Genomic DNA, 72,089 nt, shown 5'->3' on the forward strand with positions numbered 1-72,089 from the left:
TTAAGTAACTGGTCTCTTTACTGGACCTAGTGGCTGATTGGAAGCCGGAGACTGGAATGCAGTGAAAGGGGCTGTGTGTATTTGTATACTGGCTTCATAATAACCAGTGTGGGGAATCAAAAGCACAGTTTGTGGTTGGTTGGGAAGTCTGGCTTCAGTGCCACCCACCAGTGCTGGAAAAATCTGCTCTCCATTTGTAGCCTGCCCTGACCTTGGCATTTTCAGGTGGCTATCCTAGGCATGGACAGGTCACACTGTCATACAAATAATAAATATCCACCATGATCATCATCAACAATAATACTGTGCATTTCAATAGATCACATCCTCCAAGGATCTCAAAGCTCTTTAAACACTCTAAATAAATTAACCCTCACAGCAACCTGCAATGAAGATCAGAGATATACTTATATCTATTCAAATACTTGTGTTTCACTTCCCCTGCCCCTCTGGGGAGCACATAGTAACTATCATCATATACAGGAATGAGAACACTACAGCCCCTTGCTCAGTATGAACTGCATTCCATATCTGGATGGGGCAGTGTTATATAGACAAAATATTACACTGCTTAATACATTCCCTCACTCTTTCAAGTATTGATCTGTCCCTCAGAGCAGAGGTGAGACAGGTTCCTAGATTCCGAGAGCCAGATCAAAGCCCGGTCGACTCTCACTGACTCGAATGGGCTTGGATCCGGTCCTAAGATTAAGTGTGGGACAGGCCTCATCAAGGGGAGGACACAAAGAGCCCCTCCCCTTATGCCCCAGCATATACAAAGGCTAATCACAGTCTCAGCCTGTACACATCCCGAGTGTGGGCGCTGCTCAAATCTCCCTGTAATACTAGCCATGGTAAAGGAAGTTGGGAGAAACCAAGGCCATGGTCCAAGCCCCTGCACTAGACAGTGGAAGTGGTCAGTCACAGAGATGGGAACATACTGCATTCCCCCCAGAGCTCCAGGGAGTGGTGCCTAAGGAATAGGGAACAATCCCATGTGGCTCAGACGACCTGTTTCACTCTCCATTATTTAGGGTGTGTAAGATCTCAGCAGAACGAGTAATTTGCAAACCCAAAAGCTGAAAGTGCTCCACAGAAAGGGTTCATCAAACAGGTGTGGAAAACAAATTAATTTCTAAAATCCAAAAGGCCTTTTGCAGATGGTTTGTAAACAGAAAAGAACTAAATTTGTGAAATAATAAATTATTTGCTTTGAATAGTTTGCTCAGCTCTGTGAATGTTGATTTACTTTATTGTTTACTTTCAGAGCTCCGTTGGTTCCTGTAGTAAGGAAATGTTTGAATTTCCTAGTCATTTGATGATGTGATTGTAACTTTTTGTTGTTCCTGTTGTTGGCTTTTTTTAGGTTAACTTGCCTATTCAGAACACACAATGAAAATCAAACTTCTTAGTCAATTTTGAGAGCTTTTAGGAGATTATTAACTTTGGTGATCTGTTCACTGCATTTCTTAGGCAAAGTTACAATAGAATGTACAAGCCCAAATACATGGCAATTTTTTTCCCCCTGGTTCATCTGCAATAGCTTTCACAAAAAGTAACTATAATCAAGTGTCACTTTTGTCAGTTCATTTTAAGTAATTGATTATTCCAACAATTGAATACAAAGAATCCATTTTCTTAAACCTAGTGCATTTTAAGAATGCCATTTACTATTGTAAACATGTATCCCCTGCTGTCTGTGAGCACATGTAATTACAGACATATTTCTTAACTGCCGCAGAATGCAGCATATAAAACTCCATATTAATTTATAGAAAACCTTATCGTAATCATTCTTTGTATAGTTTTGTTTTAATTAGAAATGGTCATGTGGACAGATTAAAAATAGAAGCCATTTCACGTACGTTTTCTTATGATCTATTTATCATAAATTGAGAGTTTTATTAAGCATATGATTTTTTTTAATCATGTAACTATGGTTGGACAAGACCTATTGTGGAGCAAAGCTATGGTAAACTAATAACACACCCATAACAATTTTTGGTGTGAAAAACTACATCAATGCAATGTTATGGCTGCCTGTCTTGGACCATTTCCATTCCATTGGTTCCAGCCTTGGTCAGAACGTGGAAACATAACGAACGGTGAGCATACGGAAAATAAAATAGAAAAACATCCCAACATTTCAATGCCTTTGAAGAGGCTTGGTAGGAGATCAGTTCTAGAACTAAGCAAAGATTATTTTTCCCAAACCAGTTCACTCATCCATAAATATTCATATTTTTGCAACCAGTCACTAAAACCCAGATGCCATTCTAGTGTTGCTTTCCCATTTCACAGAGATTAGCTCTTTACAGGAACTCAAATCTCAGATGAATTTTGTTCTGTCAAAAAAGCTTAATATTTTCTTGAATATATTTTCCTATACATATAAACTATGGCAATGGATAGCTCATATTTGTGCAGCCATTGGAAGTTTAGACTGCCTTGCGGTCCCAAAATGGAGATATAATTTATGGTTATAAAAATTTCCTTTTTGTTTCTAGAATGGAGATATCCTGAATGACTACATCATCATTCTGTGAAAAGACCCAGAGTAGCACGTTACCCTTTCTCTATTTCTGTAGAGAACCTAAGTGTCTAGAATGTTCCAGTAAAATGCCCTTCCAGTTACTGAATATGATTGCAATTCAATTTGTATTTATTCTCAGATGCATCAAGTGTAATGAGATCCACACAGCAAGCCCTCTTACTTTATTGGATGTGTCTGCTATGGTCAAGGACATATTAGAACATTCTTGGAATTCTTCTGTCTTGTAATTCACATGTCAAGGATCTCTCACAGAACAAGTGAGTTCTCATTCATTCAGACAGCCAGGTGGTTGAAGAGACACAATAAATATGCAATCAGCAAAATCAAAAGCAATAATGAAGCTGCTTCAAGGTTTTGTAAAGTATTGCCTGATACACAAAATATCTATTTTGTGGGTAAATATACAGTGTGCCTGGAAGCTGAATGACTTTGCTGATATTGCATTTCACTTTTTGTTGCAGACATTCTCTTTCTTGGCGCTCTCTGCAGGAAGAGCTCCAATATCTGTTTGAAGGCTCTGTGGACCTTTGGTACTTGGAAGTACTGACAGTGTTGCACTGTTCTGTTTACCCAGATACTTCAGAACATGTAAAACTAGCATTCTATATATATATATATTCAAACAGCAGTTTAGCCAGTGCAGAAGGGTTGAGTTGGCACTCACTGGAAAAGAGTTTTTTTCAACTCACTATGTATCAGACACATTTTCAAATGTATTATAGAGTTTTCTATCTAAATAATAACTTTCTAATTAAGAAATTGCAGAAGCTTCTGCTTGATACTTAAGACTTGAACACAATTTACATTTGTTGGTTGATTGTAATTGATCTATTCGTGGGTTACATAACTTGAGTCTCCAGATATGAAAAGCCCTCCTTCTGAGCTGCCTTTATTAACTATTTTGGTGGCATTGTGGAAACTAGAACTGTGCAAAAAATATTCTAAATCCTGATCTAAAAAGCACTGTCATCTTGAACTATTGAGGCAAATAATAAATTTGTGTTGGTCTCCACTGCTCTGAGGCAATTGAACAGCTGTGGTTTGAGGAACAAGTAGGAGATTAACCCAGTCTGAATGGTTCAGATGTAGTTGAGGTTTCACACAATGGCAAGTCATTTATTTCTAGCCACATCAATGTGAGATCACTGGCAATGCTACTTCATGATAATGCTGTCAGCGATTGCCACTCATATTTACAGTTTCCTCTTAGAACTTGTACCCAGCATATCAGCTCTACTGCCAGTACTGGAACAATGGCATGACCTGCAAAGTGAGACTGGATGAGTCTAATATGATAACAAGAGGGGAGGATAGCTGGCCTCGGTTTAGAAGGCCATCCCAGACAACGGTAAGCTGTTTCTTTAAAGATTTAGACATATGCAAACTCAGAGGGGGGGAAAAGCATATGATCTCAGAATAACTGCTAGAGAGTATCAAAAGGGATTTGTTTGCACAGTGCTTTATGATATTCAGGATGAAGGAAATAAAAAGGCCAGTAATTGGCCACTTGGGATATATGGTAATGGTAAAAACTCTAATAAAAACACACTGTACTAGGAGCAAATCACTTGTCTTACTGTTTCTTCAGTAAGAGGACATACATCTTCACACATTTCTCCACTTTCATGCTTAATTTATTATTAGTTTATATAATTACAACTTCTGAACAAATCCGATCTCCAAGAGGAGACCTTTAGTTGGACAGAGTTAAAAAGTTAACCTACCTGAAAGGATAATTGTGCATTATCGCACTCAGTCTCAGTGTCATTCTTTTGATACAGCTAATGGGGAGGCTAAGAGCTAACCAGGGAGCCTAAGATCCGAGAAGTTTGAGACAGTTTAACATCAGGATAGTAAAAGGGGAACCATTGTCATTTACTATGAGGCTGTATTCTGCACATTGCTGAGCACTTCACAGGAGACACCTAACACCTTGACATTTTGGGGCCTCCAGTAGTTCCAGGAAAGTTACATTCAGTGTCCAAATTTCTCAGTTATCTACCAGAAACATAAGAGAAACTTGAGGGAAACTCAAGTGAGTCCTTTACCTTGGCCAATATTCACTTTTATGTTTGCATAATAAAGAAACAAAGACAACTAAGGAGTGCAAAAGTTTTTTCCTCTTCCATTAGAATCTCACTCTTATAACTGTCTCTCCCTACATGCAAAGAAGTCATGTATAGAAAGTGGAATATCAAAGTCAAAATCAGCCATGCTGAACTAAATGGAGAACTGTACAACTTAGACACACAAAATCATGGCATAGCATTGCACACAGAAAGAAAAACTAATAAACTTCCAATAGAAGAGTGGACCAGCATGTGTGTACAGTGGCATTGTACACACTGCTAAGTGCTGAGAAATAGTATTTAGATTATGAGTTCTCTCTAACAGTTTGGAAGGACCAGAAAGAGTGCACTAAAGGACTGATCCTGCTCCCGTTCCCATTGAAGTTAGTGGGAATCTTGGCATAGGCTTTAATGGGAACAAGATTAAGCTCTCAGCATGTGGGAAAAAGGATCAATTGATATTCTTGGGTGATCTTTTCTATCTGAAGCTCTGAGAGGTGCTAGTCTCTGGATGAAGCTGCTGTGAGCTATCATCTGGAAGAAGGGATGTTGTGATTCAGGGCTTCTGAAGATGGTGGAAGTTGGGGGAAGTAAAGGATGAAATATGGTGGAAAACAGAAGGAACATTTCAAGAAGGATCCGTGACTCTATTTGATATTTTAAACCTACTATAATGTCAATTTGAAATGCCTTCCTTTGAATTCTAGAAGAGAGAATGAACCGTTGCTGAAATGCAGAAGGAAAACAGCTTAGCTGCCTCTAGCAGCCACAGCTAAACAGGAAGAGTGTGATGAAAAATAAACAGCCATAGCCCAAATCACAACTGGCCACACTTGAAATGTGAACCATCTAGCAGAGCACCCAAGTTAACTATGTTAATATGTTTGGTTGTTTCAAGAAATGCTGAGAAAAATTGCTAGGTAAAATCTATGCACCTGCTTTCCATGTTTGACGTTTTGTTTAGAATAACTCACAGATTTCACAACAAATGTGGGAGAGATACATGCAGAAATAAAAGCCAGCAGAAGAGCATTGAATTAATGAAATACAGGCAAGCACTAAAAAACAGTTGATCATACAGTTGCCAGTATCACACTGGGAGAAATTTGCAGTCCTCAACAACAACAGATACTCCACAACAGATAATATGGAGAGCTCTCTCTATTTATATATATCACAGATAAGGCCCTACTTAATTGCAGGATGATTGTCAAAAAAATTGTGGCTGAGTTGCAGAAAAGCCATGGAAAATTGTGGAAAAGTAATAATGGACCTTAGTATTTGCGGTAATAAAATCCATTATTACTTTTCCGTGATTTTCCACTGTTGGCCGCCTGGGGCTGAGAGCAGGGCTCCTGCTGTCGGTCGCCCAGGACTGAGAGCAGCAGCTCCTGCTATCAAAATTGTGGTGGAAGCCTAATGTTGCAGAATCCACAATTTCCACAATATTACAAGTTAAGTAGGGCCTTAATCATAACTGTGTGCAAAAAACTATCACAGTAAGAAATTTACATTAAAAAAATCTTGGGTTTTCTATGGACTCAAAAACGATTTCTTATCTTTCTTATCATGTTGTGCTCACCCCACATAAATATCAGACCTGCACAGAATTCCCGACAGGCTTGCACAAAATTACAGGAGCTCTTCAGAGAAATAACAGAAAATAAGATACAGATGTTTATAATAGTGAGGTAATTAACTTAGGGAACAGATCACCAATGCATGTGGTCAATTTTCCAACACAGGAGGTCTTTAAATCAAGATTACAAGATATGTGACATAACTGAGACAAAGATGGCATGGTTTCATGAAGGAATCACTGGGTAAAATACTACAGGCTCTGTTATGCTGGAGGTCAGACTAGATGGTCATAACGGTCCCTTCTGCCTTAAAATTTATGAAATCTATTGATTTTCTCTTCATTTTATTTATAATAAAGGTAGCTTAGCATATGAGATGTGTGAATAATTCATAGTGAATCATACATAGATGCCTTTCACCTATTTTGTTGTTGTTGTTCTCATGTTGTCCAGGGAAATTTTCTTGAATTTACTCATTCTTTGCTAAATATATTTTTTTGCAAATATTTTTGGTCTGTAGCTCATTAATGAGCTGTTTATTAAGTATGTTCAATATTCAAAAACAACAAGCTGGGATGTTTACCTTTGGATACATAGGTCACATGGTATGCTTCTCTTCCCTGATTGGATGAGACTGGCTCTTAAAACCAGGTTTCTGGAGCAAATACTTGTGATAATCTTGAAATTTGCTGTTTGAGCAAACACCATTGCTAGCATTTTTGTTGACTATTTAGCAGTTTTCATCTCAAAGGATTCCACTTCTCATACTTTGTAATACACTAACTCTGGACCTTATATTTTTCTCACCCATTGTCACACTGGCTAGATTGAGGGGGAGGGGCGGGGAGCATTTATTATATTATTTAACATCAGTATGTCAAAATCATAATAATTTATATGAGATATGCCAGGTCAGGTACTGTTAGAAAGGCTATAATGTGCTAAGTAAGATGACAATGTTTATGTTCATGTGTTATATATGTAATGAAAGTTATGGATATGGTTGATATATCTGTATTTCAAATTGTGGTGTGTCTGGGCGACACCCCAGAAAGGAGGCTGCAGCACTAGCCTGCTTAATGGCCCATTAAGGAAATTCACAGGTACAATGGGTCCAGGGGAAGAAGCCAGGGACATACCAAATGAATCACCAGAACTTACTCATGTGACTCTGGACTCCATCTTATTCCTGTAAAATTCCACAAGCAGCACGGCAAAGGCCAAGGGACATAAAAGGCAGCTGCAGCACATCCATTTTGTTTTTCAGTCGTCTCCAGCCTTCAGCCACCTACCTACCTCTGAATCATCTCATCTACAACTGAACTGAAGCTGTGAAACAAAGGACTGAGACCCATCCAGGTACTGGATGTACACCAGAGGGACTACACAAGCCTGCAAACTCCACAATTCTACTAGAAACCTGATATATATGGACTTTCAAATAATTTGTATGTATTTGATTGATTTAATCCTTTAACACTCCTCTTATAGTTTCTTTCTTTCTTTCTTTTTATAATAAACCTTTACTTTTAGTTACTAAAGGATTGGCTGGCAGCGTCATATTTTGGGTAAGATCCAAACTTATATTGATCTGGTACTGTGGCTGACCCTTTGGGGTCAGGAGAAACCTTTTTGGTAAAAAGCATAGAGTTTTAAATAATTGATCTCTTTACTGGACTTGGTGGCTGATTGGGAGCCAGAGACTGAAATGCAGTGAAGGGGGCTGTGTATATTTTTATTTTGGCTTCTTGATAACCAGTGTGGGGAATCAGAAGCACTGTTTGTGGCTGGTTGGGAAGTCTGACTTCAGTGTCACCCACCAGTGCTGGGAAAATCTGGTCTCCTTTTACAGCCTGCCCTGACCTTGGCATTTTCAGGTGGCTACCCTAGGCACGGATGGGTCACACCCATGTAAGTCAGGAATAAGTCTAATAAAGGCAGTAGAGTTTCACAGATGTAACACCAATGTAAATGAGAGCCGGAGATATGGGGAAATATGACTGGAGAGATGGAATATGATGTCAGTTTATAAGCCTGCTTTCAATGCAAGTTTCAACATAAACTGACCCAAAACCTCCATAATAGTATTCTTCTCACTCTGAGGCTATGTCTACACTGACAATTTTGCCGCCGTCAGATCGACTTATCTGGATCGACTGAGTGGTCAGTGAAGACCCGCTCAGTCGATCCAGAAATCAACGTATTAAGACCACCTTCTCAAGTGGCACAGTGCTTTGAAGACAGAGCGCAGAACAAAAGCACACAAGTCGACAGGAGTTACACGAGTTTTTTGCATAGTTTGCGTAACTCCAGTTGACTGCCGCCAAATCTCCGAGGTAAGTGTAGACAAACCCTGAGTCTCATGGTTGGTGTAGCAGAAGTGTCAAGTTACTCAGTTGCCTGCTCCTATTTGTTGGATAGGTTGGGGAAGCTTTTTTCTTCTACCAGTGTTTACATATGTGTTCACACTATTTCTAATGTATCATCCTTTACGTGCCATAGAAGATAAAACTACAGTAGATTATCTTGATTTTTAGTGATTAACTGTCTACAGTTTAAGACAGTAAATAGTTTTCCTACTTAACCAGCCAAGCTCTTTTGTAACAGAAGCTGCCCGTCCATCATTTTTGTTACATAGAAGATCAATCAGTGAAAATACCCCTGATGCTGCTGCATTTCGCTGAAAAAGCTGTCTCACAATACATTTGTCTCTGTACATTGTTGTTGGTAGTGGATCAGCAGCTACGAAATTTCCAAAGGTATTCTCTGTATGCTGCAGATGCTGTGTCACAATGCATCCTAAAAATACACTGTGCATTCACTCAATCTTCAAATCATATTTCCACAAACTTCTTGAACTATATGCTTTAAGTCTGATTTCTTCCTGTCAGGACTCTTTGCTTATAGTTATTGACATTTATTTTCTTATTTTTGTCAGCATAAATGAAATTGATTGGGAACAGCTACACTATCAAATCAATAAGACATATAGTACTAGTCTCAATATCAGTGAAGTTGTGGATCTAATAGTTCCTTTGGGATTTGAAGGATTCTGATGGAGGTGTTTTGAAGGCATAACAAATACACTGTATCTGACAAATATTGGTTACAGTAAAGTTTTAGAACAGAAAACTCTTGCACTAGGGGTTGAAAAAGTAATCAACAACTGGAATATAACACCCAAAACTGAAACGGACACATTATTGCCCACTAGTGTTAGTTTTTTTATACTCAACCCAAAGGGTGATACTTTGTTATTAAAAATCTCAGATTTAATATAAACAGTACAGGCATGAATATTCACTCTGATGCTCAGGGTAAAGCCAGCAGAACTTCAAAGAAGTCAATGGGGTAGATCCTTAGCTGGCACAAATCAGCATAACTCCATTGACTTCAGTGGAGTTATACTGGTTTACGCTAGCTGAGGAACTAGTCCAAATATATTACACTAACAGAATCAGTGTAGTGGAATCAAGAAACAAACCTTGTTAATTGAAGGACCATCACCATGTAGCTTAGATCCACATTTTCTCTCTGATATATAAAAAAGATTTAACGATGTAATGTCAACAGAAATATTTTCATAAACATTTTAATTGAATTTAAAATTCAATGAAAACATTTTTTGGTTTGGATTTAAGTTTTCCCTTGCAATATTGCAGCCCCATAGTGGAGCTTTTTATTGGGAAATGAAAACCAGAAAGCAAAGAAAAATCTATATTCGTTATCCAAAAAAAGTAAGAAAGACAGACCATGAATGGAGAAAAGTGAATTAGATATTTAAAATCCTTTCAATTTTAATAGAACTAGATGATAACTAGAAAAGTGTGATTTGTGGGAATTAGGGCAAATCTCAAAACATTTTTCATTTTGTTTTCCCCACGAAGTTGATGTTTTCATTTTCCACAATTTTTAAATGAAAAATTTCATTTTCATAATGGGAATTCTCAAGACAGCAATCTCACCTACTCTAAAACATGCTCCATGAAGCCTGGGTCGAGTCAAAACTCAACCCTTCACTGCTCTTTAGGTCTACGAACAAACAAAGAAACAAATCAGAAATTCAGTTCTAGCCTTTCCCAGACTTTGTTGTTCCTATGATGCCTAGTTCAGGGCTGGTCAGACCACTTCCTAAATTCCTAAGGCCCTAAGATACCTCTGTCAGGACAGCCCTGAACTCAGGTTTTTGCATACCTGTGACACGGAAAATGGCATAGTATAAGAGGTCAAATAATACAGTACAAATATTCATGTATTGCACCCCGAATACAGTATCATATATTTTCTGTCATCACAGTGACATTTGTGTATGAATTCCATTGTTAAAAAGTAGGGCTTAATTTGACAAATTGTTGAATAATTGGAGGCAAGAGACAGGATCTTGTGGTCTGACACATAACATGCAGTACACTTCATTAAAGTACAAACTGTCAACTCACAGGGAAAAAAGCCTATTCTTGCCAAGTCAAAATAAAACACACAAATACCACTGAGCAGGAACAAAAAATGGATGAAGCAGCAACAATGTATAATTTAATAGGATGTCTTCCACTATGACTTACCCAGGATAAAAACCTGTACAATGTTAGCTATGACCTGGTCAACTTGCCGCGCAAAAAAGACAGAACACTCAAAGTTGGTGGATGTCAACCGGCAGTGACTATTGTATACGTTCTTAAATGTTTCTTTGAATTCACAGACTACAAAATAAGGCTGATCAGAAGAATCTGTAGCTCACAGCTTATAAATTCTTAACTACAGTAGACACAAGGCAAGTATTTGGAGACATTACCAATAATGACTATTGCTAGAAGAACAAAACCAAAAGGAAATAGCTGTCATCGGTCTCTTAGAAAGAAATGTCAACATTTTCTTTGTATTTTTAATGTTCTGATAAAAAAGAGAATAATGCTTTTCTAAGACTACTGTGATCCAGAGCTGTGGCCATTTACGCTCTCAGAGATATTGCTAAGTCCAGGAGAAATTCTCTGCAGCCTAGATGATCACAATATCAGACCTCAATCATGCAGATACTATGTAAGTGCCTCTAAATATTTAAAGGATTTATTAGCAAGAGGCAAAGGGCTAATATTATGTCCTATACATAGTTTTGTTAGGGTAATATTGTGCTATATATGTCATTCATGGAGGACACAGTGTTAATATAAAGACACAAGTCAGCTTACAATTTAAGAGTGGTTCAACTCCAAATGTACTTATCTATAGTAAAACTGTTTGAAGGAAAATATACATTATTTTAAAATCTATGTAGTGTTCACTTTTCAATAGGAAAAGGATTTGCGACTAGCATATTTCTTAACCTCAAATGGGGAAAAGCCTTTAATGCTGTACTCACCTTGAGACAGTTAAATCATTGAGTGAAATAAAAAGGAAGAGTTTGACCTTTATCTGTGTGCAAAAGCAAACAAACAAAAAAGAACCAAAAACAGGCATTTGTTGGAAAAATCTTGAATTGCTCAGTTAAAGTCAACTGTGAAGGTTAAAAAGTGTCAATGAAATCCAGCATTTCTCTAAGGTGCTTAAAGGAAATAACCACCTAAAGCAAAGGTATAGTGCCAGCCATGGAAAAGCTTGTCCATCATACAGCAGGTGAGCAAATTTTATGCTTTTATAAGACTCATATTGAAAGAGAATAAACATGCTGAAGCAGGGGTGCTGGAACTGTTTTTATAGTGGGGGTGGTGAGAGCCATTGAACCAAACTGTAAACCGTGGATATTAGTCAGGGGATGCAGCCACACCCCCAGTTCCAGCACTTATGTGCTGAAGGCATCCATGTGACAAATTGCACTTTTCACTGATCTTTAGCCACCTCACCTGCATTCTGCCCCAATGAACCTCAACTAGGCCCATAACATTCCAAACCTCTGAAAAGACACCTGCTAAAGAGCTGTTTCTTCCTTTATCTCCATCACTTACGCTCCTCATTTATCCTGCAATGTGGAATATCATCCCCAAATTACATTGGTCAGAGGCCCAAAACTGGGAACACTGAATTCTGGAACAAGCTTAAGATCTGATATCTCATGATGATCCAACAGGATTAGAAACAAATTCTTTGTATCACCAGTGAGACAGGAATCCCTCCTTTCCAAAAGTACAAATACTCTCGCCTTTATTTCCTACCCTGAAGGATAGTGAGATATCAACGTTGTGGCTTTGAAACGGTCTACTTATGGAAAAGCTATTTCAGGGAATTTGTAGATATTTCCAAAATGAGTTTAAATTCTTTTCTCCTTCCAAGACCAGCACATCACACGCTGTCTGTATGAAAGTGGGGTGTGCTACCTGTACGGCAGTAGCCTTTGCTCCATCCCCTTCCATAACTGACGCCCGACAGATGCTGCATTATTTCCATGTGGGACCCTCAAGTGGCTGTTCTTGAACAAGTGAATGCCGACAATGGTAGAATGACTCCTGCTGGAGGAGGAGAATCAGGAGACAACTCTTGATGCTCTGCAGAAGAACAATACATTCCACATGGATCACAAAAATCCACAAAACCGAAAGTTAGGCACAACTTCCAAAAATCCATGTTCTTCTCCCATCCCTTCCCCGCAAACCCACTTCACCACACTACAGGAAATGCCTCCAATATCCGATCCTTTCCTTAGGTTTTTCCACAGAAAGGAGTAGTCTGCTAATCAAGACAACCTGCTGTTTACAAATAGAAGGGAAAAAATAATCATTTTTTAAAATCTCAAACACTTCAAAATAGTTCTATTAAATACATGGCACATGTATATTCCATGACAGTACAGTGTGTTATAAAACCATTATGGGTAAATCATATGAGATGACCCATATGTAATGAATGCATTTGTAGTTTTTCTTAGCTAGCACCACCACATATGTGATACAGATATATATTTCAACGCTGCTTAGTACCTTGACTCCCAAGTTTCTGTATTTCAGATCTGAAACACACTTGCTAAAATTCTTGGGTTTTCTGGTTAGTACAGAAAAATGTATTTTATCCCTTTCTTTCAGTTTAGACTTTCTGGGATTTGCGGTCACTGCCACAGCCCCAACACCAAACATTTTCTCTTGTCCAAAAGGAATTCCATAACAAGTACAGATCTGAAGTAATGTTGTCTTCTATTATCATCACCTAGCAGGCTATAGCAAAGCTTCTGAGGTCTCCAATAGACTACAAGGAAAGGAAATTATGAGGATATTTAGAACAATAAGTGAAGTCAATTGGATTATTCATGTGGCTAAAAGTAGACACATGCATAAGTGTTTGCAGGCTCACGTTTTAAATTAGTGGAAACCATAATCTACACAAAAGCCTAAATTTATTAGGAAAAAAAGTTATTGCAAATTCTTTAGTGAGATCAACCCCCTGACACAGCTCTTTTCATTTAGCTGTCTGAGGGTATGTCTATACTGACGGCAGCAAAGTCGCCACCACCAGATCGATCTTTCTGGATTGATTGAGCGGTCAGTGTAGACCCGCCCAATCGATCAGGAAGTCGACTGAGTAAAACCACCCCCCTCAAGTAGCGTAGCGCTGCATCGATGGGAACACAGTTCCCGTCGGCGCAGTGCAGTGAAGACAGCGTACAGAAGGGAAGCAGAGCAGTCGACGTGAGTTACGCAAGCTACTCTGCATAGTTTGCGTAATTCCCGTCAACTGCCGCCAAATCTCCAGGTAAGCATAGATCAGGGCTGAGTTAATTTTATACACTAACACTTGGTCTATATGGGAAAAATAGTTCTTTGGCTTGTTAAATAATCCTTGCATAAATGCAAAATTATGAAAACACGTATCTTTGTTAAAGTCAAATAAAAAACAAGACATTTACAACAGCACTTGTTTGTTTATAATATAATGTGGGAAAAGCACAAGTTTAGAAAAGTATCCTGTAAAACATGTTAGACTTGAGTCATAGATTACACCTGGCTAGAACAGCTGAAAGATCTAAGGTTAATAGAATTTGTCTGTTTAAAAAAAATTACATGTTTTTACAGTTAATGAATAAATTGTTGAAATAAGATAGAAAAGATACTTCTGAAAACCAGGAAATTAAAAATATAATTAAGTTTTAATGATATGGCATTGATGACATTCTTATCTCATCAAAAATCTCTTTTGAGCTCGCTTTCATAATACAAAAGAATAAACGTCAGAAATGGTGACAGTATGCATATAAATTTGTGTAAACTTGATCATTTGTATTCTAGTGAAAATTATGCTGTAGGGAAAATCCCTGCATTGGCAGGGGGATTGAACAAATGATCTAAGTGGTGTCTTCTGCTTCTAATTTCTATGATTCTATATTCAGTATAATAATAATTTAAAAAAGAGATATGTGGTTCCAAAGAAAGAATAATACAGAATCATACAAAAGGTCACCTCTGCAGTTACCCCACCCAATATATTTATTAGAGCCGATTGAAATAATTAATGCAATGAACCTATTCAATGGGTTTGGGACTTTCCCTTCACAAGGTCTTCATTAACAGATACTTTTTACGATCATCTATATTATTCATAATTAGATAAGCAGATTTCACAAAAAAAGAATTGGGCTGATCATAAACTTTCTGTAGCAAATTCTCCTTTGAATATTGGAATTTGCTAGCTGAACTGAGTGATTGGTCACTTAAGTCATATGGTGGTACCTAATCTGCTTCAGCCCTGAAAGATCATCTCTACCTTTTGAGTTTAGTTTAGTTCTGCAGCTTGCTTTAGTTTTAGTAGCACACTTTAGTCCTGAGAGCTTTTAGATGTTTTCAGTTATTGACTAACAATTAATGTTCAAATCTCATTTGCGAAAGGGTGCAGTCACTTGTCTCTGTTTGTCTTGTGTGACTAATTGCCCTGGTTGCAAGGTCTCTGGCCAGGGGATTTTTGAGAGCTGCTGCATGCTGCATCCCATACACAGCAAACAATCTATCTGCCAAGTGCATGGAGGGAATCCATTGGTCTCATTTTATGTCATGCTACCATTAACCATCCCCCGTGGCCATTAATCATGTATTTCACCCCAGCTGCAATGGGCACAGTTATTTATCCTTTTCCACTTCAGTGTATTACCTTTGTTAGTGCCACTGGTAAGGACGTGTGACTAGCTGAGGCCCTTTGACAGTGCTTTGAGGCTCAACAGCTTGGATGATTCTTGGCTTGTGGACTGAGATTGAGAAAGTTCCCTTTTTTCCCTTCCAATATGAATTCAGCTACTGCTAACAGATGGGTCAGTCCATAGATGTGCCCATGGGATTTCAAAATAAAACAAAACAAAACAGTATCATCAAGAAGTACAACAGGCTGTGCATGTAGCTTCATAATTGCCACCTCAGAGACATAGATGAACAAGAGCATTATATTGTGGCTATTTATAAGGAGCAGAGAAGCAGAGATTTTAAAATAGTATGGTTCCTTCCTCTTGTTTGAATCAACAGAGAGAGAAAGGTTTAGTTCATATGATAGAGACCTGTCAGGCAGCAAAAGCAGGATGATAGCAGCAGTTCAGAAGGAGAAGCATCCTCATGGGGCAGCCTGGAGGACTTTGGTCTAGTCAGTATGGCCCCTTCACTTCATGAGAATTCATCTAAAGCTAGGGCTTCATCCATAACCAGATAACCAGTGGATATCTGAGGACACCGTTGTTGTGTCTGCCAGTACCAACCCTTCACCATAACAGATGTGGGATCTGTGTCTAGCCCCTTGTTCATGTAGTCAGACAATCCCTCTCAATCATTTAACTAAAGCAGCTTTTTTGCATGTCTAGATGTTAAGCTGAAACTTGTCCAAATCTATTAAAAACACCTTCTCCAAATATCTTAACCTATCAAAGACTCCTCCTCCAAGTATATGATCCACCAGCAGCATCCCCAAATAATATCCCTTCCCCCCAAGAAGCTTCCCCTAACTCAAGTAGTCTTATGGGGGAAGGCTCAATAACCTGTTCCCCTTTCCCCTTGAAAGACTGACTAGCAGGCTAAGCCTCTCTTGGAAAAAAGAAAGCATTTAATTGTTTGTTTCCCCTTTGGCAGGTCCATGGTTTGTGAATGACAATTCCTAAATTGCTTGTCAAATGGTTCCCAATAACTCTTATCCACCAGTTGTGCTTCACCTGCTGGATTACTTTTTAAACATATTCTAGTATCTTCTAGATTTTGACTGATCTGTTCTGAAATTTCCAGAGAAAATGCAATGCCCTGCTCAGTCTTAAAAATTTATTGACCTTTAACTTTTTTCCCATTTATTTCAAACTTCTCCTCTTCCTCTTCAAGACAAACATCGTATTCCTCACACTTTCCCCCTTCTTTTCTCATTTTCAAATTCTGCATTAAGTATGATTTGTTGTGTCTCATAAACCACCTAAACCATGCAGTATGTATTATACCTCAGGGTAGATCATTCATTTCATAGATCCTTGATTTAGTATCCTCAGTGAAATCCTTTTATCATTATACCTTGACTTTGGTTCTAGTTCCTTAAACACTGGAATGCTATTTCATTCTTTAATGATGAGCTCATTTTTTCCAACTGACAATATTTATCCTCTTTATCAACCCCCTCTTCTGTTTTGACATTTGCTACTAAGGGGAACAGTTCATCATTCTAAGGCCTCCTGTCAGTTCTATACTCAGTCCCATCCTCAACACATCACAAAATTCTTCCCATTGTCACTGCTGTCAGTCTTTGGGGGTTATTCTTAGGGCTGAAAATGAATTATTGAAGCATAACATTTTACTGTAGCTATAACCAAAACTAGTAAGAAGATTTACTTCAATTTTTCTTATAGTGACATCTTACTAAACTTCTGTGCATCAGTAGCTTACTTAAGCTACCCACCACCCTACATATATTAATAAGGTAGTCATCTCAACCATACGTCAATTTCCAAAAATCAAACTTTTACTTCCCAAAACCGATCTTAAGTTCACGCTTTCCTTTTTTTCCCATGATGGTGCATTTTTTCCAGCAGATTCTTCTCCTTCGGATTATTCAGTCACAGCTCAAGATTTACCACTGTAATACAAAATTTCACAACCTGTACATTAAACAGCACACTTGATGATTTGTAAGTAGGTCACAATGAAGCATACTCATTATCAATTCACACCTTTCTCATAGCTGCATTCCTACACAACTCAGGCTTACCATGATTTCAGTATATGCTATTGGAATCAGGTTTTTTTCTTTTAGATACTTAATTCTTAACTTGTATTTTTTATTCCAGCTTGTCCCAATATATCACTTTTTAAAGGCTTCAATCAATTAGAAATTCCTGAGCCAGAAAGAACTTTAATATCATCACACGAGCCTTCTACTCTTCGGTCTTGTTTTTATTCTTCCACTCTGATAGAATCCTGAAACTCTGGTGCCAATATTTTGCTGGACTTGTTTTATCTGCTTTTTTTCCCCCACACACATTAACTCTATTATAATGTAAAAGTAATCCCTTCTTAAATAAAATCACCTTTGCCCCTCTCCTCAGATACACCACGCACCGCACCAATGCTGGTGAGGACTGAGCCATTAGAGTGCATTTAAAACAAGAAACAGAAGTTTAGATGCTTCTGTGAGCTAGCCAAACATCTGCACTAAACCCTGCAGCCCTCTGTTCTCTTACAGCCTGACTTCCTGCAAACATAACTTTTACAGACTTTTCTCCACAGACAACATCCCATCAACTCTACCCGGTGTTATTTTCTATCGGGTCTGGTGTCCTTGCTGCCACACCCTCTTGTGTCATGTGTGTGTGGATGGCAGGATTTCATTTCCATCCTAGAATCCTCTGTCCCATACAGACTGACACCTCAGCCCCATAAACCCAGGTATAGATGACTAAGAGGGCTTCTAAGGAGAAACCACCAGTTTTGTTTTGCTTAGTTGAATTCTACGCACCTTCTCCTTTGGAGTCTTGCTACTACTGCTCCTCTGGACAGTCCAACACATTCTGGTCCTAATCATATGAAGGGAAAGGTGGAACATGGGAGAAGAGACGAGAGGAAGAAAAAGAGCAGTACCATATTATTTTAATATATCCAATTCAATCTTTAGAGCAAATAAAAGCACCCACATCAAACTCTTTTCTTTGGGGATGCATATTTAATATATTATATCTCAGTGTTTACACACTGGTTTTTTCAGTTATTTTTAATTGACATAAGAGTATCCCGGGCATGCATTAATTTTTTCACAGCGTATAAGTCTATTGTCTGATGAATACACGCTCCGCCATGTACTACTACTTCTTACTTACTATGGCCTCAACACAGCAGGGAGCTTAAGCACATATCTAATTTTAAGCAGGTGCATAGTTTCATTGCAGTGCTTTGCTGAATCGGGACCTTTGTTGTTTTCACTTGCTTATTTGTGGTTAATTTGTAATTAAATTTGTGGTTACATTTGAGGTTAATAATTATTCAGTCATTTCTTTTTCCCAGAATGTGCTGCCCTGGAAACCTAAACTATTAAATTATGCTGTGTTCTTAACTGGGATTTCCTGGAAATAAAATTGAGAAACTAAGAACTGTATTTTCATACTTAATTAAAGTAGGTCTAGTTTCAACATGCTGATGTAAATGTACTTGAAAGATACATATACATATAATCTTAAATGGTTGGAATTCTATTTAAATATTAGTCCTACAAATGTACCATAATTGCAGAAGATAAATGAGCTCATCTATGTTCAAATCTTCATTAAAATTAGCATTGTTATTTTAGCCATAGTGCCCAATAGTACTGCTATTAAAACAAATTTCCATTTACCAGCTCCATTTTTTTAAGGTTTATTATCTTTTCAGTTCTGAATTTCATTAGGCTGCAAATTAGCTGTCAGCATGAATACCAGTTCTGGCCCACATCACCGCCTCCTTGAAAAACCTGCAGGAGGGAGGTCTGAGGGAGGAGAAACTCTGAGGAATTTCAGCATCTGAGGTTCCCCCCCAACCTTTTCAGTTGATGGCAGAATTTGGCCCCTTGCACAGGGCATGGCCTCCAAGCCCTTTGGATCCCCATTAATCTGTTGGAGAAACAGGACCATCTGTTCAGCATTCCTATGCAACTATGTCAGTGCCAGGGTCCCCTGCTGTGGTTCCCAGTTCCAATGAGGCCACATTGCCAGGAATTCCACTGCCTGTCCCTGTTATCCCCCGTTTTGAAGGAAGAGCTCTGCAAAAGAATAAATACAGTGTTAGTGTGTATGGACTTTGGTGTGGCTCCCCTGCAGGTTTAGTGGAAGATGTACATCCCCCTTACCCTGCCCCCTCTCACAGATTCCTGAATACCACAGAGGACCACCCACAGAGTTGAGGGAATAGGGAGTGGGCTTTGGGGATACTCTACAGAAGCATGTGACTTCCTTTCCAATGTGACTGAATTCTATGAATGGAAAGTCCCTCATGCAGAAATCTAGGGGCTTCATCCAGTCCTGTATTATCCAAACTGATACACATTAGAGGTCAGATTGTGGCCTATCTATACAGACCACACAGGGGATTGAGAATAAAATACCTTCATTTCCCTGTGTAGTCGGGACTGCTATGTCAGATATGGAGGGCAGAGCAAATGGATGAGGAGCAGGTGAGGAAATACAGAGTATGTGCGGAGCCTTTACCAAGCACAGCTGAGTCAGTGTGCAAGGAGTGGGGAATTAATCTGTTACTGGTAAACAGCAGCACCAGATTACTACTCAGTACCATGGAGTAAAGGGGAGATGGCAAGAAATTGTGACTTTGAAGTCTTGTGAGATATTCCTCCAAGGGGGCTGAGCCTACAAGCACATTCCATTAGCAAGACATAGACTAATCAATTGATAGTTAACTTATAGACTCAGACTTCAAGGTCAGAAGGGATCATTATGGTCATCTAGTCTGACCACCTGCACAACGCAGGACACAGAACCTCACCCACCCACTCCTGCAATAGACCCCTAACCTATGACTCAGTTATTGAAATCCTCAAATAATGGTTTAAAGACTCCAAGGTACAGAGAATCCACGAACAAGTGACCTGTGCCCCAGGCTGCAGAGAAAGGCAGAAACCAACCAACCCCAGGGCCTCTGCCAATCTGCCCTGGGGGAAAATTCCTTCCCGATCCCAAATATGGTGATCAGCTAAACTCTGAGCATGTGGGCAAGACTCACCAGCCAGACAGGGGCTGGAAAGAATTCTCTGTAATAACTCAGAACCCATCCCATCTAACATCCCATCACAGGCCATTGGGCATATTTACCGCTAGTAGTCAAAGATCAGTCAATTGCCAAATTAGGCTGTCCCATCATACCATCCCCTCCATAAACTTATCAAGCTCAGTCTTAAAGCCAGCTAGGCTTTTTGCCCCCACTGTTCCCCTTGGAAGGCTGTTCCAGAACTTCACCCCTCTGATGGTTAGAAACCTTCCACAGAAAAGAATCAGATAGCGCAGGAGAACATGGACAGTAGCCACCTTCATAAAATTATTCCTCAAAGCATCACTGCCATGGTTAACTTCCCCCCCCCCCCCACTCCATTAAACTAGTGCTGAAAGCTTCATTGGAAAAGCAAAAAAACAAGGAGTGCTTCTTCTTTGGTAGCTACATGAAAAGGCAACGGTAAACAACTTTGTGCTGCTATGGTTTTGTTCAAATCATTAGGCCAAAGTGAAAGGTATTTTTCTTCACTTTTAAGTGACACAGAAGTAGAATGTTTAGAGGGTAGAGAGAACGAGAGAAAAGCAGCTGCAGTAGGTGCCATATTCTTCTCTATTATACTATTATTACCAATAACTCTATTTATATTGTGCCATAAATGTGCATGGCATTCTCACCCCAACAGCTAACTCCCTCAGGTTCAATTTGAGATTCACAATCTCCTATCTCCCATAAATCATCAGTGGGACTAGAGTTTCAGTATTCTCAAAAATCCCCACTACAGCACAATGTCAGCTGGCAGAAGCTGATCTCTGGTCTCTTTCTCAGCACAGTGTAACACAGGACCAGCATCCAATTTGATTTCTCTCCCTTTCTCAACTCAATTACTTCTTTTTTTATCCTAGCTAATCCACTCCTAACTTGAGTGGAAATGTAGACAGGGCTTGTCTGTATAGGGAAATTGACTCAAATAGCTATTGTGGAATAAGCTATTATGCAACAGCTCCCCCTGTGGACATTTGATCTAGATAAAAAGTCACTTTATTCCAGAATAATTATGCCATTTTGGAATCACACTAATTATTCCGGAATAAATAAAGTGATTTTTATTCCGGATAGAGTGTGCATACTGGGAGCTATTCTGGAATAGTAATTATGGCAGAGCTAATTCTGTAATAGCTACTCTAGATAATTTCCTGGTACAGACAGGTCCTTATTCAGCTGCACAATTCAGAGCAGAGCAAGGTTGCCTCACTTTGGGCAAACTCCTACAGGCACTTCTGAGAGGGGGAAACCTTGCTCTGCAGTGCCCATGTTTTTCTTGGCAACGCCATGGTCTCGGAACTATGATGGGATCAATAGAATGAGACCGAAAGCAATGGGAAGTTACCATTTTAATAGCTCTATGTAAGAGAGAAATTTCGATCATAGCGAAGTGGGGGGGGGAGGGGAGGAAAAATGAGCACAAGGATGAGAAGAAATGGTGAGCGGAAAGTGATTAAAATTGGTTGGAGAAAAGATATAGCACATTTATTTATTAAATGCACATGCATTCAGCTCTTACTCCGTTTGCTCAGGCTTGTGGAAACATCTTGTTTATTGGACCAAATGCCTGGTAATAACATGGGGACTCCAAGTTTCTAAAACTAAATTGGCTCTTCATTAAGAGAACCGTTTACAGAGATGCTGCATTTACAAGCCATGTGCATACAGACTGACATCCTGGTGCTTCTGCCAAACTCCCTCTCCTGCAACCTGTGCTGCTCCCTCCAACTTCCCTGAAGGTAGCTACATATCTAGTACATGATGGGAAGGCTCTGGTTTAATACATACATTAGCATAATCACTCCCATAATACCATTACATCATCTCATTAACATAATCATCTTCTTCCAAACATGGCATTATCTCAATAGAATAATCATTCTCATATTAGAAACACAATCCTTAAAAAACTAGTTGCATATAACATCACAGATATTTTGCCTTGGGAGGTGACATTGTGGACCAACTTTTCAAAAGACATCCTCCATTTGTGGATGCAATTTGTACTAAAATATATTTACACCTGCAATTGAATTGAAAACATCAATCTGATATGGTAGCATTTAACACCGGCTTTGAACTCACTTTGCACTGAGAGCAAGTGACTACACGAGATACAGGGCTAAGATGAACTTTTGTCTTCCTCGTCATTAAATAGAGTCAAGAACACTCTTTACTCTTGCATTCCACAGACTTTGTTTTGATCTGTCACCTATGTAAAAAATAATGTGAAGTGGGGTAAATATGGAGCCTCTCAAGAGAAAATACCATGAAAGAACAGTAGCTGTATTACCTATCTATACATTTTTCCATTTATTTTTAAATTTCATGATTCCTGGTTTGTTATGGTATTTTCCAAATCCCCAATTTTCACCAGCTTTTAAAATAATGATACCTGATGCATTTGCAGCAATTTTTCATGGATTCAAAATATCCCCTTCTAAAATTCACTCTACAAATCTGCCTGACTCTACTTTACATATTTCTCTTTCTTTTTTCAAAGACTGTTTAAAACTGCTACTGAAAATCAAGTTTGCATTATCAGCACTCTATTAAAGCCTTCTGATTGTGGAATAAATTATGCTCCATGGATGGGTGTTTTTATGCAAAATATTTTTAATAAGAAATGATCTCAATGGAAATGAATGGAATGTTTGCAACACTGATGTCAAAGTGACTTTGCATAATACAAATGTTGTATAGAGACACATTTTAGAAGAATATGATAGGTGTATTCAGCTTATAGGATCATCTATATGTACGCAACTGGGGCTACACATTATTTAAACTACAAAAAGTTCCATTGGATGGATGGGACTTGGTATAGTAAAAATTCTTTATGAGTAAAATATATTACATAGCATCATACAGCCTGGCGTCTCTGCTAGTATGTTTTATACAATTAAAACATCTGTTGCTGCACTGCACTACATATTGTGTATTATCACTGCTTCTTTGCAGCGTCCTATGAAATTGAAGAATATACTAGCATTGCTGATTTCAGCGAGTTTTTTCACGGAACGAACATGAAGTCACATGTATAGGGAAAGAAATGGCATACAGTAACATTGTTGCAGCATTATATAGGATGACAGTAATGTTCTGTGAGCAGTTGCATGGGGGGTGGGGTGAAGGCAAAAACATTTACATTCATGGAAATAAAGGTACTCACAGCTACGGCTCCCACTTTATTCTTATCAAACCCTGCTGTGCCTATGGATTACAACCAGCTGTTCATATAGTTTGAAAGATTAGAGGTCTATGATACAGGACTGTAAGAATATGCATAACAGAATAAGTTAAAGAGTGGTTTGGTAGCCTTGAATTACCTTGATTTTATGGGTTTACATCAGTGTATTTACATTATTTTAAGGCACTTTTATATTTAATTATCCAAAAGTACAGTCACATATTACCACTCTGAAAGCTTTTTATTATAAATATTCATATAAGTACTGTCTGTTTTCAAATTACATTGCTCTCCTCTAATCTTGTTTTCATAATTAAATTTATTTAAGTCTAATATAGGCATAATGTAGAGTAATGTATCTTCTGCACCTCAAAATGAATGTTAAGAGTGTAACTTCATTATTTCTTTTTCAGCAGATCTCCTTTTTATCTCTCTTCTATAGACATTAGAGTAATTTTTCCCTGAATACACTGATGAGGATCCAAAACTAATTTTCACTAAAATGAGAAGTCCTTAAAAATATATTCTTATCATATTTTGCAGTGCTCTTCACTTTAATCTCAGCCTTAATTTATATATAGCATTGCCATGGTTATCCTTCATTATCAATAACCAAGGCCAATAACCATGTTCCTCCCCCCCGCCTTTTTTTTTTTAGTTCCTTTCATTAGAAAAGTTTATAACTCATGAGTTTTGGTCCTATTTTTACTTTAAAGCACAGCCCAAAGCAAGAGGAGTGTAAACTGCACTAACCCAGGAGTAGCCCTGGGAATCAATGTGACTCAGAGACTCTGGGTGAAATTCTGGCCCCAACAAAGTAAGATTTAATGGGGCTAGGATTTACCTTGAGTCAAAATTACTCCCCTGCTTCTAACCTTGCACCAGAGTGATGTGAAAGTAGTCACCTCCAGCTGACCTGTACTAACAGGAAGTGACAAGAAACCCCACACTGATTCAGTTGTGCTGGCTAGTAAGTGGGAGAGGAGTGGCGTTCAGCAAGACTTTGTCCCTGCCCCGCTGCTCCTTCCAGTATGCCTTGACATAAGATATGGGTAGCCTGCATAGAGATGTAAGGAGAGGTATAACTCCCTTGTGCAGGCATGTTGTGCGTGTCATGATCTAGCCCTATCTCCTAGTTGTTTTATTTTGACATTAATAGTCACACTGGGTGAAATTCACTCCTATGCAGAGGGCCACCATGCAGATTATACTTCACTTAAATTGAATTTAAGATGTATGGATTTAAATGGTGCATGGGCCTTGTGCTGGTCCTCTGTATAGGGGTGAAATCTCACTCACTCAGAGAATTTGCTAACAACCACTGATTCCTAAACTATGGAGTTAGTGATTGAATTTAATATTTCTTTTAAGGGAAGGGTACTGGAAGAAACCCACTGCAATTTTACATTAGATCAATGTAATTTTATTCTTGCATTTTATTCTTATCATACCCAGTTCTTTTTGTATTGCTCTATAGACAAATAAAAAAAGGAAGACAAAGTCAGATAGAGCAGCCGCCATGAAAGCTATTAGCACAAGATTGATTAACTTATACCATTTTATTTTAACAATAGACTTTGGTGAGAGGAAAAAAAAAAAAAAAAAACATTTACCCTCACTCTTAATCCATGAACAAAATTATTAGAGACACGTATTACTCAATCAGAATGGTAAAACCAATACATGTTTCTCAAGGATGTGTGCAATTTACTTTCAAATATTTTACTTATGTGAACTTCAGAGTTGCTCTGATAATTATTAACAAAGGACATGATTGCTAAAGCTAATAGAATGTGTACACTGAAAACTTTTTAATGTTTCATAGATTCGTAAATCTGACTTCACTGATTTTATACCATGGTAGCTTTTCCTGACTTCACAGAAGTTATTCCTGATTTACAAGCAGGAAAACAGTGAAAAGAGAATATACTTGTGTCCTGACTCCCAGTCCCAACACATGGCACAAACACATATCTCTGCTGGACCATCTGTAAAATGGGCCTGGATATTAGCAATAGGCAGAGCTGGATTTATGAGGGCCACAGTCATGGGGAGGTGAGTTAGCAATAGCCCACCTTACAGATGGAAAGCAAGTATACATGTACTTGATCTATTCTGTATGTCAACTGGGTTTGAGAATTAATAGGAAGACAAACTCTTATCACTGCATACATGTCAGATTGGTATTTGGCTGTTCAGTTGGCTAGTTTAGACATATATCATATCTTTCCTCCTGGAAAATTATTCGTATAGGTAGTCTACATATCTATATATTCCTATTATTTGTAACCCTAGTTTTCCCCTCCTTTTACGTTTCCATTGTGTGCACCCACATTAGGCATTGGTCCTGCTATGTGCTAGATGGAATGTTTAGCCCAGGCTGAGCCTCTGACTCCACCCACATGCTCCCCACATGGCAGGATCGGGGCCTCAGATTGTGAGCTCTTTGGGGCAAGGACTCTTGTTCCACTCATCCAGCTGGTCAAAGGCAAACTGAAAAAACTGAAGGAGAATTCAGAACTGAGACAGACACTGCCTCTTATCCAAAAATCTGTGTAGTCATTTGTGACCTGAAGAAGAGCTCTGCGTAGCTTGAAAGCTTGTCTCTTTCACCAGCAGGAGTTGGTCTTTTAAAAGATATTACCTCTCCCATACACACTTGACTCTCAGACAACCATTTGAAAAAAGGCTGTGAATACAAATATCTGAGCACATTTTGCAAAAGAAGTCAGTCTGACTTGGAGCTGCTTGGCAGATGGGGTTTCCCCAGCAGGCTGTCTTTTCTTCTTACTTCACGCAATTAAGCAGACTCAGGAGGGACTCTATAGAATTGGCCATCTTCCATTGAACTGCATGATTTGGGCACCACTATTCTCCACTTTGGAGTCAAACCTATTTCTCTTTGGGACTGTGTTTTCTTGACAAACAGAGCTGAACAAAAGGCTGTAACATGTGCTAACCATCTCCCACAGCTTGCTTGCAGCTTGCTCTAGCATGAGATTTCTGAAATCTGGAGGCAGATGCCTAGCTGTTTCACTCAGTGGCTGGCTCTCTTTTACCAATGGGAACCACTTGCTCTATTGTGAGGGTTTCCTTCAAAAAGGAACATTAACCACTTGAGGCACTTGGCTAGCTACTTAGCTCCAGTACTGGAAATTTGATGGATATGAAATATGTCCACCTCCATCAGCCATCTCATAGCAGATTTCTGGTAGACAAGGTGTACAAGGTTTTCTGCAGTTGGCTTAGATGCGATGCCCTGAGCCAATGGAAACATCTATGGCTTTTACATCATCCATCCACCATTTCTTTACTTCATGCCCATCATCATGGTATATGAGCACCTAGTACTACTGATAATGGAAATGCTCCTAGGAAGGAAGTGGAAAACTAAAGGAGCTCACAGTTTGGCAGTGTCCTCTGTCCAGGCCCAGTGCAATCTTTCTGCCATAGCCTGACGCTGGAAGATAAAATGTGAGGGACACTTGAGTAGAAGCAAGCCCAGTCTCAGATCCTAACACTTGTCTAACATCTTCTACACCTACATTGTCATAGAAAGTCCCCGAAAGCAAGTCCTGTCTGTCTTGAAAAGGCCCTCAGGAAAGCAGAGTTCCCTGGTTTAGCCATAGTGGAGTGGGGACACATGTGGGAGGAAGGAGACTTCCTTTCAGGCAGATGTTCAGGTGTCAGATCATGTTAATACCCATATACAAAGGAAGAAAAGTCAAACTTTTAGTGCAAGCTTCTCTGTCTCGTGGCTAGTATCATCATAAACATATCATTGATGTATTTAACAAATTCATTTAACCAACAATGTGGCATTATTTCCTGAGGCCTGGGGCCCAGTTCTGAAAACACTACTTATGGGAGTAGCCCCACTGATTCAAAGGAACTATTAGTATAAGTAAAGACTGCTCATATGAGACAAGTTTATAGGACTGGCCCCATATTTGGCAGTCCATTGCCATAGGAACAAATGACTAACACTGAATCAATCTTGGGCTCTTGTTCAGTATTTGGATGCTCAAACAAGGCAAGGAAATCCTACCACACCTTTGCATATGCATATATTGTGGGAAAAAGATAAAATTCCTTGGCTTCTGTCTATTTCTTGTAAAGCATTTTAATTTAGTTAGCAATGTGGTCCTTTTTAATTGTTTCATATTTTTCTTCTAGTGTTCAGCAAAACTCTTAGCAACTAACTACAGAGGTTGCTGAATCTTTGTATTAATTCTAAAACCTCCATTTCTTATTAAGCCACAAGAGATAGCTCTCACTTTGTTTCCAACAGAAGGTAATTTAGACTTGTTTTTGTATTAAGAATGTCGCCCGCAATGCCGGATAGGCAGGCTTTCTTAATTGCTTTGTTGCAAAAACAATGTATGAGTTTTTTAAATGAGTTTAATTTTCTTTTAAGTTTTCTTTATAAAAATGGAGCAGCATTTTGAAATAAAATAAATTAGCCACATAGCTGAGTTGGTGTTCTGTTCCTCCATCAGTAAACTAAATCCTTCAAGACACTGCCTCCGCAAGACTTTATATTTATATACAAAAAGGGAACTTGAGCTGGTGTGAAGAAAAGAAGAAAGAAAGAGATTATTACCTGTATTCTAAAAAACATCCTCCTACCACCCTACTGAGAGCTGAATCCCAACCTAGGACATTCCCAACATGGAGATTAGGGCTTGAAATACTGGTAAAGAAAGACTATGTTGTAGTCACAATGTGCTTTTTGCAACACTCTTTAAATGAACCATAATATTTGGCATTGGATTTGAATGTTTTTTTAAGATACAAGAATCTTTCAGTAACCTACAGCAGTTTCTGTATTTCCTTTTTCTTTAGTTTTCCTGAACCAGGGCATTGACAATCAGTAAGAATAATGTCAGATAATGACTGTAAGAATACATAAAGAAATATTGCACAATATACAGAGCAAGTTTGGACACTTAGATAAAGCAGGCAAAATCAAAATGCCAAAATCAAAAATAGTTGAAGATAATTTGCCATTGGAGGCAATGGACATAAATAGCAGCTTTGCTAGAGAAATAAATATTTGTGGTCCACAGCTTGAAAGATCATGACTCGTCCATGTTACTCATTTTCACCTTCTTTGTGTTCTTGTAATAATATCTTCTATTAATATGGTGCCATGCACCACAAGAGCTCATACATTGCTTTTCTTTTTCTCAATAATCACTTCACCAGCCATTAAAATGTGGGTATGCCTGGAATGAAAAACGGCCACATCTGAAGAAAATACAGTAACAGGGCAGGAAATGAAGAGGCAGATCACATCCAAATGAAACTGCAGGGGAAACTTCAGGAGGCCCAGATTGAAATTTGGAAAGGACACCAGAGTAACAGTCCTGCTATTGTCAAAAAATCCATGGAAGTTTTGATTACTACAACTGGTTGGAAACAATTTTTTACATCTCATTAGAGAGCTAGAACATCCAGCAGCAGAGTTTTTAACAGTGGATGCTCTGAATCAGAAAGAAGTTTGCCAACACTTCAAAGTTAATCAACTTCTTGCAACATCCTATGCTTTCCATGGAGATCTCCCATTCAAGTACTGTCCACCTTGAACCTGCTTGACTTGTGAGATACGAGAAGTTCACAGACAAAGACAGTATATTATGAATGACATTTGATTCTGCCTTGCTTCACATTTTACTATATTTTGGCATGTTGTTGTCTGTACAAGATATTACATAGAGTGGTAATAAAAATATTGTTTCAGTTGAAATATAGGGTGCCTGGGTCCGAGATGAAATGTGGGCAAACTGGAATGATTATTACGAGAAAGGAATCACCACAGGAATAATATAATGAATATTCTGAACTAACGATAAAAGCCAAGGACATTAGATACTGGCCCATAAACTAAATTAAACTAAAGGACTTTCAGGAAGAAAGAAATCATGGCAGAGTATAGTCACTCCACATTGGCATTCGGGTTCCAGTGCTGTGGAAAATTCAAATGGTTCCATAACTGAGACAGACTGGCTTAATATTCCTCTTCAGCTGCCTTCTGAACAGAGGCATCAATCCACAGTTCCCCAACACACAGGCACAGTGACCAGTGAAATGTGATGTTCCTAAACATGACACCTCTGGGAACTGACACTTCTAGGAATAATATTACAGTGACAGCTAATTAGTGTTTTATCATACTGTAACAATGTCAGTCCTGAAAGTATCGCTGTCCAAAATGATGAATTAACATGATGGCTCTTATGGAGAGAATCCAAACAATGACAGCTAGGTAGTCAAACAGGTATCAACTGTTAGATATACCTGTGATTGCTGCATTTGGAATTGGCTGACACTTTCAAAACAATCTAGTTCATTTTTTTATTCACAATAAACAAAGTTTCAAAAGCTATGGAATTCATCTTCCTGTTAGGTAGACTATGTATACCGTCAGGTATTTTGCATGAATGAAATGTAGCTTCAGAAATGCTGATCGTTTCATTCCATCAATGGCATCTTCCAAATGTGTGACCATATAAATAAATAACAATAGTATCTCGTGTGTACTTGGCACTTAAGAGACATGCCTGAGGACAAGATCCCAAACCCAAAAGTTGACAGTCTCAGCACACAATCATGCAAACTCTTCCTATCAGGCGAAGTCAATGGGACTTTGGTTTTTTTTCTCACATGTGCCTTGTGGTTTGCCTGGATTCCTTGTCAGTCCCAGATCTTCCATATCATTCCTATTGTAACAATATTTATATTCGTACTGTACTGTGAGCCATCAGTAGGGACTCTGCCAAATATAAAGGGCTTGTCTACACACAGAAGTTACACTGGCTTAACTAAAGATATGATGTTCAACTGATTTAGTTAAACTGGTACAACTTGGGGTGTGAAAACTCTTATATCAGTATAAAACTGTTTATTAGAGTTTAGCTTGCACAAGATGGACTGATACAAACTTGGTTCAAATTGGTATAACAGAGTCCACACAAAAAATTGCATTGGTTTTAATAAAGCAGTTTAACATCACACCTTTAATGAAACCAGTACAATATTGTGTACAGCAGCCCTAAATATTTACAAAATAAGACCCTAAATCAGTGTTTCTCAACCTGGGGGTTTAGAGGGGTCGCAAGTGCAGAGCTGGTATTGGGGGTGGCAAGAAAGGCAATTGCCTGGAGCCACAGGGGCGCCATGAAACTAAGTTACATGCCTCAGCCCCATGGGGGTGGGACTCAGGCTTCAGGGGTACAGTAGTTTGGAAAGGTTAAGAACCACTGCCCTAAATAATCATTGCAGATAAAGCCAGAATGGAGGACGCATACCACATAAAAGCAAAGTGACTGGACTGACATGCTTGGCATATATCTTGTTGGAGAAAATCCCTCCAATATTGCTCCATCTCCTATACTCCCTTTCTACGTAAAATGGTAGATAAAGTAGTAATAACCATACGCTGCATCTGCTGACATCTTGGACTGTTCACCAACAGGCTTTAGACGGGGACAAATCACAGCGGCAGTCCTATTAGTACTAATGGATGGATGACCTCATCGTAAATGCATAGAATCCAACTCTTCCAGCCTATATGAAGCCTTTATTTCAGACAAAAAACAACCTACTAGAGTTCTTAATTTCAAGTTTAAGAACATGAATGAAATGATGATTCCACACCCCATTGTCTTTACACCAAACTTTGATTTGAGTCATTGCTTAATTTCCCACCAATTTTTACTGCACTGCAGAAGTCTTGATACATAGTTTTTATAATTGCAATTATTTCATCTGGACCTCCATACGATTTTGCTACTTTCCATGATGCTTCCCTCCAAACTGAATCAAATGTCTTTGTAAAATCAGTTGAAGTAGCAAACATGTGTAATCCCCATTTTTACTTTTTTTCCTATGAACTGCCAGAGTGTGAATATCTGATGAATGCAACTTCAGTCTAGTGTGAAGCCACGCTGTTCCTCACCTACTACCTCTTCTAAAACAGGCCTTAATCTGTTGACAATTACCTTCATCATGATTTTTCCTTGTATTGATAATAAGTTTATGCCTCTATAATTACTCGGATCGGCAAGATCTCCTTTCTTCAAGACAGGTAATTATTGTCTTTAACATGTCATCTGGTACCTCCTTTTGGTCCCATACCATGTTGTGTATTTTTTCTAATACCTTGGTAGTACTTGTCCCACTGGCTTTTAGTAGCTCAGCTGTTATACTGTTTATTCCTGCAGTTTAGATTACTACTCTATGGTCCGGAAGCAACTGCATTAAATGAAACAGACCTCAGAAGGTGGGAGGCAGTAGAGATGACCGTTCTTCAAAAGATGGGAGGAGTGAAGTGGAATTATTTTAAAACAAAGAAGTTTTTCAATTTGCACAACTTTTATTGTCCCAGATCATTTATTTGTTATTTTTAAAGTGAAAAGGTTAGTCATTATGCTTATCAATGGTCTCTTCTCTCAGCAACAAGGCACATTGTACATCATACTGATGTTTCCTTTGATGATGATGCTGGGCCACTGTCTAGAAGAGTGAAACCTTCTTTCATTGCCTCCTTTGTGGGCTAATAATGTTTTTTTAATTGAAATATGTTTGGTTTCTTTATTGTTTCAAATAAGTCCTACCAGGGTCAGAAAAATAAGAGCCTGTGTAGCTTTATTTTCTGAAAATGCAATGCTTTTTCCTCTTCTTGCAAGATTTCAACTCTTTTGGCTTTGGAAAAGAAATCACTGTGGAAAAAGTACTTTTTTGAAATGATGACCTAAACAAAATGTTATGTCTTTGTAGAAAACAGGGACATTTGAAAACAGATTTAACTCCTTTGTTCATTGCTCAAGTAAGTTTGAATTCTCAGATTCTTAGACCATTAATCCAGCCCCATTTTTATTTTTTGAAAATGAATATTTCAGAAAATGAAGTATTGTATTTTAAAGTTATTTTAAAAAATACTTTTTCTTCCCATTGTACGTTCCAGCTTTGTGATAATCTGCATGATAACTTGACAGTTTATGGCTTTCCCTCATGAATATTTATTTGCACAAGAAACTCCAATATAAATAAACTTCCAAAATTATGGCTCAGAATGCTATTGTGAAGCAAACTCTCCTTAGAGTGGATTCATATTCATCACAAGTGATATGTAATGGTCCAAATTTAATTGCACTGGTATAAAACTGGAGTAACTGTTTAATTCCACTCTGAGTTTCCCAGTGTGCAGAGAAACCATGCAGACTATTCCCCCAGTGCAAAGAGATGACGGCAATGAACGTTTCTCCTGCTTGATCTTCTGTACCAAATGAAGGGCATCACAGGGACACACCTAAGGATCAGTTCCTGTGCTCAGCATTGGCTATGCAGATTGAAAGGCTCCTTGTGCTCATAGTTGTGTGTGTCTGTGCTATGCACGCATGCACCAGAGAAAGAGTTTTCACAATCTGAGCCTATTCCTGGGAATACATAGTGTCAAATTGTGGGGAACGTGTAACCAAGACAGAACTAAATCACCTTTTCTTTTCTTCAGCAAGTCTTTAATCCATGTGAAAATGTTCCTATCCAAGCTAATCTGGAGAATAAGGTTTGATGAGCCACTGTACCAAATGCTTGACAAAAACCCAAACATATTACAGCATTTGCTTTCCTTTCATTAAATCAAAAAATAAAAATAAAAATCAGAACTCTCAGCCAACATTTGTCCTCTCTAAATCAAGCTGTTTATCACTCAAATATCTGCTATGCTCAAGGGGCAGGATTGTGCTGTTCCCTCTAAACGTGGCCATGCAATGAAGAGGGAGGGACTAAGGAAATTCCTCCTCTTTGTGTGGCTCACATAAAGGTAGCCCAAAATTACAGTCCTTGTGCTCAAAGAAGATTGGCATTATTACCACATTGCTGTCTACATTGGGTGCATGGTGCCAGGGTGAGCAGAGTCATAGCTATGTACCCCATGCACACCACGCTGGGGAAAGTATGCTGGATTCTTTGCATGATATAGTAACCTGCACAATACACATGGGATCTTGATGATTCCCCTTGAACACTGCACCTCTATGCTAGCCTTTTCCTACATGCTGTGTCTTAAAGGCAGAATCTAACCCTAAACGTGAATTTTCTCTCCCAATACTTGGCCATTTTTTTAGCAATGATACAAACCAGAGTTATGGGATGATATTTGCTGAGATCATTCCTCCTTGACTATCAATGCCACATTACTTTTCCTCCAAACCTCTGGTACCAATCCTGATTTCTACAGCTTTTAAAAATCAATTGTCATGAGGTACATTAAGTTAATTTACTGATTCCTTTAGCACCTTATAATGTACATCATACAGGCTGGATACATTGTTTGTGATCACATTTTCCAGATACTCTTTTAGTCAAGAGCTACTTTCAGAATGACTTTTTAATCGTCCAAACATCTCCATTTTTCTTGCTGATGACAGATTTTAAATAGGATACCAATATTCCATTGACTTTTGGGTCAGTATTAATTTCATCTCCCTCCTCATTTCTTAATGGACCTGCTTTCTCTATAGTAGGTCTTATTCCCTGCTATTCAATTATTCAATTCCTTCTTCTTCTCATCCACTCCTGGAAATACTGCTGAGTAATTTTGTTTTTAATGCTTTTCTTCTTTCCCTGAAAACTTTATATGAACTCTCTTGTTCTCTCTTATATGGACTTTCCTATTTATAGTTAACTTGTTTTTAGTTAGAACTCTAAGGTTCTTGAGCAGTGCCTTCATGCCTTTCCCTTGTTTGGTTTCTTGCCTTCTCTCCAGGTCTGCAAAATTTGTGGGAGATTGTTACAATGATTATGAGCAAGTTCTGATTCTAGCCAAACCTCTTACATAGCCATATATTGTAAAAATACACCTTGGGATAGATTTAATATTTACACCGAATTTAGTCACCAAAATTTTGACTTTCACAATTATCTGATGAAAAACAATGGTGAAATATTTGTGAATATTTTGGGGGAAAATTTCATTTCATTTTTCAACCAGCTTTAGTAAATAGGGTTTGCACCTATAACACACTGTAGGAATGAGGAGTAGGAGCACTGCCTCAGCCAGGGGCCCACATGCATTATCTCTGACAAGAAGTCAATGTGGCTACTCACATGCTTCAAGTTAAGCATATACTTAAGTTCTTTGTTAGATCAGGGTCTGAATACTCAGTCAACATCCTAAGGAATTGAGCCCATATTACCTAGTATAATTACCTCTAAGATGGAGTGCATGTGGCAATTTAATGCTTGATTCAGTAGTTCCAAATTTAAGAGAACTATCCACATTCAGGAGGGCAGAATGGAAGTGATGGTCATCAGGGCTGTGAAGGAATCATCTATAATACCGAACATAAATTATAGCCTGTGTGCATGAATTAATCTTTTCTGAAGGCAAATTCTTGAATGCATGAGGCATTGTGGTATCTTACTCTCCACAATATATTTTACTAAATAATTTTACTAAATATTTCTGAAGCTCAAAAGAAATGTATTGCTGTTGCCATTGTATGTTGCACAACTCAGTCTGCCTGGAAGGTGACAATTCTTTACCATCAACCTTGCAGGGCTGGTTTTCAGACATGAGTGAAATTGCTTCTTTTGTGAAATTTACTCATAGATTGAATGGAGGAGTGGGATGATCTCAAATAACTTCAAACACTTACTAGAATGAAATTATCTTCCCACTTATCTTTCATTTCTCCTTATGTCTCATGTTCTCTCTTTCATAGAATATCTTTCAGTCTCTCCTACATTGTATATGTTTGCAGATGGAAACCATCCATTCATGCAGTGACTATTTGCCACGACACTCCTTATCGTCTTCCCTATTTTAATTATTATTAGGACATCATATTTACACATTCAGCATAGGAATTTTGGTTTTTTCCCAGAATTAGAAACTTATTTTTGTATATTTCAGGTGGAGGACAAGTTACATGAAACGCTGTGTATATTTCTATATAATCTCATCCATCTATTTTCTAGATTTTTTCATTTGCATTCCTTTTTCATTAAAAAGTTTAGCAGACATTTTACAGTTTGGGGAATTTTAATATATTTTATTGTGCATGAGAACATATTCTAATAGTTGCTACTCGTGCCTTCCTGTGTTACAAAAGTGTCAGTACTTGCTATAGTTAAAATGAATATCCAAAAGTTTCTATATGAAGTTTATCTAAAGCTATCCAAGCCAAATTAGGATGGAAATCTGACTAGAAACAGTCTCTCTTGTGAAATGTCCATATTCCAGCTGAATAAGAAGCGTCTCTTCTCCCATGAGATTTCTCCTTCCTGTCTCAGCTTACACCTGGAAGTAACTGAAAATTGCAAACAGACCATAACTACTATATCAATGTTAAATGTAAACAGGAGTTGGCTTAGTTACCTACTGGTGAAGGTTCTGATCATCCTTTGGGCACTGCACTTGGTTCAAGAAAACACCTGATGTAACAACCCAAATTGTCAGCTTTCTCCCTTTATAAAATATTTTGTTATCATCCGTAAGAGAATAAATCCCCTAGATAAACAAACAGCACAGACAGCATGGGTAAAAACAAACTTCACAGGTTTTCCTGCCCAGCCAATATTCTTACATGTTTTATGTTATGGCCCAAAGTACATTAACAGCAAACTATGACACATGTAGACGTGTGAATTTGAGGACCATTCAATATTGTGAATTTTCTCAGTTTATCAGTTACAGAAACATCTCTGCTAACTTTGTGCTGTGAAAATTCAGTGTTCAATAGCTTTACAATTTCTCAGCTCTTAAATGGTGTGGAGTACTCTAAATGGTTGCATATTGAGCTTCAGATACACCCTGGTTCAGGACTGGTGTGTGTGTGTGTGTGTGTGCGCGCGCACGCGCGCACAAAAGAGTGAGAGAGAGTCTTGTGCTAGTTTATATTTTAATTGTTTCACCATTTGTTTGAATGGCAATTTAGTTCCATGGATTAAAACACTGTAGGTTTTCAAGATGTCACTAGTACTATTATAAAGCAGACAGAAGCCAAACGTATAATGAGAGAACAGAGAAAAAACCTCATATGAGAGCACTAAGATGTAGGGCCAGATCCTCAGATAGTGTAAATTATCATCAGTTCATTGATCAACATACACCAGGAGAAGATCTGGCCCATAACATTTAAACTTTGGAGCTTTCCCCACTTTCAAGTCCTCAGAAGCTGCAAGAGACATGGTTGCATGGAATGTATGACAGCTCCATGACCATAATATAATCCTCCCAAGGATTATTGATGTATTTATAAAATACGATAAACCATATTGCCAGTAGGAGTAAAATGACAGACTCATTCTTTATGAGGACTTAATTACAAAACACACCTTATGCTGGTAAAGAGATTCGAGCAGGTGAATTGATTTAGGCCAGAAAAGTGAGAAAAGTAACCTGAGGATCTGAGACATCCAAGCAATAGTGATGAGGCGCACTCAGATGAAAGTCGGAGATTATAGTCAGGATTTCAGACATCACATAGTAAGGCATCAGGAGACATTTATTAAGACTAGGGGCCAAATTCTCTCCAATGTAACTCAATGCACTTCAGAGTTACATAAGAATTTGGTCGCAAGTATCAGGGTGAAAATGAGAAGACATGATTTCTTTTTTGGTGTATAATTCCTGGAAAGAACAAGTTGTGCCCGGCTTAAAGAGAATGGATCTCACTTAACTACACCTTATTGTTGACAGTCTTCTTTAGTTTGCACTCTTCAGCAAATATGGTATTTTGGAGGACATTAAACATTCTGGGAACAACGGAGTCTATTCAAGGTGATGTCTCCAATTGCAGGTTAAAGTAAATTCAGGAAAATTTAACTGGGAGTATATGGGTGAGTGGAGAAAGGGAAAAAAGGAGTATATGATGACTGGCATTAAAAAGGGAGGTGTAAATAGGAAAAGAAAAGAAAGATAGAAATACGATGATAGGAAGAAGAAAGAGCCAAGATACAAGGGAGGAAAAACTGAGCATGAGCAACAGAAAGAGAGACAACCACAACAAGGTAGCAGAGAACTCAAAGTAACAAAACTGTCTTCAGCTAAATAACTGCAGCAGATATGTAACCTTTTCCCCTTACCTCACTGAACCCTCTGAATTGCAAACTCTGCCCATGCCTCCGCCCCAATCACCTCCATGGAGGGTGAACTTCAAAGCCTATATGAGCCATTTAGGTTGAGATTTTCAAAAGTGCCTAAGGAAATTACTGATTGATTGATATTCAGTGAGAGGCAAGATCCTACCCTAAGCAACTTTGGCAATCTCAGCCTTAAATGACAACTATTAAACAAGGTAACTTCTTTTTTTTTTTGCTCTTAAAAAGAAAAACTAAGAAAATGAAATACAAAAAACTATGTTAACATTTGACATAAATTAGAATGAATGTTACAAAAAGCAATTTGAAAAGTCAGGAAATTAGAATGCTAAAGGGCCTGACTCTGCTCTGACTAATACCAGTGTAATTCAGGAGTAACTGAAACCAATGTAATTACAACAGTGTAAGTGAGATGAGGGGTGTCATTTAGGTGTGTGGAGGGCATCTCCCCCTCCTCCAGTGCTTCATATCATGTTCTTGGACTGGCAGGCCTGGGTTTCAGATGTTGCGTGGCTGAGTTAATTACGACTCGAGATTGTCAAATAACAGGATCAACTGGAATTATTTCATCAAAGATTTTCAATCAGAGATTAGTACAGCATTATACAGAAAGAATAGATATATTACCAAGCTTTGCTGTCAGACCGAGAGCTGGATCTGTGTTCCTCCTTCACTGAATCTGTAGGGACGCAGCAGATTTAATTCCCCCAAGTAAGTTCCCATACCAGTGTCATTATATAGGGTTTCCAAACAAAGAAAACCTAATTTACCGAACGAAACATGGTTCAATGTCATTTCTATACATTCTCAGTTTACCTGATTTATGTATGAAGGTATAATTATTTACAGCTGAGAGGACTAAAAAGATAATATATTTCAGTGGATCTTTCTTCCCCCATAATTATTCTTTCCTATCTGCTGTAACAATTATCCCTTATCAGTTTCCCAGGTTTATATATGCTTATGTAAGCATATTATATATGTGTAAGTATATATAAGCCTGGGGAACTGATAAGGGATAATATATAGATTACGGGAATGGTTTCCCAGACTATCTGGAGTTCTATAGACATAGAGGTACTCAAAATTGTTAAATACTGTCTAACACATAGAATTCCTGAATAGGGTTACTTATCGGTCAAGATCAAGAGTTCCGGGCCTTAGAATTCAGCATACTCTTTGTTAATGTCATAAAGATTTTAAAGAATAGTTAATATATAAATCAAATATACAGAAAATAAAGGACTAACAGGATTAAGGATTTTCTAACAGGTACTAACAGGAGCAAAGCAGGAAGAGACCTACTCCTCCTCCTCTGTGGCCAGCGATGGTGGATGCCCCAGCAGGTCCCTGTCCATGGAGATGGCTGCCAGCACCAATGCATGAATAAAGTCACTGAGAAGGGCAGAAAGTGCAGAGCAGTGGGGGGCACATGGAGGCATCACTGCAGTGGGGAAGTTGCAGTCCCTGCTCACCAATGCAGAGCCACCCTGGTTCTGGAATGCTTTGGCGGCTGCCCCCCAGAAACCACTCAGCACCTTTCCCCTCCCATCGCAAGCAAACAAATGAAGCCAGCGATTTAACCTGCAAGTGGAGTAGAGAACAATGTGCCCAGCCACTTTGCAGCTTCTGCAGTGTCACAGCAAGGGAAGGAGGAGGGAGATGGCAAGGAGGATAGGAGTCAGGTTTTTTATATTTTCTGATTCATTGTATAAACAACCAAGAAAGATCATCTTAATGGAAGACTTTGGGACACCAATGATAAACCCGGCTGAATTATTACAAATATGGTCACACAAATAACCTTTACAAAACCTGTAATTATAACAGCTTGCTAATTTAGCCACATTCTGCTGCTGGATCCATACAGGCACCTGTAGCTCATGCATTGTCCTGAAGAGAGGGAAAGAACAGTTCAGCAGGGCTCAGCGCCTTTGGGATGAATGGGCTATATCTGCATCTACCCACCTAGCATTCCTGAGAGAAGCAGTGAACAGGAGTCTGTGGGAACCTGGGACATGCCTGGCCTCCCATTGCCAGATCAATGAGTTGTTGCTAAATGAGGCACTTCTCGATTGGATAACACACTATAACCCACCTAGCACAGTGTCTTTCCTCCTGTCTCCTGTCAGTGAAATCTGATATAAAGCCACTGAATAAGGATCAAAGTTTTCAGAGTAAAATTAACTCATCACATTTCACAAAGTATACTGCTTGTATTTAGGAATATATTTGACAGTAATCAGTCATTCGAACTAGTCAGAACATTTCTAATAATTTTTTAAAATCAAAATATGCTGATTTGTCAAATATGAAATATTTTGTGGAGATGTATTTTTATCATTTTCCATGGGAAGGTTTCTGAAATCTAGAATGAGAGAGAGAGAGTGTGCGCCAAATAAAAACTTGACCTTTTAGGTTTGAAAATGGATGTTTTGCACAATTCCATATTGCAAAATCATCTGAAAGGTTTTCTTTTTTTTCCCCCAACATGAAATAAATAAAATTTTGAAATCTCAAAAGTTGTCACGAAATGTTGTTCTCTATCTACCTCTACTAGTAATCAAAATTATTATTTATGTGCAATGTAGATGAGTAAATGCTATTAAGAGAACCTGAACCATTTCACTGCATGATTTCTTTTGTGTTTCAGCTTATTAAATTTAATATTGCACCGATATAGCTTTTTGCACTCATTAGTCGTACTGACCTCATTTTTATGTATCTCATAGCTATTACTTGAATTATTTTCATAGTTAGGAATCTCTTCTCACATAGCATCTTAGTCTCTGGGTTTGGGAGACAAGAGAATTCATGCCAGACAAATTATTTTCTTGTACAATTTGAAATTCTGTGGATCTTAGTCCTATAGAATTAGGTCAAGCTTAGATCTTGATCTGCCTTTGAGTCAGTCTATTAAATAAGTTTCAGAAAGAAGTTTTGGTTTCTCTTCTGTCTGGAATAGTGCAGCTGAACAAAGTCTGCACATTATCTCTAAAAGGACATATGTTCAGGAAAATTGAGCACATCCTGTTGCATTTGCTTTAATAAAGGCACTTGATACCATATGCAGGGGAGTTATTTATTTTGTTAGGAGGGGTCTATTTTGGGATTGTTGCTTCATGACTTGTAATGAATAGGATTTGTCTGGTAGGCTCTTTTTTCCTCACAAGGCTAATATTCCCACTGGGCTTATGATAGAAGATGAACCTACCAAGAGCAATGTCACTTCTGAGGCAAAAACTCAAACTGTTCAAAGAACAGGAGCAAATGGAGTTGCTGAAATGTCTGGCAATGTTCAAAAGGACATCTCTCCATTGTGAGCTCATTCTAAATGAGAGGGACATTATAGTCTGGAATGTACATCCGTTTCAGAAAGGAAGAGGGACTAAAGCACAGAAAACATCCCTTTGAATTGGTGGTGGTTTTCTTTAAAGCAGAGAGAAACTGAGAAAGAAAGAGGATGTTGTTTCTTAGGCCCAAAACTTTTACTGGCTGATTTCCCTCACTGAAATTATGAATAAGGCAGAAAGGAACAGACGGGGTGAGAGAGTGCATAAAAACAGAGCAATTCCTAAAACAAGTCTCGAATCACAAGAAACTGACTGAGAATGCTATATTGGGGTCTACTCATGTGTTTACACCATACCAGCAATGTTAGGTGTGTACTGTAGTCTTTTCCTCCAGTAAAATTTTCTATTAACTTTTAATCTGGGGAAGATGACACAGATATGAGGGACTCCCTGGTCATTTTTATTTTATACTTGTACGTGAATTCAGCACTTTTGAAAGATGCCAGATGGATGGACTTGGGAAAGGAAGTCCCATTTAACCAGAGAATATCCATAGCACAGGCCCAAACTCAGTGCATCTTCTTGCATTCTGCTGATATGCAGCAGTGCAGCACACAGCTCCTATTTCATGCTGCTTTCTTGTCTTCCAGAACGGAATCAGACTTTTATTTTTAAATATAAGTCTCTAGCTGTTCGGGTGGCTGAAATAGCTTTGAAAATGTGAGCTGAATTTAACTGATGCATCTGCCTGCCTTTGCAGAACCTGAATCAATAGCTCTGAGAGGTGTGAACTGCCCCATTCATATCAGTGGGTGGTAATGCAATGCCAATGATAATACTTTAAATGTCAGCGTTTTAATTAACTCTCTAGTCAAAGCCTGTATGAAAGGAGAGGAGGGATTACATTATGGAGGTCTGCACATTCTGTGATGAGTGACAGCACATTTTGGCATTGAGTGGGCTTGGGAGAGCACCATTCATTTTTTCCCCCCACCCACAGTAAACAAGAATCCAAGCTCACAATGCGTAGCAGAGCTCAGTGGAGCATCTGAACTCACCAAGATCAATTAGAGGGGGAACCAAGGTCAGTTAGCCCACGAGATATACAAGCCACACTGAGGGGAAGGCAAGGCCAAGGAGCACAGCAAAGCCTATAAGTCTATTCACACCCCAGCAAGGAGGGACTGAGTCCAAAGAACCCAAAGTCAGATTCCAAAGTTAAAAGGGACCATTGTGATCACCTAGTCTGACCTCCTGTATAACACAGGCCATAGAGCTTCCCCATCATAACTCCTAGAGCGTATCTTTTAGATAAACATCCAATCTTGATTTAAAAATTGTTAGTCATGGCAAATCCACCACAACCCTTGGTAAATAGTTCCAATGGTTAATTACCTTCACTGTCAAACATGTATGCCTTATTTCCAGTCTGAATTTGTCTAACTTTAACTTCCAGCCATTGGATTGTATTATACCTTTCTCTACTAGATTGAAAAGGCATTATTAAATATTTGTTCTCCAGGTAGATACTTATAGCCTGTAATCAAGCCACTCCTTAACCTTCTCTTTGTTAAACTAAATAGATTAAGCTCTTTGAGTCTATCAGGTTCAGGCCTGTTTTCTAATCCTCACTCATTTTACCTACATCCTTCTTGAATTATGGGCAGCAGAACTGGACACATGGTATTCCATTAGTGGTCAAACCAGTGCCAAATACAGTTACTTCTACTCGAGATTCCCCTGTTCATGCATCCAAGGATCACCTTCACTATATTGACCACAGCATATATATATACATAAATGAGTTACAATCTATGATTTCAAAGATGACGGTTGTAGAAATCTGTCAGCCCAGAACATCTTTTAGGACTAACTCATGTTTACCGGGGGGATCTCTGTTTCTGTTTTGTATCTCCAGCCCTGTGAAAGTCCAAACAGCAAAAGATGAAAAATTTTCTTGTCAGCTACTTTTATTTTCCTCTTCCAGAATTCAAGATGATGGGACAAGCCCTTTTGCAGGTAGTCTCTGCCTGGGCATGAGGGGGCAATTAACGAAGTCTTTGTATTGTGATGTCCTACATTGGCCTATTTAGTTTTGATGGACCTTCTTGATGGGCAGGAGATGATCCCTCCTAACTGGGTTCACAGTTTCAGAGCAAACATTTTTTACAGTTACAAAGCAAAAACTTAAATATTACCCTACAGCACGTGCTAAGGGAATTATAAGTGAGATTAATGCACGTAGCAATTTACAAGCATTTTGTAAGGTCTAAACACTAAACACGTTGTTATTAGTCCAATATCCACCTTTACCACACTAACACAGGGGAAACAGACTGGTTTCCAGCGATGAATTTGTCAGTGTTTGGCTGAGGCCTAAAACCTTGGCAAGAGCCGGCACCTGGTCTACCAGCGTCACACTCTCATCCTCCATCCTCTCTTCTCCACTCCTGTTGTTTGTTAACGCTTACTTGTTGTATTTTCTCTTATATTAAGGTTAGATCTGGCAAATGGATCTGCCTGAGCACACTCTGCACCCACACAACAGGGTCCAGGTGAGCCCAGCAGGCTGCCCATGCGCCACACATTGAAGAAATAGAGCCATAGATTGTACGTTCTCCAGTGCAGGTTTGCACACCACCTAGTACAATGGAACTTCAATCCTGACTGAGACCTTTTAGCTACACAGCAGTACAAATAATAAATAATAATTAACAATGAAATTACACTAGTGCAACTGAGATAAGAAACTGGTCTCAGAACTTTATCTAAACCAATCATCTTACACAGCTTGGATAGCATCACGACAAACAGTTGTGCCGGTAACTCACTTTAAAGCATATTTATCAGAACGGTCATAGTTTCAGTGAATGACACAATAAAATAAACAATCCAAGCAGTCTGTTGAGCTGACCAAAACAATAACACTAGTTGAGAGATACTTATAGCTCAAGTCAGGGGTTTTGCAGTGGAGATGAAGAAAACAAAATGACTCTCAACAGGGAGCACTGAGTTGTGAGTGACAAGTTGACTAATAAAACAACACAATTGACCATAATAATCAGCTGCACCCAAACACCACATGATCATGCTGGGGACAGACGATGGAACAATAGAGCCTAGAAGAAGCAAGGACTTTCTGATGGGGAAGACCTTGGTGGAAAGAACAGGTGGGCATGTGAGTGCTTCAATTTATTGGTAGATGGTAGTGACAGCAGGGAAGGAAGAGAACTGGACCAAGAAGCACTTAAAAGGATTGGGGGGAGGATTTCTACAATGTTTATATACACTGTTGCTGTTTTTCCAAAATGTTCCTGTTTACAGATTCTGTGACAAGATTTTAATTATATATCCTTCTGGAGAAGGGCAGGGACAACTTAGGATGTATTGACGGAGAGGTGGAGTGTCCAAGGGAGAGGCAACACAGGAAATTGAAGTTGCTCTGAAAATATTAAGAGATGTTGGCTCCAGACCAGGAAGCAGGGATACAGAGGAAATGGGTCAAAAAGGATTTAACGTGTCCGAGCAGCCCAAGAATACACTTAAAATAAACCATCCCCTGACTACATGGGTGTAATTGCTAATTTCTTTCATATATATTCCTATTCCTGGTGTCTCAGTAGTTTCATACATATTAAAGATCTACTGTACTTTCATATACAATACCTCAGTGATGGGCGGGAGGGAGGGGGGGGAAGCCCTAGCTGCAAATGGAAAAGCAGCACCATCAGACTAAGGGCACAGATAATTGTTGTTATCTGAAGCACTAGCCAAGAAGACTACTAAAATAAGTCTCCCAGGTGCCCAGTCTATTAATATGGAATACCTTTTATGTGAACAGATGGTTCTAAGTTTGGCTGATTCTTCCAAACCTTTAAAAACATCATGACAGAATTGTGTGATGCTGCCTTATTTCATTTGTCTTTTTTTCCCCCTTTTTTTTTCCTAAAAGGACACTTCCAACTGTTGATGAATATTCAGGACATTAAGCAAACAGAAGGGCATTACATTTTCACTTGACATATTTATTTTTATCTATATCTAGATAGATCCAGATACACATATTAAAATATATAAATACATTGAAAAAAATATGTATATCTTCCATGTTAGTTATGGGACTAACATGATAAGATGTCCATGTATCAGCGCCATGATTACTTATTTATTTAGGGTGAGGACTATTTCTTGCTAGGTATTTGTACATCGCCTGCCACAACGGGGCTCCAATACCATTTGGGTCCTTTGAAGAATATAATAAATAAAATAACAATGATAGCTAACAACAATATAAACTCCCATGGAAATCAGTGAACAAACTATATGCCTGTAAACTTAATACATTATTCCATCCTGATTCTACATCATAGCATAAAAACATAAGCTGCAATAGACTGCTGAGCCAGCACGGAGCCCCACTGAAGTCAATACGGCCCATGCACTATCAATTAACAGGATTAGGGCCAGAGTCAGTAGCAGAAAACATATAGCTTTCGCCACTATGGTCTAGATAAAATTGCACAGGCATTCTGGGTGATTGGAGCAATAATTCCATGTACAGTCCTCCTTCAGCTATTTCCCCCCTTTTTTGGATTAAGCAATGGTTCAATAAGAGCAAGCTTTACGAATATGGTGACTACATAATCAGTGCATTACATTTTACTAGTTACAGCTACTGAGTCCTTATTGTGAACATTACCTATTTTGTGTTAAGTAACGATGATGTGCTCAGGGCTGTACAAAACTCCATCCATGAAAACAACTGCAAATGTTAGTCTGAAAACAAGGAAGTTGTTTTTTGTTACTGTAGCTTGCTTTTCAAGTGTATTTAACAGTGCTTTGAGAGACCAGGAGACAGAACCTCTATCTACAGAGCAAATACCACACAGGGAGTATCAGTACAAGCCCCACTGATGTTCTGAAGCACCAGCTCTCAGGCTGAGATTGATTCAGTCTCTGTACCAATTGAAACCTTGGCCTCGACGCTAACACTTCCCACAGTGCAGCATATTGTGACAGTATTTTTTGTAACGTGAACCTTCATCCACTCATATTACAGAACAAAAAGCAAATTAATTTGCTGTAATTTTCTATACCCCCATGCTGCTATTTGTGTTTAAACAACAGCCTACTCTCTCTCTACCCAGCTTCTCTTTGTACTTAGTCCTCCAGGGAAGTCATCTTACTGTTACATTAATGACGCTATAGTTAATTTTGATTTGGCACTTCCATACTCAACTCCTGTTTTCAACAGCTTACAAAAACTGTTTTTTGGACTGAAAATTTCTTATATTTGGTCTTAGCCAAGATCTGTGTGTAATTTTGAAAACTCTTTTAAAAAGTGAATATATTTTTATAGACTATTTGGATGGAGGTGGGGCATTTTCATTGTCAGATTTTGCAGATGGTTTTATTAAATTCTTGGATCTCTCAACTCAAATGTAGTTGTCCTTTAAACCTTCAAACTTGGCACTAAGATGATGGGCAAGAGAAAAACTTTTGGAAATTAAAGTTTTCCCGAAAACTCTTGTATTAACATATTTTGAGAATTTCAAAGACACTAAGATCTCAGCTGATACAAATGTACACTTCTGCAATTGAGTGACAGATCCTTCCCAGGCACTGACTATCACACAACTGTATACTCAGACTAAAATAGAAATGCTCATACTTGTTTTTGATAGTAGTGGTTCCATAGATATCAGGTGAAGTTAAAAGAAACCATAAACTGTTGGAAGGTATGTTAAAGAAACCTTTATGCAAAGGTCCAGCTAGAATTCAGAAAATGACCATGCAATTACAAGAGTACTTTTTAAAATGTGATCTACGGACCCAGACTTCTTACATCAGACTTTTTTTCAGTATCATCTATAAATAAAACAGTTAAATCCAGGAGCTGAACAAAAGTTTGGAGTTTCAAGTTACTGCAGCTCAAGTATAACCAATTTCTGAAACAAAATTTGACAAGCAAACTCAAATAAGAAACAAAGAAACCAAACCTTATAATAATTTAAGACATTAACTGCAGATGGATGATCAACGGAAAAACCCAAGGTATCTCCACACATAAAATCTGATTATCAAGATTTTTTTTCAGGAAATATTATTGGATTCCATACAAGGGACATTGTGTCATAAGAAACAACATGAGGTCACAAAAATACTAAATAGAGTCCACAGGGTCTACTTGGATATTAATAATTTTAAGATCAGAGTCTTATTTTGGCTAAGTGTGAATGCTGCCATTGAAGACAGGATCAAGTGTAAAATTTGCAATAAAATAGGAAGGAACCACTGACAACCAACTGGAAGTCCTGATTGCCCTTAATCCAGAACTGGTGAGATCTCTCTCTTTGGATTAAATGTGAAAGAGAACCTCTTATTAGTGGACTAACACTCAAATGGCTTGGAAATTGAACTGTTGCTCAACACACTGAGTAGCTATCTGATAACACACTGTAAATTGCAGTTATCTCATGTTATATTAATTCTAAACAAATTAAGAATCGATCATGGCCCACAGTACAAGAGTGATTCATTTAACAATTCTCTGGATATTTCAACTCAACCACAGTTCAAACCTTCATTCTACAGACTCAAAGTCCCCATTGCTTCAGCCTCTACGCACTTTGTGATCTTAATATCAGAGGACCTTAAGCCAGCACCTGAGCAACTGGTAAGATGCTGCTGTCTTCACAATATTATGGCACCACTAGCTTTGTAAAGGGACTGCTCATTGCAACAAAAATAAGTCTACTTACATGACTGCAGGCTGAGAACGTGCTGCTTTATTTAACTGCACCACAATAGACTTGAAGGAAACTGAAACTCTAAAGAGGAAGTAAGGGAGGGGTGGAGCATGGCAACATCCCATAATACTCGGAATAATCCAGTTAACCCCTTGATGACCCAGTTTTAGTAGACCAGGCTGGCAGGTGGGGTTTACAGACTTCTAAGGTGCTTGTGCACTGAAAGAGAGCAGATGGTGGCAATATTCACTCTTTCCTGCAGGGTGAATGCCTTTAGGGTAGAGGGCCAGGCTGATGCAGGGAGATGAAATTTATATCTCCTGGCACTAGTTTGGGTGAATCTCACCATTTAAATCCTGGCTAAAATTTTTCATTTTTAGCCTTTTGTTCTCTGCATCTGATTTTGTGGTGCTGTGACTGAAGAGTGGTGTATAAAAACAACAAGATTGCATTGCATTTTATAGCAATACATTTTATACCAGCAATACAGAGGACGATTACTTCCTCTAAAGTTGCTCTGGCTGAGCGTACATTTCCTACTTTGTTTACAAATCTCTGTAAAAAAAATGACCAATCACACAGGATCCCCCTCAGAAAGTAGACTCCACTAAAGCCCATTTGTAAAAGAACACGTTGGACAGATTGCATTCACAGCAATGAAAAGCAAAGAGTGCAGAATGTGCAGGGTGCTGGTGAATAAATAAAAGATACTTTACTGACTAATTACACCTCTGTATTAAATCTAGACAACACAACAGTGCAGCCTTTCTTATACAGCAGGCCATGGATCACCTTTTACTCACTCTGACATTTGAAATGGAACCAACCAAACCTCTGTTTTCTCAGTCATGTATTATTTACTATCTAACAAAGCTGGAAGCTAAATTATGTAGAGGTGTTTTTATCATACACTTTTCAGTTCATCAGCTATTATCTTACTAGCATTTCTATTCCTTAACAACTTATGAGGGTCCACTGCTATCAAACACTCTTCTATCAGAAGTCTTTTGGGGGTGATTTATGTCTATATTAAATGTGTGTGTATGTGTGCAGAAACATGTAGTGTGTTATAATGGTGACTGCCACTATCCTTTAGTTAAGAATCTGCTGGCAATTCCATTATTATCCTTTAGTTTGAAAGGTTTATAGCTTGGCTTTTATAATTTGCCTGGATGAGACTTGACAGAGTTCTCAGCCTGGAATTGATTTTTTACACCCTCAAAACAGATAAATGATATAGGATATATGCATAGTAACATGGCACCTGTGCACAGTATTATTATGATGATGCAAAAATGAACAGGTGCATAATACAGTGTGCTGACACGAAACATCATAATGGCTTCTAGGAGCTGGTCTGATGTATTATGCCAGTGCTTAGTATTCTTATTGCTCATCAACAAATAGACCTTGGCAAATGAAATTGCATGTCAGTCAGTAGTAAAGAGTATGGAGCATTAGTGTTATTCACATAATGTATGTGCACTACCATGACTGAAGTGGTGTTGACAGCTGTGAGTTTTTCTGTAAAGACAAAACATGTTAATATTTAAAGGAAGAAAAGCAGGTTTTTAGTGGGAAATGCGGAGTATCTAATAACTGTATTTTATTTCCAGTTTCTTCATAAGTCTGTGTTTACTCTTGCTATTTTGAATGTCAGTGCTATTGTGAATTCATGGGGATCTAAAGGAGAAAGAGTGCATATTTACTCTAAATGAAATAAAAAATACATGTCCATATATCTCTCACATCTTGGATCCCAGATCTGTTATCAGATATGCAAGCTCATATCATCATACTGCTCATAAAATCACTTTAAAATGATTTTCATACTTGGGCAAACTACCTTGTAGTTAATAACACTGGCCGTGTAAAAGCATAAAGTATCTTAAATGCTATTGATTATTTAAATGTATTACTTTATGTTTTTTTGAGCAGCTAAACTGCCATATACTTGCTGGGGGGTTTGTAAGATCACATTCTGGGTTTGTTTTTGTTTTTACAAAATTTAGAAAAGGAATATAATATTTAGAGAGAGAGAGTACCTTTAACCAAAAAACAATTTGCTTTTTCTGTCCTTTAAAAAAAGGTTTTGTTTGCTATTACTAATTTTTAATTCTTGCTAGATGTGGAATGGAATTGGAAACAAAGCTCCCTTCAACACACAGCACATTTCTGTAGCTTCTTCATCCTGCTGGGTAGACTGTGCTATTTAGGCACAGCCCTGCAGTTTACAGCATGCCTCCCAGGCCTTTTGGGTGTGCATGGGGAGAGCACGCTGTGCTCTTATTAAGGCATGGAGAGCTTGTATTTATCAATTGTATGATATTTATTTAAACATTACATAACCGTGCTGAGAGCATGCTGTTAGATTCAGCCAGCACAACATATTCTGACTCCTTCAGTCGAGAACCCACCTTCCAAAATGGAGGCTGACCTTTGGTCTCTTCATCCAAGTCCATCCTTATATAACAATGATAGCTACTCCATATAAACATTGCTACATCCCTTCCTGATAATCAGCATACTTTCTGATCAGTACATCATGGGGATAGTACCATGGCTTTGCCTATCTCCACTCCTCCATGGCCCCTTTGGGCTGTCATATTCCTTGTTTTGACTCCCCAGAGATACAACATAGTATTGCTTCCTTCACTCCGCTCTCCTTACTCCAGCTTCAGATTAGGTAGGTATCCATCCATTCTCCCTCTGCGTTGGTTAAGGGTCAGGGCTCTCCCTCCCAATTCTTTACATGGGAGTTGTCTTTTATTGGTCCCCTCTCCTCACTTGTGCATGATCATTGGGAAGGGATAGAGTCATTGTAATACCTCTTTGAGACCTTTCCTGTAGGCAGGAGATCTGTTTTCTCCACACTACCTGTGGTCTGGGTCCTGAATTCACTGATGACTACCCAGTACCTACTCTCAAGGCAAAAGGAGCAGGGGGCTGAGCCGTTTCTGTGGCCTCTAGAAACACTCAATGAATGAACTGCTGCTGATCCCAAAGTCAGCGGCTTAGATGATGGTGCTCCGGAGATCCAGCCTTAATCTGCCAGCAGATTGAAAATTTCTCTTTAAAATAAACTGTGACTAACATTGACACTAGTCCTTGTCTCTGTGAACTTCCTCTCAGGCAGCTATTGACACCAGCAAGGCATGGGTGCAAAGTCAGGACCATGAAGGTAATGATTTGACCCCCCTGCAAGTGAAATACAACAGGAAGAAGTTGATTCTACATGGGAGCCCAGCTGTGGAAGAGAAGCACAGAATCAGCCACTCTCTGGGCTACTCTGGCCAAATCCCCACCTGGCCAGTGCTACACAGCTGCAGGGAGCCCAGCAGAGAAGCGGTTGCAGTCACATTGCATTGCTATGAAACATTTCTGGGCAGACATTCCACCACCACAGAACTTGAGCCTGAGTTTCCATGAGCAGAAGCCAGCCTTAACATGGGAGTGAATCAATTTCAATTTGTGTTTTTAGTCCCAAGAGCCTCCTTTCTGTGTATAGGTTAACAAAGTATTGAATAATTTATGGCCTGTTTATTTTCAAAATACTTGTCTTTGTGTATTTTGAATGACTTATACTACAGGTGTCCTTGCATATAATTATCTGAGGTCCTGTTATGCCTTTATATGTACATTTGCAGTATAACTAATGCGAAACCCATTAAAAATAAAATTGCCCCAAAAAACTCTCTTCTGAGGTGGCAGTGACCTGTAAAATTGCACAATGGGATGATGGAAACAGCACCAATAATTTTATTAGACCATCTACAGTGGGCTGAGGGAAATCTGCAGAATAAATCTAACAAACAAAAACAGTGAATCACAGTCGGTGAAGGAGGAAATAGAGGCACAAATCAGTGTCGTTTTCTCAGTGTCTCCTTCTATAGTGAATTGCTCAAGACCTATACAGGAAAAATGAGAAATCAGTGCAACTGTCATCGAAAGAAATCTATCTATGGAAAGACAATGCAACTAGACTATGGCAGGTGCCAGGTTCAAGGACACAATTGACAGAAGTATAGTATCCATGGAGTTATTAAGCATATCTAATTATGGCTATCCACCTAGTAAACAAAGTTCTCCAGGCTCTCAAAAGACTGTCACTGCAACTACTAATGTTATTCAACATAATTTCCTCAAATTCTTCCTGTTATACACTATAGGGTTCAAATGATTTATGGTCATTGGAACATCAGTTGTTCAGTTGAGGATTTCCTGGAAATCAACCACGACTGGTCTAGCAGCAGTGTCCTACCTGCCCCATCAAAGATGGGAGTACTAGGGAAAACCCTACTTCAGGTGTTTTTGCCACCATGCCATCTACAGTTGCTCATAGTAGGTTTAGGTGAGTTGGTGGTAAAAATGCTGGTGGCCAGTCCTCAGCTAGTGTTGCCATAGGTCCTGACTAATGGTGGAAGAAGTCCCTAAAGTTCTTCGTACAGACAAGACAAGGCCACCACAATTAACAAGCCATTTTGAAGCTATTCTTCAAAACCCCAAAGTATGTTTATACAATGCTGGGTCACGCTCAATAATCAAAGCTTGAGACAGGCTGAGTATAAATGCAGTCACAAAGCAAGGGACATGTGGACACAGACTTATCTACAGGAGTTTCAGAGCTTATCATCATTAGCCACTAGAAATGATTTTCAGAATCAAACCTTATTTTGCATCTCTGGCATTCACAAAGATCTCAGAGCAGACAACATGCTATCAAAGCTTCTGAAACAAATCAGTGTGTGCCTTACCTCCCAAGGTCTCTCTTTAGTTTTATTATTACTAATAACAGAGCCATGGTTGCAAGAGCATGGCCAATTCACACATGCTCTTTCTTATATATTGCCTGAACATGCTGTAGCATGATTTTTTTCTGAAGAATGACGGCAGAAATAAGAGGTTTTCTGGCAGAAGCTCATGGAATCTGCACCCATTTGAGTCACTCCATAATTAAAATCCTTGGGAAATGTAAGAGGAAATGTATCTAACTGATGCCAAAATTAAAATAAGGGTCAGCATGATCAAACTGGACTTTTTGCAGGCTGAAGGGTTGAGCAGCAAAAATCCATCCCTAAATAGACAAGGACACATGAATGGTGCTATTCTGACTCAGGAGAATAAGATACTTCGAATCCTTTGGAGACTGCAATGAGTACAATTATGGATGTGTATATTAGGAGGTCACCTACTCCTTACTCTCCCTTACACTCAAACTCCACTGTGCTTAGACTCAGAGTCACATAAGGTCTACCCACTCTGCCAGTTTCTAAGTTTGCATAATTTAAGTAATGGGGAGGCAGAAGAAGGTATAAATTAAAGGCCAGCTCAGGTTACTTTAAATTGCATCTTCTTATACCTTCCTCTGGCTCTTCTGAGTTTAAGTTACACTAATGAAGACATCAGGAATAAAATATAAGGAACTCTCTTTAAGTTTCAGTGGTACCAAGTCTATACATTCTCTCTGAATTTGGCCCTGTGAGCTTAAGTGCACGTAAATAGGTAAGTCAATCTAAGGGCTTGTCTATACTGGACCATGGGAGTGTGAATAGCAGTGCGCACCAAAATGCTACTCTGTAACTCCCCCATGTGGACGCTGTGTGCTCACACTAAAGGATTCCTAACTCACATTAATAGAATTCTCTTCAAACAGAATTACATTAATGCGAACTAGGAACTTTTTAGTTCATGCCCGCAGTGCCCACTGTGGGGCAGTGTAGACATAGCCTAAATAAGTGTGACGGGAGTCTAAGAAAATAAAGACATACTGAGTGGAGTGGAAGAAAGTGTAACTTCAACTGACTTTTCTTCCCTTTAGATTTGCATAGACTCACCTCTGGATAGTCTGGTATTAGTGAAAACTAGGCTGATATCACTCAGATAACTGCCCTTAACCATTCTTCTAGGAAACACATTGAGAAAAATCTTGGCAAGGTTTTGAAAGGCGAAGCTGGGGAACATTTGCTAGAGCATATTTTAAGATGAAATAATATTTTCCAACCTGGAAGAATGTCCCACTCACTTCAAGCTTCTTAACATGACCCAAAGTCAAGACAATTTTCAAGTTCCATTTCCTGTTGATATTATGAATTTGCAAACATGCTCTTAGAAGATATAAACATGCTATTTATTGATATAGACCAATAAGCATCATCATAAGAAAACAAAGAATAGAAAACAAAAAATATCAATGAAAACAAAAATCTTTCCACAGCATCTTCTGCTTGTTTATCTTCCTAAGCATTGTTGAATGAATTATTTCTTTATTTCTTAATTATTGCTGTAAAATGATACAAAGAATCATAAGTAAAACAGATGAAACACAGTGACAGGGTTTTATTTATCAAACTTTGAGATACAAAGGAACTAACAATCTGTTAAATCCCCCCCTGACATATACCACATGCAAACCCATTCTCCATGTCCCAGGAACTTCATTCTTCTCACAAATGGTTTTGAAAAGCACTCAGATTTGTCCTAACCCGATTGAAGCTGATGCCTTCAGTGGAAACAGAGTTCAGCCAATGCTGGACATTTTTGAAAATCCACCCAGAGTCTATTATTTTGTGCTGCCCTGTTTTTATGCCTTTGCTTGAAATTTGACTTTAATTAAGCTTGCGTAGGCTTTCATGCAGGGAGAGCATGAATGATTTTCTGAAGCTCTCCTGGCTCCAGTTGTCAGCATCAAAAGAGAGAAACCATTGCACTGTAAGGAGAAAAAGCACCGTTGGGTTCTGTCTCATGGTTGTACTTCTGAAACCATCAGAGTGGGGAACATTTTTGGACTCTGATTGTGGGTCAGGTAAATTAGTTACAACCTGATCCAAACCCCCATTGAAGTCCCTGGGTGTCTTTACATTAACTTTAATGGGCTTTGGATCTGGCCCTTACACATGACTAGCTAGTGCATGACTAATCATACCCATTCTGATGGCATGTAAAATAACTTGGACTATATGCCTATCAGTTGGAATGAGTATGATGAAAGACAAATAATCACCCATTATTTATTTATTGCATGAAAGTATATGACAGACACAGTTACAAGACTCTCAAATTCTCTAACATAATATTTAGAATTGAAAATGGTATGCAGATACGGTCCATTCTTTATACCACATTTGTGAAAATCCCTTGAAATGTAACATTTTTGAACTGTTTTACACTGACAAGGAGCCCTGAAATGTATTAAGTATCAGACATTCCTCACATTAAAAATTAACACAGACAGTAACCCATACATAGGATAATGTTCCCGCTTGGCAATGGTATCCCATAAAAATGCCTACAGCTTTAGATGAGAAAAATACATTTGGGGGTGGAATGCCTAGAATGACAATGCTGCCTGTCTAAAACGTTTGTCAGCCTGTCTGACAGATTTTCTACATAATACTATATCAAACTCTCTGCACTTCAAACCTCCTATGGGAAGAGAAGCCTCATGAGGTGGTAGTCATTCATAAACAGGCCACTGATCAAAGATTGAATTCTCCACATGATAGGAGCATTGTAAGTGATTTCATTCCAAGTAGAATGAATAATGGGGACTAGGGGAAAAGAGGCTTCATGAAGCAACCTTTCTACCATAATATATTATTTAATTAGAATAGTCCTCATCCTAGCTCCATCTCCTGAATAAAGGCTGTTCTCATGCCCCCAGTTCCATCTGGAAAGGAGGCTTTCTGCAGAGCGAAAGGAGCATCTGCTATCTGGTTAACAGGGAAATCGGTGACACCACACTGTCAAGACTGACGGTTATCAATCCAGAACACTGGAGGCTTCATTGCTCCTTTGACCTAATCTATTATGTCCCAAAACCCCAAAACGATTAAACAAATGAAAGTTTTCTTCTTACACTGGCTTTTTCCTCAAATCCTTTTCTTCACGTGTTTGCCTGATCTTTTGCTTTTGTTGGCCCTTTGATAAGACATCACTAGCAACAGATAAATGGTACCCGAGGGAGAACTGGAGTCAAAGTTTCAGAGAAATCAGGGCTGCAGACAACCATTTATAAATATTGTATTAGTACATTCTATGAAGTGGTTCCACTCATTGCCAAGGATGTTTCTAGTGCCACCTCTAGTACGCAGTGCTGAATCAGCCACTGAACAAGCATCTGTGACTTTCTGGCTGACAGTCCCCATTTTAACTTAGCCTAATGATTAAAAACTGTGACTCTGAAATTCACTCGTCACCTTAGAGAGCAGTAGCTCATGACTAACAAATTTAACACTTAGGCAAAGTCTACATACTACAGTGTTATTTTTTCCCATTTATAGTGGTTTTTATGTGCTGTCTTCACATAAAAGGACCATTTGTGTTTTTAAATGTCCAAGTTTTTCAGGTTTTTTTGGGGAGGGGAGAAGGTAGGCAGGGGGGATTTCCTGCTCAGGGTCCATTTTTGCAGCTTCTTCCTTTGGTTTGTCTTTTCCAATCTGAACTTCTGATTCAATCTTGGGCCTCACTCTGTTTCATTCCTCTGCTATTCCTCACTTTAGAAATCTTCTCCGATGACTGTAACAGTACTTACCAATGTCTTGTGTAATAAACCTTCCAGATTGGACATGCTAGGTCGAAGCCGCTCACAGTTTCTCTTGGAACACTGAGGCGTCCTCTGTTTAACTGGCATAATGAAATGCCACTCCTCACATACTACTCTCCATACCAAATGGTGCACAAGATGCCATAGGAAATGGCAGTGATTTGCTTGCACACCATAATTATCTATTGGCAAGACCATTAGGGATTTACTGATTCAGAGCTCCTTTGAAATTAGCCTTAAAGTAACACTTCCGCAGATAAGGCATATCTTAGAGTTTATAGGCTAAGTATAATCACAGCAAATGTATATACATCAGACAACATCCTGGTATCCCAACATACAACTGCTACAACAAATGAGTACTAAACATATAATGGGACGTTATCTTTGACTAGCTTCAGATCTGCTGCCGTTCCCATTGATTTCAATAGAAGTAGGATTGGGTACTCCATTTCTTCCTGCTGAATTTTCCTTTATACTGCATTGGAAGTTTTTCAGAGAATTGTTAGGAAGTGTATTTAAATTGTTCCTACAATAAAAGCTCTAACTAACCATCAGTGATTGATTCCTTATTGTAGCCCTCTCCTACATTCCTAACTCAGGCAAAACTCCCACTGACCTATTCAGATTCTGGATTTGTATTCTGAAATTGTGCTGAAGTTCACAAAAGTTTTAAACATCAAACACCCTGGGCTAGATCCAGATCTCAGTTACATAACTAAAATCTGCAGTAAATCTGTTGATTTTAATGGAGTTACTGATGTAACTGGGATCAGAGACTGGCCAACAATCTAATTCCATTTATCAATATGTATTTATAAATATAGATATGAATATCAATACTTACCTGTTTTTGCTGAAACTTTCTGAAAGTATTCAACCTGAGGCAGATACCAAGCATGAAAAATTTCAGCTCCAGCAATTAAAGCTTGGCAAAATTATAAGCAATTGAAAAGGAAGGTCATAATGGGACGTAGTACACAACTTTCACTATAGGCACTGCTACATATGCTACCTATATGACAAGATACTGGGCTTCAGAAGAGAACTACTGTTTTGATGTATTTTCGGCCTGCGTCTGTGGGAAATGGAGAGCATTGTCAGCAAGTTTGGACAGGTAAAGTTAACAAGGATTGACAGTTGATATCATCATTGGTACTAATTTGCTGTGTAATTAGCATAGTAAGATCCTAAGGTCGAATTTAATGTACTTCCATTTGTTTGGATGTGAAATCTACATGCAGACACATGCAGTCATAAACTCTGAGAAATGAGCTCTACTGAAATATTACTCTGTATTGTTTCATTTTGATTCAGTGTCTAAATAATTCATTGTTTAGACATTAATGTGGGTTCTCGGTCTATTTTTTCTTATGCCTAGATACTTTTTCTTAGAAATATTAGCAAATATTATTTAGTTTAAGGGAAGTGGGGTGTTTGCAGTGAGATCTTCACCAGTGTTAAAAGAAACATTATTTTGAGGTCATTGCCTCAGGAAGTAACACTAACTTAGTTTTCCATGTCTTAGAAGTAGAATAAAAAATTACTCTAATTTATATGCATTATAAAGGCATAAACTCCAATACTGAAATCTAGCCTCAGATTTGATATGGACCATTAAGACAAAAAAAATGTATCTTACATATACACATCAAATACCCACAAATGGATCTGACTTATTTAAGTCAACTTTAAAATTATGCCTATTTTTGGACTCTGAGTAGAATATTTATCACAATGAAGAAGAAAAATTGCAAGGAATAACATATTGTGTAACATCTTTAGTACTTCAGGGTGAGTAAGCAACAAACAGCTAGTATGCCTTGTGCCCTTTAAATCCAAAAGGCCACCTGCCAACTCATTCCCATTTTCCTTTCACTGGGTTACCAGATACATATAAATTAGAGTATTCCTGGGATAAGCGGAAATAGTCATGATATCTATGATATCTATAAATGGTGCATTTTGCTATTGTGAATGGGTCTAGTTATTGTAATTGGTCTTTCACATTGTAACAAACTTTCACAGCTGCATTCTCAAATTATATATATTCTAGATAGTAGGGGAAGAATTTTTTTCCTAATTAGTATAATCCTAAAGCAAACAGTACCCACTTTGCTATAATACACTTAACTAATATTTCTTTGTATTTCTATTGTGCCATCCACAAGAATATCACAAAGTGCTTTGAAGCGTTAATGAATTTAGCCTCAAACCATGCATTTGACATAGGCACAGTAACTATTACTAGTCCTGTTTTTCAGACAGGGGAACTGAGTCTCAGAAAGTGTAAGTGACTTAACTTCACCCAAGATCATGCAAGTCTGTTGTAAAGCCAGGATTAGAACCTTAACTACCTAATCCTAAATCCTGGATTTTAGCCACAAGGACAGCCTACCTTCCAAATTTTTGCGAGAACATTTGTAGCAGAACATTTGTTTCCAGTTCCACTGCAGATAGCCAACTGGCAGAAAGCTAATCATTGGCAATACAAATCCAAAATGACAACTGATTTATATTTGTCCTTCAGAGGCACCATGGGCCTGATCCAAAACCTACTGAAATCAATGACAGCTTTTCCATTGATTTAAAAGGGTTTTGGATCAGGCCTATAGCGGTATAGTATATACATTTATCTCTGTCTGTCAGATCATTTTCTTTATCTTTGTACAGGGAGAGATGAGAGACTCGTTAGTAGTTTGTTTGGGTTTTTTATAGATGGTTTAAAGTTACTACAATTGTCTTTCATGAAAAAAGGTTCTAATTGTACCTATAGTGATCTTGATTGTCAGTTTGTTTTTTCATCAAGGTGAGATTTTAGAAGGTATTTGAGAAAGAGGGAATATATATACATATTTGAACTATGTGTATTATGAGATTTTCTTTTACTTCAGTTAAACTTTTTTCCGCTCAAATGTCTCGTTCTGCTCATCCTCCCACCCCTTCATCCTTTCAGTAGAAGGAAATCAGATAAATTGCATTAGACAATGCTGACTTCATAGTAAATCCTGTGGAAATGTTGGCTGTATTAAACGTATTAAATATTCCTTCGACTCACTTAGAACTGACTAATGATATCACATGGAACAAAGAAGTAGAACATTTACAGTTGCTGATTTTAGCACACAAACTGAAGGAAACAAGTATTGCAGGAACAGAAGAGACTAAATTATGGAATTTCTCACTGTACAGTAGGCTTATGTGACAACTAAGACATTAAGTTATGGACATCTCCTGATAGGAGATATCAAACACTACTCACTTGAGTTTACAGCTTATTGGGACGTAAAACAAAACTTGCAAGTGATCTAAGACATATTCAGAAGTTGTGTAAGTGGGTGAAATTCCAGTCAGATAGCAACAGGTACTGTACTACATATGTATTACATGAGATGATGCGTCTATACTACACTGTATGGCAATTACTATAAGATGATTCATCTGCTGTTATTTCCAAGAGTGAAAATTCATAGAGATTTGTAGTGGCTACTTCATCCTTTATTTCTTAACTTATATTATCCTCTGTAATACTAAGACTGCTCTGTCATCACAGAAAGAGTCTGACTTTGAAAAGTGATGAGTATCTCCTGTTCAAACCTGAATGCCCTTAGTTCATGCTAACTTCACTGGGATTTGAGAGCACTCAGTAATTCTCATTGTTAGTCCCCCGATGAGCATGAAATATCTTAGACATACTATCCAGACTAATCAAACTGGAAAAAAATATACAAATAAAGACATTCAAGTCCCTAGGTGCATAAAGTGTGAAAATTCATCATTCATGCACATGAGGTATTCAAAATAATAGAAATAAATATTGTAAGTCTAATAAAAACATCAGTGTCATCAACCTCACAAATATTGAATTAACCATTCACACGCAACATGTGTGTGTCCATGTTATTGTTCCATATATTTATCCCTATCAGTGTCCAAGTGTAGCACTAATGTACCAGATCACTTGATGTGAAACAATGGTTATCCGTCAGAGGCAGATAAGTTGTAAGTACCTCCATAAGGATATGCAGAGTAGCAGGTGGAGTGCTTAAAATGTAAAGATATGACTTTCACCAAATATGTGTGTTCCATGATTATATTCACAGAGGGCCTGACCCTGTTCTGCAAGGTAAGTGCCAGAATTCAAATGTAAGGATGGGATTTGTAGAACTGATTTATCTCTGTTGCTGTTGGTCAGTGAGAATTTCACAAGTGACTTCAGTAGAGGCAGAGTTAAACCATTATTGTGTGCTTTTGAAAAAAATTCCACCATAAATGTGTACACAACTTTCTAAAGAGGAATTCAGTCACCCGTATAGTTCTGATCAGCACATTTTATCCCAGCCTCTGAGTGAACCCCGAGGGGAAACAACAGTTAGTGTTGGTGTCTAGCACAGTAACCATTCATTAAAATAAGTAGTAGATATTTTCTTTGCAAGGTATCTCAAAACATAAGTTTATTTACATTAAAATCCACATGTAACTAGACAAAATAAGTCAGCATTGTTCTTTAATTCTGGGTAGAATTTAGGGTGATCAGATATCCCAATTTTATATGGACAGTCCCGATATTCACGGCATTGTCCTATATAAGCGTTTATTACTCCACACCGTGTCCTGATTTTTCACACTTGCTATCTGGTCACCCTGGTGGAATCACAATGTACCACCTGTGAAAGGAAATGTGACATCCATCTAAATGAATTCTCATACCAGTACTATCAGAGTGATTAACAATAAATTTATAATTAGGAGACCCTCAAAGTATTACCAGATATAACAGATCAAACATACATCATTATCACGGTATATGAGATGAAATGACAGACTATATCAACAAACACGCTGAAAAGATAAAGATCATGTTACCACTAATTTTTTCATAACCTCCAAAGGTCAAAATTACTTTACCATAAAATTTTCAATGTCACAAAGTTTATAAATTGTAAATATGTTTTTGTTCTAGTCTAGTCATGCACTCAAATTATTGGAACACTTAAATCACTGTAACATCAAATAGCAAAATCAGGATGTGATAGTTGTGATCTTGACATTAGACTGAATATTTCTGAAAAATCTAATCCATTGGAGATGGTAATAATTACTGTAAAATTGCTTCTAAAACTAATTTGTTCATGCATGGATAAATGAAAGAGAATTACATTTCCTGATTCTCTTTTGTACAAAAGAGAGAAATGACACCAGCCTCTTTTAAATATTTGGGTTTTACTTAGGTTTTGATCCTTCTTTGAAAATTGCTAATCAAGGACCTTGTTAAAGAAGCAGACGTCATGCTCAAAATGTTATGGAGCTTTAGTCAAGACATTAATTTTAAACAGAGGCTCAGTGTAGCCCTACTTTTCTTTGCCTATTACAATACTGTAGTCTGTAGATATGCCTACAATCACACCTAAACATACAAAAAGCCCAGTGTTGTTATAATGACTTTTTTTTTCTCTCTCAGATGCTGGATGAGAGGTCATTGGCTTGGAACGATTAGCTGTTAAGACGATTGACTGCACCATACCTGATCAGCCTCTTGTCAATGAATAGTGTTGACACATGCTGTTTTCTAAGAATAACCACAGGCTGTGTATGTCCTGTTAGTGTCTGCTCTGGCTTTGGTGATCTGATGCTTTCATGCTCAGCAGCAGACTCTTAAGATAGTTTACCTCTATTGACTCAAGAGGGTCCTTCAAGATACTAGTGAAGAAAGGATTTCTGGCTTTTCTACTCCCCATTATCTTTTGTTGCTTGAGTAGCTTTGGACTTACATATTTTTTTTGTTTTGCCAATACACTGTTTCCTGCTTAGTACAGTCAGAATTATCTTTATTCAGTTTCAACCTGACAGATCAAAGACAAACCTTCCAATTTATCATACAGCCAACAGAAAATGTTAATAGTTATTCACTTGTTGTCTTTTAGCACCAGTTAGCTACAAACGATGTTGAATTTATGGGGCACAGCTATATTTATTAATTTTTTTTAGGTGCTAGCATTATTGCACAGCACCTTAGATGAAGACTGTTGCTGAAACTGAGTTGGTGGGCTAATTATATCTCAGATCACTAGGAGAGGTTCACGGACAGCTCATCTCTGCAAAATGGTAGGGGAACCATAAAGGTGGATTCAATATTTCCAAACAGATTCTTTGCTTTTCTGGATTTCATAGTTCCCTATCTCTTGCTGTTTCTGCAAGCCTGATATTCAGTGAGATGGAGATGCAGCTGTAAAAACCTCATTCAGTTGAACACTAGTATTCTGCCCTTTCATGGGGTTTTCTAATAAATGGAAGATCTAGTCCTTATTAATACACCTGTGTAATCACTGTCACTTGTGGGGAGCATTGCCTAGTGGTCAGGGGATTAAGCCCTTCATCATGGAGCTGGGTATTTTGGTAGGGGAGCCTGGGCCCTCCCATTGCACTGGGCTCTGGCCCAGAGCCCTGTGAGGGTGACCAAAGGGTCTGACACTCAGGAGCACTTTAAGGCTTCCCTCCCTTGACCACTTGCTACCACTCCTCTAGTGTCCAAAGTTCACAGTCTGTAACAGGAAAGGGTGAAGGGGGCCAGGTCACCACTTGGGACCTCCTCTCAACCAAATGTGGCAGGTAACTCTCTCCCTCTTCAGATGGCAGCTGCCTCCCTCTCATGCCTTGGCCCTCTGTCCAGGTCAGTTCTAAGTCTCTTCCCTTCCAGGGTAGTCCATAAACAAAAAAGGGAAACTAACACAAACAAACTGTCTCAATGTGTGAGAGTGGGGAAATGCCTCCTCTCTGGGAATAACAGAAGCAACTCCTGCCTTCCCTCAGGGAGGGACCTTCAGGAAGTCATTGATGGGAGAGATCCTGACTTGCCTCAGCCCTTTCCTCAGGACCTGCAAGGTAAAGGTCCTTTCTCTCTCCTGGGTTGCTCCCAAATGAGCTGTTCTGCTCTCTTTGAAATCCTCTTCCAGTCTGTGCATCTCTTACAGGTGTGGCAGAGTAGAGCAGCTGAGCCCAGAGCAGCTCCTTAAGCTCATGTTCCCCAGTGTGGGATTTGTCACACATCACAACCTGTTTTGTAGGCCTCATTGCCTAGAACTTTGAATATAAGACATACTTGCTTCCACTTGACTGACTCGGCAGGGTGAAGTCATCAAAGCCAAATGCATTCCATATGCAATTCTGCTGGCTTCAAACATGAGGGATAAACCCTGTGCCAATATTTTAATATTATTTGCAAAATGCATTAAGATCTCTCATCACTACAAGTTAAAGTAGAAATTTAAGTTGTATTGTTAGCAAGGTATTATTTTAAAATATGCTTCATGACAGTAGGCACTCAGGTACCATGGCAATGAGCGTGGGATGGATGGGTAGGCAGAGAGGTAGAGAAAATAATAGATCTGTATTTGTGCACAAGCCTGGACTTGATGTTTCTATCTAATGTGTACTGTACTTCTATAGCTCTTCCTCTTTTGTGACAATGGCTTTCAGAGAAATAAAACCCACAGATCCTGTTTTAAGCTCCACTCTACAAGTGCTAAGAGCATAATTTTTTTTCATTGCATCCATTAACACATGAGGGTGAAGTTGTTAGGAAGCGAGAGAGAAAGTATATTGGATTTTTAGACTAAAAATATCTTCACCATCAAATTAATCTATTGAAAACAGTACCTGGCAGCAAATCAATCAGTTTTTTAAATAAATAGATTTATAGTACCCTCTTTTTTTTTTTTCTACTATTTGATGATTTCCTACATTCTGTGTAATATAGTCTTGTAAGAAAACCCAACAGTTTCTTGTAAATCATGTTCAGTCTTGACTAAGACAACATTTGTTTTGGGGATTGTTTTGTATTTGAAATTTCAGAAAGAAAAGATTTAGTAAAATATGGAGCAAAAATGTACTTATTCTTACAGCATGAATTGCACAGATGTTTAATTTTATTTACTATTGGAAAAATGTGCGTATAACACCACTGCAAATATACCAAGCATTCAAATGCACATATTTGATAGATCACTCTAAGAAAACAAGGTATGCATTGGTATCCATGACAACCAAGCCACCAAGATCCAAGGGTATGTGAGCAATACTATTTAGCATTATGTAAATTTTTAAAAACTGACTTACTGTTACAAGCCAGGAATTTATGAATGCATACATATTAAATTCTTTATTTGCCTCTGTGATTAAGTATATTTATGAATCATGTGGCTAAGAGACTGAAAGGTATTCACAACCAGAATATTTCCACAGTAAGGGCCAAATTATATCTGTCCAGCAAGAGGTTCTAGCTGCCACCTGAATGGGTGTGCTAAAGAGGGAAAAGGCACATACAACCTCTTTGTCTCCTAGCAAACCCATGCAAGAGGCAGCCATCATTTTGTTGCAGGTGCTAGGGAGTTTAAGAAGAGATCCTGCTAGCTTCACAGCCATTGCCAAGAACTGAACCCACTGCAGACAGTTGTAAAGCTCCCATTGGTTTCAGTTGTGCAGGATTGGGCCCTAACGATGCCAAAGAGGGCCTGTCTGGCCATGGAATGGGTGAGAGAATACACACACACGTGCACAAAGTGCACCAACAAAAGGCTGAAGGGAGCATGCGGTTGATATTAGGAACAGCAAGAAGTGATGTGCACAGAGTGGTACATGGTATTATTAAGACTTGGCATAATGCCTTCTTCCACAGGGTTCAAATGGTAGCTTTGCCATAAGCAAGGGCAAAGTCACAATCTGCCTTCCGGTTTTCCCTCCAAGCACCAGTGTAGCTATTTTAGCCCACGCATTGAGGAGCAGAACCCAAGCTCTCTCTACATATGCACAGTTGAAGTAGCAGCCTCATGGAGGCTGCTTTCTCCCCCATATTGCTACCTATAATCTACTAATGCTCTCTTCTTCCTTGTCTGTTGCCCAAGTTGGGCCCAAGCTTGGCTCATATTGCTGTGGAATAGAGCATCATTCCCTTTTCCTAATGTTTCACAGCAAACGGAACTTTTCATTCCCCAAACTGAGGCTCCTCACTATCTACCCACATTCTCCTTATGGAATGAATTTAGCCATACAAGCATTGTATCTTAATACAACTCGTAAGCAAAGCAAATCCTAACATGGCATGGTGAAATCAGAACCTCACAAAGCTCATATGTGAACAGCACCTCGACGCTGGGCCTCTTCCAGCAGACAAGCTTTCTCTGTGGAAAGCTAAAGTTGAGAGATGAGATTCAGGGATTTAAACTAAACAGCGGAGAATGTTAAACAGACAATGTCAATATGGGGGGAAATTACCCATCTTAGTTAAAATAGTATCTCTTTGAACTGAAGTCACTTGTCACATTGGGAAACAGCAGAGCAGAATTACTGTAAATAGGTATTAGAGTTAAAAATAAACTTGAAAGTTCTGCACACTCCATTATCACATGTTCCTGTTATGTATTTACTAAATGAATTAAAGAATACAAGATTCTGTTTAATACTGTAGGCAATCAGACATATTTGAGATGAGGGCAGTTAATACCAGCCAGCCATTATAATCACAGATGGCTCTTCTGGTTATTCTTATCAGTCTTATTAGCCACAAAACTCCTCTATAGTTCAAACATAGACTTCCCTGTACCTCGTATCTTCAATGACAGATGCCAAGCATGGTGGACCTTAACTTTTCTTTTCTGTTTAACATATACACACTATAGTTTGTCCTCAAATTATTATAAGTTGACAGATTTCAAAAGCACTTTTCTTTGTTTTACTTCCAAAAAGGTTTAGAGTAAATGAAAAGAAATGTTTGATACTCTCTCTCTCTATATATATATATATATACGTATGTTCTCCTATTTACCAAAGGTAATATTTGCCCTGGAGTGAAGTACATGTGAAAGATCTTCCATCATGTCACTTAAGCCCCATTATGTTGTATGGGATGGGGTAGAGGCCAAAGAAGCCAAAGAAGAGAGCCTCCTGCATGCTGCTGAGAGAGACTCCACACTAGATCGAAAAACATTGGCACTGGACAGGCCATTGGAGTAGCTAAGAAGAGGGGTACAGAACTCATGCTGACATGGAGCTAGTGTCCCATACCACTGCGGAGGGCAGCAGTCACTATTCCAGACCATAGACAGCTCTGCAGCCTTGGCGGTGCAGTCCTGAAAACTGCATTCAGGTTGCGGGGTGCTACATTCTAATCTCCCAGCTCTTGTTTTCCTAACCAAATCATTAGTATTCTAGTTGTGTGCAGGGAGAGGTGAATTCTACCCTAGGGCCCTTTCTCCCTGCATAAGGCCTTGAGAAGGCTAAGCACCTACATCTCCTACTGATGGCAACTGTTGTTAGTTCTGTTCACCCACTCTCAGGATTTTATCCCTAAATTGATAAGCTGACTTTGTGCCTTCCCAAACAGAAAGCGAGCCAGAACTGGATGGAAAAAGATGAAACAGTGAAATATGCCTGTCAACTCAGAAAACATTTTTCTAAAGAGTTTCTAAAATTCTGTCGCAGATGTGTTCTTAGTTCTCTACCTTCTGTCTAATCTGGTGAGAAGGGCTAGGGCCATCCTCCATTGGTGTTAAATAAAGGAAGATAGACTATGTGTGAAAGAAGTAGCTATTTGCACAAGAAGTTGGGGGAATCGCTGATACTTCAAATGTCTGTCTCTTCTCCTCTATTTTATTTCTGCTCTGCCAAGGTTGTAAAGTAGGACACGTTTCATCACGTAGCCGAGAGGCCTTAAACTCCAACTGTGAAATGACAGTCCCTAGGAATACTAAATCCTCATGTTTAAGGACTCAGCCCATCACATGCAGGGGTCAGGACAGGCCTCCTCTCCTTCCTCCTTCCCCCCACACCCTCCCTCCTGCAATGTATTCTGTTGGTGGTGGTGGTGGTGGTGGTTTGCTTATTTTTATTTGTTTGTTTGCTTTGTGTGTGCCTCTTTCCTCTGAAACACCAGAGATGGCCACAGCTGGAGATGGGACACTAGATGGCGTGGGCTGGTGTTTTGAGGAAGTATGGAACAATTTCTCTCTCAGGTGTGTGGCTGGTTAGTTCTTGCTCAAATGCTCAAGGTCTAACTGATCACCATATGTGGGGTCAAGAAGCAATTTCCCCCCTGGTCAAATTGGTGGTGGCCTGGGGATTTTTCACCTTTCTCTGCAGTGTGAGGTTTGGGTTATACTCCAAGTTCTTCTGGGTATATCTCACTGAATTAATATCTTCCCATTGCAGGGACCACAGGCATTGGTACATCTCTGTTCCACCCTTAGCACACAATAGTTTAGTCACCTGAGGGCTGTCATACCTTGATCTAATTTCAGTTGTTGGGTGTAACGTGCAGGGTCTGGGTGATGTTTCTGGCCTGTGACATGCAGGAGTCACACTACATGATCTGGTGTTCCCTTCTGGCCTTAAGTCCTATGACTCTATAATGTCAGTTTTGTGCTGATATGTGAATAAGTAGCATGGGGAAATTCTGAGCTGCATCAATTTCTGACTGACTCCTATATATTCTGTGGGAAATCACTGAATAGCCACGTAATTCTGTTGTGATTGAAGTGATCTCCAACATAAAACAATACATTTTGGCTCTGGTCCAATAACACAATATACATGAGCTACTACAGCCCTTTATCAGCTGGGTTGATTCACAGTAGCTGACATTCTGAAGAGTTTATAGTCGCATCAATATGAACATCTATCATGAGTCTGCATTCTTATTCTCAGAAATTATTCTGCTGTTTCCTAAGATTTAAATATTCATCTCCTGAACATATTTACTAACTCTTTTGTACAATGAGTAAGCGACTGGTCCAGAGGTTGCTTCACTGCTTAGACTAATGCACCCATTTCTTTTGTATCAAGTGGACTTGAAAATTTGTAGAATGGCATTAATTAATGTGATATGTAGTCTGCAGCAGCAAAGTGTATTATGGAGATGATTATACCGAATTCACATTTCCTGTACTAAAGCATATGTGCCTTAATAAAAATCCAACTAAACTGCATATGGAAAATGGAACACTAAAGATTTATCTATTTTGCTGTATTTTTATAGTCTGGGTTTTGTTCTCTCTTTTACCCCTTTTTGCTTTTATGTTTGCAAGTGATAAATTCTTCCATGTTTTACATTTTATATTTAGTTTATCTCTTTATTTTGTATTCATTTTGCATTGAATGGAATGAGTCTTTAGAATAATACAGCTGATATTGAATTTTTAAATTGCTATTGGGTATATACTGCATAAGAAGGTTATCTGATCTCTAACTTAATCATGTGAGAATATTGCTACAGGGGAAATGGGCTTGATAACAATGAGACACCTATGCTTTCATAAAATTTATTTAAGTATAAACCCATTATAAAGCATTAATACAAAATTCTCTTATTTTCTGTCACAGTTAGGTCAGATTTATTGTATACAGTTACTGAATTCATGAAAAAATAAAAGAATTTATAAATACAAAATGTTACTATACTCGATGCTATTAAAGCTTATCTAGAAATATCACTGCATTGAGGATTTCCTAGTTACAAAGGTAGATAAAATAAACAGCGTGCTTTTTTGTAGCTTAAAATTTGAGATTTGGGAGTCAGATAGGTCACTATATTTGTTCTACCTGAAATAATGGTAATATAAAATGTGATGAAAAACAATAGATTAAACCCTTAAACATTCCAGTATCTTGCAAAACATTTCACACAACACTGCAGAATTTACAAATGTTGCAATCACTTCTTTTGCACTTCTGCCTTAGCTATGAAAATAGTCACACCACTTTCTCATTATACCCCTTATACTGGCAGTACACTATTTGTATAGTTTTAATGCTTTGTCTAAATATTTGTCCTATGTACTTTAATGGAGTTACTGTAAGGTAAACTTATTATGGTGCTATGCTGTTACTTAGCAAAACAAGTAGCAATACTGTTGATGGAAATCCTGCTCACCAACAACCCAAATAGTACAGACATTATATAGGAAAAACAGAACAAGGTTCTATTAAACACCATTTTCCCATTGGAGTTCACTACTCACCAAATAATTCCAATTGCTATACTTGAAATGTAAATGCTGCACAGTGGTTATAATGATGAAAATTGAGAGTAACTCCACTGGCATTCATGGATTACTCTGGATTCACACCAGGGTAACTGTGAACAGATTTTGGCCCAAGATATTGACCCAAGATTTGGCCCAAGATATTGACTCTTAACCACAATACAAAATGAGGATGTTTCTATTACTTGTCCAATGCACAGAAAAAAGACAGGTAAATGATGAAACACAAAACCCCTGCAGGTGCCTATGGGTAAAACACTAGACTGGAAGTCAGGTGACATGAGTTCCCACACCATCTCTGTGACTTTTTCTGTGACTTTGGACAAGTCATTTAGGTCCACATTTTCAGAAATGGCGTCTTACTGTGGGTGTCTCAGTTTTTAGGTGCCCAACTTTGAGACACCGGGGGTCTGAATTTTCAGAGATTCTGAGAGCCCACAGCTCCTGTTGCCTTCAATTAGAATTGAGGCTGCTCAGCTCCTCTAATAATCAGATCTGGTAATTGAGAATCCCAAAGTAAAAATCTCATCTGGCACAATGAAGAAGCTCTCAGGTGTAATCCCTCCTTGAGCTCCCCCTGAGGTAGTGCAGATGGATAAGGGAGACAAGGGAAGAAGAGGGTCAAGGAAGAAAGTAAAGCTGGTTCAAAAAATTGTGGTGAATTTGCAGATTCATCAAAAACAAAGCATTTTGCAGAGACAGAATGATCTCAAGTCCCATTGGAATCCTGCCTACCAGGCAGGTTTTGTAACCTTCCTTGTTTCCTGCCAGTTCACCAGCCTTGCTCTTCAGTAGCCAAGCTGGCAGGCTGCTGGGCAGCCCTGGCTCCCAGGCTAATGGCTCCTTGGAAGCTTAAGCTCCTTGGGCTTCCAGGATCTGTGATTCCAGGGCAGCCCAGGAGGTGGACTGCCCAGAGCCAGGCTCCATTCCCTTTCCTGGAGAATTTCAAAATTCTGGGGATTTGTTCCAAATCAGCATGAAACCAAATTTCAAAAGATCAATATCCTCTAAGAAACAGAATTCCGCTTCTCTTCACAGCTGGAGAAGAAAGTGATTTGATTGGGTTGAGTTGGATTGGATTGGATTGGAGGAGACTGAAGGGAAGAACACCTCAAAAGGTTAGAACCTGCTTCAGTTGAGCACTCAAAATCTGCAAAGTCAAAGGAGCTATGCCAATTTAAAGCAACTGAGGCTCTGGTCCTTTGAGATTCACCCATCGTGACTGTGGCCTTAGTAGACCCCTCTACACTATGTGCTGTGGAAACAATAAACACATTGCCATGAGCTGGGAATGTAATGTGAGGCTAAATTTGAACTTTTCTTCTTCCTTTTCTGGCATCAAGACCTTATTACAAAACATAATTTGTGATATGGCAGTATAGTATGAGAGCCTTCTGCATCTTTTATGTATGCATACAATTTGCCTTTTGAAATGAGGTTTCCTGTTTGACACATTTCTGTACTTCTGGACTTTTCTATATAATATTTGGCCTTTAGGACACACCAATTTCAGTAGCTAGGTATGACAAAGTATGTCACCATGGCTTAGTAACTGCAAATGTATGAGTTTTGTGGGATTCTTGCAGGTTCGTGTTTATTTAAGTTCTGGCATAACAATTATTGCTGTATTAAATGGTTGAGCTGTTGTTACTGAATGGTTTTAAATGAGGAAATCATTTGTTTCTGAATTTTCACTAAATGTGGTCTTTTTATAGCACTAAGAATATTAAAAATCTCAATTGTTTCTGAAAAATATTATACTTTTAGTTCTAGCCTCCAAAACCACAGTGATTTCAAAGAAAGCATTAACTAATCTTTGAAGTGCTGATTGTTTTGAGGGGCACAATCTTGTCATGTGTAAAGCACCTTCTACAAACCCACATATGTCCCCAACTATAGTTGACTTCAGTGGAAGTCGAAGACATTGAATACCTCAATATCATCTTTAAAAAATCTGCTTGGGGGATTTTGTGTCATGCCAGTTTACGGATGCAGAATGGGACAGTTTTGTATTTCTATGTATCATGCTACATTTATTTTTTGTTAAATTGAGCCCATAATTTTTTCAGTCTTCATAGGAACATCAGAATTCCCCTAATGGATCTAGGCCATTATCCTGTCTCTAACAATACCTGATGATTCAGAGGAAGATGCCAAAACCCCTTTCTGGACAGTTGTGGACTAGCCTGTGCATAGAAGAAGCTATAGTCAAATAGTGGTTAATTATGCTCTGAAGTTTGAGGGGTTAAATCCTCTCTACATATTTCTATTTAAAATAAATGTGGATGTTCTTGTAATTTATTATCAATGTCTTATCTTTGTTTAATCCTGTCCAACTCTTGACTCCAGTGAACTTGCAGCAGTGAGTTCTAAGGATTAACCATGCTTTCTGCAAAAGAAGCATTTCATTTTATCAATTTTAAGTTTGTTGTCTTTTATTACATTGGGTGTCACCTTGTGTTGCTTGACTTCCCCTGGAATGTACGTGCTCATTACGTATGTAACCAAAAAGAAATTAGCTCACTAGTAAATAAGAAGTATTTTCCTTCCATTGGTGTATAAGGTCAGCTAGCAGAAATACTCTTTATTAAGCTTAGTGTAACTCAGTGGAGGCACACACGGGATGAATTTAGTTCATTAACTCTTTAATGTATCAATGAGAAATAGACCGTTGGTCTTGTGGAATCACAAAAATTCAGACAGGATGCCTTAGACTGGAACAGTGATAGAAAACAAGATGCCTTAAACTGAAACTGTGATAGAAATGCTAAATTCAGGCAGGATGTCTTAGAACTACAATAGAAATGCAT

General features: G+C 38.5%; 1 long non-coding RNA gene across 2 annotated transcripts; it reads right to left on the minus strand.

The window, feature by feature from the left end:
* Nucleotides 1-17,071: 17,071 nt before the first annotated feature.
* On the minus strand, nucleotides 17,072-47,812 carry LOC137163194 (uncharacterized). 2 transcript variants are annotated; one of them, XR_010922649.1, is made up of 5 exons: nucleotides 47,716-47,812; nucleotides 45,654-45,730; nucleotides 19,138-19,358; nucleotides 18,087-18,144; nucleotides 17,072-17,207 (listed from the first exon to the last, which is right to left on the minus strand). It is a non-coding gene; the product is annotated as an uncharacterized lncRNA (long non-coding RNA). The 2 variants fall into 2 exon arrangements; XR_010922650.1 differs by lacking the exon at nucleotides 45,654-45,730 and having other exon boundaries at nucleotides 47,716-47,767.
* Between the last annotated feature and the right edge of the window lie 24,277 nt (nucleotides 47,813-72,089).

Source organism: Emydura macquarii, unplaced genomic scaffold (genome assembly GCF_026122565.2).
Source record: "Emydura macquarii macquarii isolate MOO-44397 ecotype Brisbane River unplaced genomic scaffold, CSIRO-AGI_Emac_v2 contig_2481, whole genome shotgun sequence".
Taxonomy (NCBI): domain Eukaryota; kingdom Metazoa; phylum Chordata; order Testudines; family Chelidae; genus Emydura; species Emydura macquarii.